The 60,341-nt window shown below is 44.1% G+C and overlaps 2 protein-coding genes and 4 non-coding genes across 7 annotated transcripts; 1 reads left to right on the forward strand and 5 right to left on the reverse strand.

Annotated features, from left to right (window-relative positions):
- Window positions 1-11,571: 11,571 nt before the first annotated feature.
- hmgb1 (high mobility group box 1) lies at window positions 11,572-15,914 on the reverse strand. The gene is given in 5 exon segments (NM_001292579.1): window positions 11,572-12,149; window positions 12,834-13,008; window positions 13,217-13,365; window positions 13,697-13,855; window positions 15,855-15,914. Coding segments are annotated over 5 exon segments (681 nt in total). The 5' UTR covers window positions 15,891-15,914; the 3' UTR covers window positions 11,572-11,987.
- Window positions 15,915-25,304: 9,390 nt separating this feature from the next.
- uspl1 (ubiquitin specific peptidase like 1) lies at window positions 25,305-41,317 on the forward strand. Of its 2 annotated transcripts, none has more exons than XM_007900586.1 (9): window positions 25,305-25,367; window positions 31,171-31,335; window positions 31,826-31,954; window positions 32,579-33,167; window positions 34,927-35,040; window positions 36,209-36,338; window positions 37,028-37,153; window positions 37,244-37,404; window positions 38,743-41,317. In XM_007900586.1, exons 2-9 carry the CDS (start codon window positions 31,195-31,197, stop codon window positions 40,503-40,505), a joined length of 3,153 nt encoding a protein of 1,050 aa, XP_007898777.1. In that variant the 5' UTR covers window positions 25,305-25,367; window positions 31,171-31,194; the 3' UTR covers window positions 40,506-41,317. The 2 variants fall into 2 exon arrangements, with proteins under 2 accessions (XP_007898777.1, XP_007898778.1); XM_007900587.2 differs by lacking the exon at window positions 25,305-25,367 and adding an exon at window positions 26,136-30,008.
- Window positions 41,318-46,299: 4,982 nt separating this feature from the next.
- Window positions 46,300-46,372, reverse strand: trnav-aac. Its single transcript has one exon. It is a non-coding gene; the product is annotated as a tRNA-Val (tRNA).
- Window positions 46,373-47,853: 1,481 nt separating this feature from the next.
- On the reverse strand, window positions 47,854-47,927 carry trnan-guu. Its single transcript has one exon. It is a non-coding gene; the product is annotated as a tRNA-Asn (tRNA).
- A 2,130-nt stretch (window positions 47,928-50,057) lies between these two features.
- trnae-uuc lies at window positions 50,058-50,129 on the reverse strand. The gene has a single exon. It is a non-coding gene; the product is annotated as a tRNA-Glu (tRNA).
- A 1,246-nt stretch (window positions 50,130-51,375) lies between these two features.
- On the reverse strand, window positions 51,376-51,447 carry trnae-uuc. The gene has a single exon. It is a non-coding gene; the product is annotated as a tRNA-Glu (tRNA).
- Between the last annotated feature and the right edge of the window lie 8,894 nt (window positions 51,448-60,341).

Below are 60,341 nucleotides of genomic sequence, written 5' to 3' on the forward strand. Positions count from 1 at the left end.
TCCACTTACCCATTAGATATCAAGGCCTGAATGATTTATATTCTCCTGCTACTCAATACTTACAGGATGGAAACCATCCTCCCTGACTCATGTCAATGTCTCCTCACTTCTGGCTATGAGCTCCTCAGCCTCCACGACCTCTGCCTCAAACATGCTGAACCAGGGCATAACCTTTACGATCAGTTTAATCCTCAGGTTTCCTTTTTACACTCCCATCCAGTTCGTGACCAATACTGTTTTTCTTCACCTCTTCCACATCGCCTACCTCTGCCCCTATCTCACACCAAGCGCTACTGAAACCATACCTTCAGTACCTCCTTCCTAGACTTTTGAAATGCACTCCTCACTGATCACCCTTAAACTCCAATTTATTCAAAACTCTGCCACCTGTATCCGCACGGCCATCACTCCCAGTCCTCACCAGGCATTACTGTGGAATTGATGCTGTTGGAAGCAATTTGGAAAAGCTTCCAGCAATAAAGCAATAACAAGTGGGAAACACTGTTTATCCTTTCCGCTCCCAAATCACTTTCTCTGGAAGATGAGGCAAAGCCTGTACATGTGCAACTAACAGCAGTTAGTCTTTAAATGTTATTATGCAGCCAATTTTGCAACTGTCTCTTTAATAACAATAAACAACTTAAGCTTGCTTCCTTACAAACTTTTCTAAGGAGCCATTTCATTGGAAGTCTCGAGTAGAGATTGAAATGATTATCAGTGTCTGCCTTTATACTGCAGTAATGTGAATCGCTTTCTCAGTTTGGTTGCAGCAGCCTATCAGCATTGCTTACCACTTTCCAATTGTGCTCTTGCAAACTGCATTTGTTATCAGCTCTGATTCTCTACCTTATGTGAACGCAAACTAAAAGCACATTACAAAAAGGGCACAAATATCAGAATTAAATGAAAATGTAAAAAAAAACAGTAAAACATATGTTCATTTCAGGACATCGATCGAATGAGATAATAACCCATTTAATGCCAAAAACGCCTCAATAACCTCACATAGGACAGCCCTGCCCCCAGTTCCAGTAAAGATAAGTACTGTAGCTTTGCGGCAATTTTTGTTTCAGAATACTTTTAATTTGGACTGAGCTAAATAAATGTTGGAAAAAGGTATTGGGCATGTGGCTTTAATTACCATCTTTGAAAATAATCTTTTCCTTAACATACTTGAAATATGGATGCTCCCAACTGAATTGAAAGAGATACTTAGTTCTGCTATTCAATCAGCTTACAAAGTGCTATGAAATGTGGCTGGTTTTCATTACATCGGAGCCAAAAAATCTATTGAAGATTAAAAGTAAGTTGATGTTTTGAGATGCCAGATGTTGGTTCAAAACTCTGGTCTTTTGTATTCCTTGATATTAACCAGTTACACAGGTCGGAAGTAATAAAAACAACATGAATTTAAAATAACCTTCAACTGTTCACATGCTCATTCCTGGGGAGAAATTCCACCTGGGTGTAGATTTACTCGATTTATGTAACATTTAGAGCATCTAGAAATTGGCAAATTGTTGTATTCTGTCTCAGCTTTGAAGTCGGCTTCCTTAAAAGATCTTACAGAGAACCAGCTTTAAAATTTGATTAAGAATTTTCAAAATTCTGGACGCTCTACATCGATACATAAACAGAGTAATTCCAGACCCAGGTGGAGTTTTCTCTTTCTAGCTTTCCTGACAGCCCAATTTTGGTTCATTATCTTTACTATTGTAACAAAAATCCAACGTATGATAATAATAATCCTTGCATTTGATATAGCGCTTTTCATGTCAGGAGGACATCCCAAAGCGCTTCACAGGACACACTGTAAAGTGAATTGACTGTATATTTGTGGGCGAACGCGGCAGCCAATTGCGCACAGCAATGTCCCACAAACAGTCGTAGATTGAAAATGACCAATTTATTATTGTTTTTGGTTTTGGAGGGATTATTATTAGGCTCTGTGTGGAGTAAGGAAACTTGCCCAAGGTTTCGCCCTCTGCCTGGAATTGAACTCAGGTCTCTCACTTGCAAAGCGAGTGCTCTAACCACTGAGCTACAGGACTCCTGATGGATAATAATTCAAATATTGTACTTCAATAGCTACACTACTTTCTGAATTTTTTCATTTTCACCTAGAATTTTGTTTTAAGAACCTGCTAAAACTATATCACAGAGTCATAAAGACGAGGAAATGCTGGGAAGATCCATGCTGAGTTTTGTCTGCAAAATCTACAGTCAATTCACTTTAGAGTATATTCTGTAAAACACTTTGAACCATCTTGAAGACTTGATAAGGTGCAATATTAAATGCAAGGATTATTATAGTTGACAGTGGGAATACTGCAATTGTCCCCGAACAAAGGAGGAGAAAAATAGGACTGGTTTAGTGTTGCTGATTGCTATCCAGTGACCAGTGATGGAAGGTGTACATGTGTGGATGTTATGTGACAGCACAATGAGTTGAACTTTTTATAATTCGGTACATTCATATTTCGAAACAGCCAATTGCTCTAAAACACACCATCTTTGGCATTGTTGAAAGGTTGAAATATTTGTGTTTTATGGCTTTGTTAAATTAAGCAGACTTATTTGCTCAAGAACAAATGTATTGAATCTATTTGAAATACTTACCACAAAACAATTATGCACCAGTAAATAGAAAATAGGAGAAGAAATTGCAGATGAATTCATCATAATTTTCTGAAGTTCCCTAGATTTGGAAATCGTGCACTTAGATTGGAAAATTGTGAATGTCACTCCTTTATTTAAGAAGGGAGGGAGGGAGAAACCAGGAAACTACAGATCTGTCAGCTCAATGTCAGTTGTAGGGAAAATACTGAATTCCATCATCAGGGACAGAGTGACTGAACACTTGGACAGGTATGAGCTAGTCAAAGAGAATCAGCATGGGTTTGTGAAGGGTAGGTCGTGTCTGACTAATCTAGTTGAATTTTTTGAGGAGGTCACTAAAATAGTGGATAAGAAAGTGTTTATGGATGGCGTTTACATGGACTTTTAGAAGGCATTTGATAAGGTTCCATACAAAAGATTATTAGCAAAAATGGAAGCAAATGGAATCGGAGATAACCTTGTGATGTGGCTTGGTAATTGGTTGGGAGGCAGGAAACAGAGAGTTGGGATAAAGGGAACATTCTCTGATTGGCGGGACATGACTGGGAGCATGTACTGGGAGCCCAGCCATTTGTCATATATATAAATGACTTGGATGAAGGAATAGAAAGTTTTATATCCAAGTTTGCAGATGACGCTAAGCTAGGAGGCTCAGTAAGTTGTGGAGATGGGAGTGGGAAGTTACAAAGGGACTTAGACAGATTAAGTGAGTGGGCAAAACTGTGGCAGATGGAGTTCAATGTAAGGAAGTGTGAGGTCATCCACTATGGACCGAAAAAAGATAAAGCAGAATATTTTTTTAATGGGGAGAAATTAAGAACTGTGGAGGAGCAAAGAGACTTGGGTGTCCATATCCACAAATCATTAAAAACTAGTTCCCAGGTGCAAAAAATAATCGAAAAGGTGATTGGAATGTTGGCCTTTATCTCAAAGGGGCCGGAAATACAAAGGGAAGAAATAATGCTTCAGCTTTACACAGGGGTTAGTCAGACCCCGTCCGGAGTACTGCGTTCAGTTTTGGGCACCACACCTCAGGAAAGGTATATTGGCCCTGGAGGGGGTGCAGGCAGCTTCACCAGAATGTTACCGGGCCTAAAGGGGTTAAGTTACGAGGAAAGGCTGTGTAAACTTGGATTGTATTCCCTTGAGTTTAGAAGATCGAGGGATGATTTGATTGAGGTGTTTAAGATGATAAAGGGATTAGATAGGGTAGATACAGAGAAGCTATTTCCTCTGGTGGGGGAATCCAAAACAAGGGGCATAGTCTTAAAATTAGAACCAGGACATTTAAGAGTGAAATCACAAAGCATTTTTTCTCTCAAAGGGTGGCAGAAATCTGGAATTCTCTCCCCCAAAAGGCTGTGGATGCTGGATCCATTCACACCTTCAAGAGTGAGGTTGATAAATTTTTGGAAGGTCAGGCTATTAAGGGATATGGGGAGAAAGCGGGAAATTGGAATTGAAAGGATTAGTTGAGGTACAAATCAGACATGATCTAATTAAATGGCGGAACAGGCTCGAAGGGCTGAATGGCCTCCTCCTGTCCCTATGTTCTTAAACCCTTTGTGACTGCACAAATCGCAAAGGTTATACATTTGGGGAGGAAGAATATGGTGAGCATATGTTGAACAGTAGCATTTTGAAAAGAATAGAATAGCAGAGTGTTCCAGGGCTTAATATATATAATTCTTTAGAGGACAAAGTGTCCATTTGCCTTCATGTAATTCTAGTTTTTCTAAATAAGGGTATGGAATATAAAACCATACAGGTGATGCTTAACTTGTATAAATTGTTAGTTAAACTATAGATAAAGTACACTGTGTTTGATTTGGTCACCACACTTTAGGAAGAATTTCAGGGCTATAGAGAGAGTTCAAAGGATTTACGTGGATAAAACAGGGATGAATAGTTTTACCTATGAAGAGATACTAGAGGAACGGGGCTTATTCTTACTGGAACACAGAAGGTTGAGGGAAACCTCGTAGAGGTGTTTAAATTTTAAAGGATTTTGATAGTCAATAGGGAGAAATTATTTCCTCCGGTTGGTGAGTCAGTGCCTAGAAGGCATCAATTTAAAATAATTAGCAAAGAGTAAAGAGGGAGACTAACTGAATAATTTTACACAGAATCATTAGAAAGCAGAACGTCCTTCCAGATGTAGTGGTCGAAGCAGGATCCATATTATCTTTCAAGTGAGCACTAGATAGATATCTAAAAATAAGTGATTTGTAGGGGCATGCGGAAAAAGCAGGTAAATGGGACTGAATGCATTGCTGCTTTAAAGAGCCAACGCACAATAATTGGCTGAATGGCCTCTTCTATGTTTTAAATTTTTATGGTTCCATTTATTCTAATTAAGTTCATAGAACACCAAAGGACATTCACAGAGCACAGAAATTGGATGTTAGTTTTTTACTATTATTAAAAAGCCGGTATCTCAATCGACTCTTTATTAACATTCAAAACAGTCCTCTGAACGTTTCTGGACCATCCATTTTCTATTTCTCAGACACACGGACGAATGGAACAGAATTTAATTTTTGCTGTTGTTTTTATTGTGCATTAGATATGAATCGTGTCATCAAAACTCAGTAGGTAGCACTCTCGTCTCTGAGTCAAAGGTTGTGCGTTCAAGCCCCAAGTCTCATGCCAGGAATTTAAGCTCATAGTCTAGGCAGTCAGTGATGTGCTATCAGGGGTCGTTCTTCAGATGAGACATTAAATTGATGCTCCATCTGTCTCTTCAAGGAGACAGTAAAGATCTCATAGCCCTATTTGAAAAAAGAAAGAGTTTCTCCTTGTGTCCTGGCCAACAATCCACCAGATGAAATTGGTCATTCACTTCATGGCTGTTTGTGGGACATTGCTATGCATAAATTGGCTGCGTCATTTGTCTGTAAACACACAGTCACGACAATTTGACCCGTTCCAATTGCATAATAAGGAGCTACATCAAATGCAAGGATAATTATTATAATTGTAACTATATCCTGATCTAAAAATCCACCTGATCTAAACATTGGGACTCCACAGCCATTTATGCTGACTCAATTCCAGATTATAATGCACATTTCATAGGAAACCACTGCCATTGAATTTAATGTAGGTTTCCAGTTTTTCTCTGTGATCCTGGTCATGATCCTGTGATCCTGATCCTTGCTTCATGACTTTAACCTTTTGGTTCCCGATTCTATTTCTAATAAACTAGACATTTTCACAGTCATCATTCAATATACATTTCTGATGTGCACTGATCTCTACACAGCAAACAAATGAAGTAGAATCCCATAACAACGTGTTTCATTATGATATGGATTCTTAGAGCAGGAATGGATTGTGGACCCCTATATTTACTTACTAAAAAATCGACAAGGTGTGCAGAAAGCCTGCCAGCAAACTTCAGAACACCAGCTAGGTTCTCACGCACTAAAAAATGATTAACTTGGTCATGAAATTGCCGTTAATGTTACTTTACTGCACATGTACAGGAAGTGATGTTGGTGGCAACATGACGACCCAGATGTCAGCCATTTTTAGCATGTGAAAATCTGACCGGGATTATGAAGGAGCTAGTTATCTACGTGCAGAAGCACTGACCAACAACTGAATTCTGTTATGACACTGGTTGGGCTTTAATGCACCCCATCTTCTCCCCCAACTACAGTGCTATCACAACAATAGCTTGCACTTCTATAGCGCCCTCCACGCAAATTAGTGTCTCATAGAGCTTATTGTAATCATAGGCTCTATTGTAATATATCTGGTATGCTTTTGATGTGGGGTGATGAAAGCACAACAATATCACAACAATAAGAACTATAGATAATATTTTGTAAGCCTAGATTTCCAATGTTTAATAAACAGGTGTCAGCCTGGCTGAAATGGTATCATTCTCACATCTGGATCAGAAGGTTGTGGGTTCAAGTCCTATATCAAGACTTTCAGCTCAAAGTCCAGGCTGTCATTCCAATGCAGTATTGGAAGAGCACTGCATTGTCATAGTTGTGGTCCATGAGACTTTACGAAACGCATTGATATGCTCTCCACATCAAATTGAGGTCCCATCTGCTTGTTCATGTGGAAGTTAAAGATCCTGTGGCATTATTCAAAACAGGATGAGTTTTCCCTAGTGTCCCAGGTAAAATTGGTCATTCATCTCATGGTGGTTTTGCAGTGTTCACCAAGAAATACAATGTCACTACACCTTACAGTAAATCCTGTGAAGAACTTTGAGGTGTTTTGGCAATGTGATAAGGCACTGTATCAAATTCAAGGTTACTTCTTATTATTATTATTGCCTTTGTAGAGCTACCTACCCAAGAGTTAAAAGTTATACAAAAGTGTTTACATATTTTATGCAATGGTACAGCGAACCTTTCAACATGTCAGATACTACAACACATTCAGTGGTTTACAGACTGAAATAACTATCAGCTAAATTGCTATAAGCACCATAAATATTGACAGATATCACAAGGACAATATATACACCATATAAAACAATAAGAACCATCATCATCATCATCCTTACATTTGGTATAGCGCCTTTCACATCTTAATAATAATACTAATGATCCTTGCATTTGATATAGCGCTTTTCACGTCGGGAGGACATCCCAAAGCGCTTCACAGAACACACTGTAAAGTGAATTGACTGTATATTTGTGGGCGAACGCGGCAGCCAATTGCGCACAGCAATGTCCCACAAACAGTCGTAGATTGAAAATGACCAATTTATTATTGTTTTTGGTTTTGGAGGGATTATTATTAGGCTCTGTGTGGAGTAAGGAAACTTGCCCAAGGTTTCGCTTTCTGCCTGGAATTGAACTCAGGTCTCTCACTTGCAAAGTGAGTGCTCTAACCACTGAGCTACAGGACTCCGCAATAATTAAATAATCGTCTTCTCCAATTTGCAAACCATATGTGAATCTAACTACTGTATATATTATGCAAAATAAAGATTCTAATCCTCTCTTTGACACTGTATAACTGAACAGAAATTTACATTGTTATAAAGTATCCAGAATATCTATTCAATATAATATATTTTTAAATTTGTTTTACAGGTCCTAAAGGGGAAACAGGACAACTAGGAACTGTTTATTTGTGTTTGTGTAGTGTTGGCTTTATACAGTAACCGATTTGGCAAATTGGAGCACAGTTTATGGAGCTACATTAATGGCATTTATCAATACTACACTAATTTTTTACAGCCAACCAGTAAACACAGGGTCACAACCAAACCACTGTGTACACACAAAACTACAATTAAGACCATAGCAGTTGACACAGTCTGCCTTACAGGATCAACTGGTACCTATAGTGTCTAAATTCTAAGTTTGTTCCAACAACAATTTATATAGTGACCTACATATAATATAATAATATTGTTCCTTCACCAGACAGACAACCAAATTAAATGTGGTAGTCTTTGATATGCCAGTGGATCTGATCGATATCCCTAAGATGTGACAATGATTTTTGTTATTGACTTTGTTGCTCAGGGTGAAACCTTGGGCAAGTTTCCTTACTCCACACGCCTAATAATAATCCCTCCAAAAAAACAAAGCAATAATAAATTGGTCATTTTCAATCCACGACTGTTTGTGGGACACTGCTGTGAGCAATTGGCTGCTGCGTTTCGCCCACAAATATACAGTCAATTCACTTTACAGTCTATTCTGTGAAGCGCTTTGAGACGTCGAGAAGACGTGAAAAGTGCTATATCAAATGCAAAAATTATTATTATATTATTATTGTTCAGGCTCTTAGTCATTTAATGTGTCTTGCCTATTTTAAAGAAAACAACTGCTTTGGTTAAGATTATGCTCTAAGGGAATGTTTAAATAGTGCTGATTTTCTAGTACTTTAGGATGTCAGAGTGGCTCAGTTGGAATTGCTCCTCCCTCACTTCTGGGTTAGAAAGTTGTGAGCTCAAAGCCCAATATTGAGTCTTGAGATTAATAGTCTAGACTGACAATCCAGTGAAATGTCTAGTGAGTGCTGAATTATCAGAGGTGAGTCCATCGACTTTTGGGATAGAGAAAAGATCTTTTTGTGCCTATTTTAGAATTCCTTAGAATATTTATGGAGTCCTGTAACTCAGTGGTTAGAGCACTCGACTCTCAAGCGAGAGACCTGGGTTTGATTCCCAGCAGGGTGAAACCTTGGCCAATTTTTGCTTACTCCACACGCCTAATAATAATCCTTCAAGAAAAAACAATAATAAATTGGTCACTTCAATCCACGACTGTTTGTGAGACATGCTGTGTGCAATTGGCTGCCGAATTTTGCCCACAAATATTACAGTCAATTCACTTTACAATATATTCTGTGAAGCGCTTTGAGACGTCGAGAAGACGTGAAAAGTGCTATATCAAATGCAAGGATTATTATTATATTATTATGAGAGGTAGCGTTCCAGAGCGCTTGACAGTGGCGGAATCTGACTCTACGCCAAGGGGAGAGGGAATCGGGCAGAGACCGTAAATATGATCAAAAAATAAGTTCTTTAGGCAGGATTTGTAGTTGGGAGGGAGAGGGCAAGTTGGAGGGATTGAGGGAGAGATTTCCAGAGTTTTGGGGAGTAGTGGCTGAAGGTCACTGATGGTGGAGCGGACAAGGGACAAACAGGAGGTCGGAGCCAGCTGGTGGTGGAATATGGGGTAAGAATATTGGATAGGTAGAAAGATGCCAGGGCATGAAGGGGGTTGAAAACGAGTGAGAGGATCTTAAAATCAATCCATTAGGTGATTGGGAGCCAGTGGAGCCTGGCAAGGACTGGTGTGATGGAGGTATGGAGTTTTGCACAGGTGAGTATCCAGGCAGCGGAATTTGGGATTAATTTTGTATATGGGGGAGTTGGGGTGACCAGCGAGGAGGGCATTAGAGTAGTCCAGCTGGGAAGTGCCGAAGGCGTGTACAAGGGTTTCGGCTGCGTCAGTTGTGAAGTACGGATGGAGGCGGACAATGTGACGGAGATGGAAAAAAGAGATCCTGGTCAAGTCATTTACTCACCAAAATGTATATATTGTTGTTGATGAGACTGGAGAACATCAACAATGAAATTACATTTGTATAGCGCCTTTCACCTCGGGAGGACATCCAAAGTGCTAGACAATGAGTGTTTCGGACCCGAGCTGGGGGTCAGGATCTGGGAGGGTGAAGGGCGGGGGGGGGAAGGAGGGTGACCAAAGGCACGGTCGAAGAGTAGGGTCTTGACACAGGTCTTGAAGGAGGCAAGGGAGGGGGTGAGGCGGAGGGACTGCGTGAGTTCCAGAGGGTGGAGGCATAGTGGCTGAAGCAGGCCAGAGCCCACAGAGCGGGGGGTGCGAGCAGGTTAGTAGGGGATTTGGACAGTTGGCAGTCTAGGATATTGTTCGTTACAAACAAGATAAAACATACCAACATGGAGTCTTTAGTCTGTAATAACTCAGATATGTTACAGTGAGTAAAGACCGAGACAAAATTTTAAAACTGCGCATTTTCAAGCTTGGGCATTGTTTCTGTTGGGCTGGCTGGCATAACCGCCTGCAAAAATCAAACTAGGTATTTACCTATGGTTTCATAACTTCAGAAAGATCACAATCTGTTTTTGCTTTTGATATAGTGCCTTATCCAAGGATTCACACTCCACCTCCGAGCCAGTCCTGAACCTTGGCGTTTTGTTTGACCCTCAACTGTCCCTTCTACCCCACATTCGTGCCATGACCCGCTCCGCTTATCCCACCTCCGCCACATCACCTAGCTCAACCACTGCCTCCCCTCAGGCTGCCGAAACTTTTTTCTGCACAGAAAATGGCTTTTTGGAACGTCATGTCTTGCTGCTACCTATGTTTTCAAATTAATCCCACCCTCTTTCTGAAAGCATGCCGTTTTCAACATCTATCTAGACAGGAGGTGAGCTTCTAGTCTTGAATTCCTATATTGCTCCAATCATGCAAATTCAATCCAATAGTAAGGGTCACAGCACACAACCCTTTGCCACCAGCAGTACAACCGTTATAAAATAGGGATGAGATCACAACCTTGCACTCCCACTACATGCAACTTAAATAATAAAGTAATCATCCTTGCATTTGATGTAGCGCTTTTCATATCTTCTAGACATCTCAAAGCGCTTGACAGAATATACTGTAAAGTTCATCATCAAAACCAACACAATATCTAAATAGAAAACCTACAAGAGATAATAATCCTTGTATTTGATATACACCCTTTTACATCAGGACATCGCAAAACTCTTCACAAAGTTTAGTGCAAAGTGTAGAAATGTTATTTTGTAGGTGAACAAGGGACACAACTTACACTTATCAAAAGGCTGGCACCCTACCTCTGTAACCTGATAATTCCTTGTGGACCTGTCCACTCTGCAGGTTCTGGTGTGCTCCATGTCCTCCCTCCTCTTTGGTCATCCTCCTATCCCTAACCGCCCTGCACTTCACCCTTCCGGATTCCAAACCCAGCTCAGGTCCAAATCCTTAACTGTCTAGCACCTCCCAAAATGAAAGGTCTATACAAATGTAATTTGTTGTTGTCTGTAAGTACCTTTACCTGAAGCTAAATGCAAAGGGTGGTGTGGTGGAGGTAAAGAGGAAAGGTTAATGTAAGGCAGAGGTGGAGAAGATGCTCCAGAGACCAAGTGCAAGAAAATGAAAGCTCAGCTGCCAATGGTGAAGGGGCAAAAGATGTACAGCATGCCAAAATTTGCAGCGCGGGAGGGAAGGAGACTGCTAGGACAACAACTAGCAATGATGTGAGAGCAAGGATCGTGAATTCAATCTGAGGAAGCAGGCGTGATGGGCTGTAAACAAATGTTTTAAAATGTAAGAATCTATGAAAGCCATTTAATGCTCCATTTGTGTCAAATTAGTGAGTTTCTGGCATAATGGCAATAGTCTAAGGAGATATTTGAACAGCACAAATTATCAGTAGAAAGTCATTAATTTTTTAAAAAAAGTTTATTTCAGAAGCATTTCAAAAAGGTCAACAAAACAAAAAGCTGCAACTTTTAAGCAATTACTGAGTGGCAAATAGTAAACTATGACGTCTTCCTTCCACCGCCCCCCCTTCCACATAAAACTAGTTTGTGCTGTGCACCAACATAAACTTGCTCTTACCATGCCAATTCATAACCCCACACTCAAGGCAAGTGGCAAACAAACACCACTAAGAACAAAGACAATGGGACACCCAAAGACATTTTCGTAGTGTGTTAACTATACAAAACAAAAAAACTGTACAGTTTAAAATCAAATTCTCATATACATAGCCTTATATATTTAATTTTTTTTTAAAGGAGCAAAGTGTGTACAGGGGTGGGGGTAAATGCTTTAACTGAGAAGTTTTGCTTTAAGCAAAATAAATGTTTAATCATCGTCATCTTCATCATCCTCATCATCTTCTTCCTCCTCATCATCCTCATCTTCATCTTCCTCTTCTTCCTTAGCTTTCTTCTTAGATTTTTCAGCTTTGGCAGTGAAATTCTTAACACTGTCAGGCTTTGTTTTAGCACGATATGCTGCAACATCCTGAAAATCAAGGGGTTCATCATAGCATTATGTACTAAGTGCCGACTGAATTAATATTCAGAACCGCCATGAGTCTTTTAGCAAAATTTCCATCTTTAGTAGTGTAGCTTTTCCCCCACCACAAATAATTCAAGCCCATAAAAGAGAGAATTAGATAATTACTCAAAGATATATTAATGATTATGAGAGAACAAAGAGTGGGATCAGATTAATTGGCTCAAGTGGATAAAAATACCAATAGACACAAGTGCCTGAATTTCCCATTTCTGTGTTGTAACATTCCATGTATTCAGCTGACAATACAATGAATTCTAGATAATGACTATCATCTAAATCAGAAATGATACAATCAAGTAATAAATTAGATGTGACAGCACCTCAGGACTTCTTCCTGACATGAAAAGCGCCATATTAACTTGTTGAGCTGTAAATTAAATAATCGATATGTATTTTTTCCAAGTTCAGACTCATTGTAGGAGAAAAATATCAATGGGACATTACAACCGGTCCCAGTCATGCCCAAGTTGAAATGACTATTTTCAAGCACTTTGAGTCATCCTGCCGACGTGAGGTGTTATACAAGTATAAATTGTATGGATTATAGCTTCCTTCATTAGAATTGATGCCATTCATTGGACAATGCATGGATTTTGCAGTTCAACGTTTAATTTAATGGATATTTACCTTTTTGTATTTTTCTTTCAGCTTGTCTGCTTGCTGTTCATATGGCAACTTTTCCTCTGATCCCATTGCATTCCATTTCTCCCCCAGCTTTTTAGCTATATCCCCAATGGACAGTCCGGGACACTCTTCTCTAATCTTGGGTCGGAGATGCGCCGAGAATATAAAGAAACCAGATCTGGAATCAATTAATAAACAAATTTGTAAATAAAATTCTCTGAAAGTGGATTTACTTCTGTACAGCGAGATCAGAGCCGCTCCTATAATAGAATGAGATCTGAAATGCATCAAACTTATTTTCCCCCCACCCCTGGAGAGAGATATTGTATTGTACAAATACATTAACTGTATAGTGGGTTACTGCTTTAAAGTTGGAAACCACTTACGGAGGTCTCTTTGGTGCATTGGGGTCCTTCTTTTTCTTCTGCTTCTTCGCACCTTTTGGTGGTACATAATCCTTCATTTCACTCTCGTAGCGCTTCTTGTCTTCTTTTGACAGTTCTTCGAACTTTGATTTCTCTTTGGCAGACATAGTCTTTAGGGAGACACGTTTTGTTAAGTGAAATCCGAAGAATAGTTACAACCCGAGTGTATAAAGTACAGGAGCCTTTGCCACCAGCGGTACAATCTTTATAACAGAGATGAGATCGCACTTGCACTCCCACTGGGTGCAAGTTCACCATCACAACCAACACAACACCCGAATAAAACACGGGGTGCCAGGGGCAGCTCACTCCCGGTTATTACCTCTATTAAGCGCGAAGTTACATCTTAAAAGCTGACGCATTGCGTTCATTTCACTTCAGAATGAGAACAAAAGAATTAGCCAAAAAAGAACCGTGTGCCGGAGACGGAGAGCCGCTTACCTTCCACCTCTCGGAGCACTTCTTTGAGAATTCAGTGAAGGACACCACTTTCTCGGGATGCTTCTTTTTGTGTTCTTCCCGGCATGTTTGGACAAACAATGCATACGAGGTCAATCTGCCTCGGGGTTTCTTTGGATCACGGGCCATTTTGCGCTTGATCTTTAATAATAAGGGCAATTGTTGACTTTTTTCCTCCCCCCTCCCCCCCCCCCCACTCCCCACACACATCCCCATCCCAACCCCATCCCGTTTCGTGCAGTTTTTCGAGACGCATCAATTCGTCGCGTTCAGTTAAAGTCAAGCTCTCGGGTATTTTTTTTTTGTAGCGGTGGGAGGACGATACAAACCCCGTGAAACCTTCAGGGTAAAACCGGTCCTGACTCGACGCGTAAAATAATAACTGGAGCTATCCGTCCCGGCAGGTCGCCTCCAGCTCGGTCCTCAAGCGAAGTAGTTTGGCTTTAAAAACCCGAACACCATTTACCATTGCCCTCCTCTCTCTCTCTCTCTCTCTCGCTCTCTCTCCACATCCACTGCACAAGACGCGGTTTAAAAACTTCACAACACGAACCCCCCGTGAATTTGCACCCGTCGCAGCGCTTTAAAATTCCGGGATAACAAGGCTTCCTTTCACAAAAAAAATACCCACAACAAAACGAAAAAAAAATATCCCACCACCAGTCGCGCTTTGTTTCAAAAATACCAGAGAGAGAGAGGGAGAGAAAAACACAACATAAAAACGGCTCAAAAAAGGGACGCGAAGTTCCCCCCCCCCTCCAAAATTCAACTCGGGGGGGGAAACACCCTCGAGATTATCGGTTGAAAGTGAACCTTTTTTTGAGGTAAAAAAAAAAATTTTTTTCCTCTTTTTTTAATTCTTCCCGCCATTTTGTCAGTTAAAGCCAGTTTCACGCACACCCACACAAAAAAAAACACACATTCGCGGGTTTCTTTCTTTTTTTAAAAAAAATAAAAAACCTTTCGCTGCGTGGTCTGTTTTGTTTAAAAAAAAACCCCAAAAAAAAACACACCCCTCAGCACTTCCGCGATCCTCCCTCCAGTCGCGGCAATGGAGAGAGAGAGAGAGAGAAAATAAAACACGCACAAAGTCAAGGCTTCTTCTCTGACTTTGCTCTGTCACCTTCCAGTTATATTTGGTTGTCGTCGTCCCCCCTCCACACACACACACACACACACCCTCTTCAGTTTCTCGCCCGAGTTCGCCGCTCAGAAACCCTCACACTTCAAACACATTTTTTTTAAAAAAAATGTCCTCCTCCTCCCCCCCCCCCCCTCCCCACCACACACAAAAAATAATATATTTTTTTACAAAAATAAACCTTAAAAAAAAAGGGTCATTGGCCACGAAGGAGAATTCTCCCCGTCGAAAAAAAAAAGCCCAAGTCTTGAGGTAAAAACTCTATAGCGTGTCCGTGTGTGTGTGTGTAGTGTGGAGAGCTATGGCGGAAAAAAAGAAACGGGAGGAAAGGAAATAAAAAAAACAACAATATTCCTTCTTCCACTGTCACAAACATCTCCTCATGAGAGAAAGTGCCCCTCGAATGGCGCCAGAAGACGACTCCCGGGCACCTCCCGTCGCCGGGAGGCGGTTTTGCCCGTTTTTTCCCGCTCTTGTGGCACGGTTTACCGAGAGCTAATGCTTTGTACCAAGTTTTTCAGTGTCAGCGCTGAGCGGGCTATGGCCGCTTGTCTGTAACACGCACAGAACATGGCTCCCATCTTGATTGAGACACAACAGAGAGTGGGGGGGGGGGGTGAAGCAACAGCAACCCCCTCCCCATTCGGATCCCGCTTTCAACCCTCAAAACCCCTCGGAGCGACTCGAGAGACACGGCGACGGACAGCGGAGAGTCCGGGCTACACGCAGCCGAGGTCAAACCCCGGCGGGGACGACTCTTTGGGCCGCTGAGCGCCGTTTGGAAAAGTTGTAAAAGCCAACTCGCCTCCTCTGCACGGCGCTGTGCTGCTTAAATGGCTCTCGCTTTGCAAGTCAGCCATGTTAACAAGCGAGAGAGCGCGCACTCGGCAGCCGAGACGCTCTCGTCTCGCCCCAGCCGCTAAAACCTCCACCCACAAAATAAAGCGTTAGAAAATAAGCGAGAGACATGGAGAGGGTTGTTTTTATCTGTACAAATACCGCTGGTTCTGTGGTCGTTGCCCTGCGGTCACTCATTCGCTGTCGCTGTCTTCGCTGCAATGGCTGGGCTCGCGAGCTACGCAGCCCCAGTACCCAACATTGCCGCGCTCCCATTGGCCGCCGCCGCCTCAGCGCGGCCCGCCATTCGTCCACCGCCCTCCATTGTTCTGGGCACAGGCGACCTGCCATTGGTCAGCAGCGGGTTCAACGTCAGCCCAGAGCGAAAATGCGCGCAAATACAAACGGCTGAAGAAGGAGACAGAGAGATACATACACTACATTACACACTCAGAGACGTGGTGAGTATACACACAGCGGTAAACAGGGACATCTATCACAAGGAGAGGGATACGCGCATTACACACACGGAAAGAGACATCCACCACAGATAGGCAGAGGTGCACACATTCTGCACAGAGAGGTAGACAGGGGCATCTGTGACAAATACACATTTCACCCACAGACTGATACAGAGAGGGAGAGACACCCGCATACACTGCACACAGAGACATGGGGAGTACACACACAGCAGTAGACAGAAGCATCTGGTCCCAGAGAGCGATATATTAACATTACACAATGATACAGAGAGAGACATCCACCACAAAGAGGGAGGGAGACACGCTTACTGCACACAGAGACATGGCGAGAAGCGAACACAGAGCGACACAGATATCCACCACCACACGGAGATACTGCACACATGTACCACATGTGTCAGCCTGGCTCGGTGGGAGCAGTCTCCCCTCCGAAGGTTGTGGGTTCAGGGAGGAATCCCAGGGTCCAAGATGACACTCCAAAGCAGTGTATGTTGTATGTTGTTGTTGTATGTTGAACTGTCGGAGGTACTGTCCTTCAGATGGGACGTTCAACCGGGGTCCCGTCCCGCTGCTCAGGTGGACGGTAAAGATCGCTTTGCACTGTGAGAAAAGCGGGATTTTCATTACGGTATATTAAATGCTTCGTGCAATATTTGCAAATATGAACTCGTATTCACCAAAGTCCTGTGATTACTAGAGAAAGAGAAAGAGAATGGGGAATCGGGCTCACCGACCTCTCGCCACTGTATTCTTGTTCATGTCCAGGTTTACTCTCAAGACAGTTCTGTCAGTGTGGGGAGTCCAGACAGCTCCAACTGTCTTGGAATAGAGGTGAAAGGGTCTCGACATTTCTGCAGTCGGTGGGCGTTAAAGACCCCACAGGAGTGGCAACAGTATGGGAGTTGCTCCTGTTGTCAGTGCCAATACTTTCACAGATTAATTGGCCATTCACTATGAAGCAGTTGGCGTATGATTCCTGCATTTGCTTTCAAAAAGACATTGAACCCCGATGGTGATTACTTTTTTCGATATTTTGGTTGTGTTGCAAAATACTTTGTTCGGTAGACTTTTCCAAATGTTTACCACTTGAAGTCAACGTTCTATGATGTTATAACGATACTCGGTTCTCTCGTCTCTCGTGCGTTTGAAGTAACAGTCTGGGTTTACCTTTTCTGTACCATTTCATGTTTTGTGTACTTTGATGAGGCACTTCCTGCCCACTCTGAAAAGTTTTTTTTCGATGTTTCATCACTCTTTCTTTACAGCTCTTCCTTTAAACTTGTTGCTATTTATTCATCCAGAATCCAGATCGTGATGAACCCCTCCATTTCAAACTCTATAATTATAATTATATAATTCCTAAACATTATAATTACTGTACTTGGATCTTACTCAAATACAATAACTTATTCTAAATACCCCAAGTTAGGTTTAATAACACAAGGGAGTCACTCCCAGTGTCCAGGCAATCTCCTGAGTAACAATATTTACTTAATGGCTATTTGTGAGACATTGCTGTACACAAATTGTCTACACAAAACACAATCCCTGGGCATTCCTCAGGGCTCTATCTTTGGTCCTCTGTTCTTCACTATCTATAGACTTCCACTCGTTAATATCATCCACGGACATGGGGTTCGTTCTACCTGACGTGATTAGAAGGCATCAGTTTAAGACAGCAAACAAGTAAATGGGTAAGTTAGAATTTGTTTTCACACACAGAGCAGTTAGAGTATGGAATGCCCTACCGGGAGCAGTGATGGAAGAGGAATCCATATTAGCTTTGAAAAGAGAACTAGATAAGTACCTAGAAAGGAGTCAACTACAGGGATATGGGGAAAGGCCAGATAAATGAGACTGAAAGGATTGCCTTTAAAAGAGCCTATGGTTCTATATATGCAGATGACACGCAACTCTATCTCTCTGCATCCACCCTCGAATTCGAGATCATTGCTTTTCTGACCAATTGCATGTCAGTCATCAAGTCCTGGATGAGCGCTAACTTTCTTCAGTTGAATGTTGAGAAGACACAAGCTCTGCTCCTTGGCTCCCTTCAGTACCTTCTCGCCTCAGACACTGATAGCATCAATCACACTCCACCTCACGAACCAGGTGCAGAATCTTGATGTCTTTTTGGATTCTCAAGTGTCCTTTAAACCCCACACTCCATGCTCATACCCACTAAGTTTCACATTCAAATCACTCTTATCTAACCTCCTCTTTAATTCTTTCTTTTTTTATCTTAAATTTGCGTTCTCGTGACTGACTCCCTGATCAGTGGAAAAATCTACCTAGTTAATAATTATATACCAATCATAGAATTATGCAGCACAGAAGGAGGCCATTCGGCTCATCGTGTCTGTGCCGGTTCTTTGAAAAGAGCTATCCAATTCAATCCAACTCCCCCGCTCTTTCTCCGTAGCAAACTTGTCCTCCCCAGCACCCTTGTGGGCAAGGAAAAAAATTCTCCTTACCTTCCCTCTGTTTCTTTTAACAACTATTTTAACTCGGTGTCCTCGGGTTACCGACCCACCCGCCAGTGGAAATGGAAATCATGATTCTTCATAATCTTGGAACACCTCAGATCTTTCTTTAAACTTCTCACCTCAAGTGAAATATACTCAAAATCTACAGGTCTCTCTTTCGATTCATTGTCTACATATGTTGCACTTTTTATTTCCTTTTTTTTCCTCACCCTCGTATTCAAGTCACTGCACTCCTCTGCACCCCCCTACCTCTCTGACCTCCTTTCTCCTCAGCACAGTACCCGTTGCCTTCGTTCCTCCGCCTCTGGCCTCCTCCTTGTCCTCCGAGGCCTCCGCTCCACCCTCAGCGGCCATGCCTTCAGCCACTATGCCCCGAGGCTCTGGATCTGCCTTCCTCACTTCCTTCGTCTCGCTCCCTCCCTTCCCATTTTCAGGTCTCTGTTGAAGACCTTTCTTTTCGACCGCGCCTTTGGTCACCTTCCCACCCCTCCCCCTGGCTCGGTCCCGGGATCCTAAACTGTAAAGCACTCTGAGATGCTGTCCGGCGTGGAGGGCGCTATTTAATCTAAGTTGTTGTTGTTGTTTTGGGGAGTATGTTTTGTTCACATCCTTTTGTTGCCCTCCAAACTGGTTTGTGTCAGAGCCCTATTCCTTGATGATATAATAATTTTAGCACATTATAAGATTATGGATGAGGCATCAAACTGGAATCTTGTCTGCCTTTTATGTGCTCATTAAAGGTCTCAAGGAACTCTTTCAAAATGCTTTTTCTTCTATAACCACCTCCTGCACCTCTGAAATCCTCAACTTTCCTGGGCTCTCCCTCAGACTCACCAAATCCGTGAGCAATTTAGGTGTCAGGTTTGATCCCCAGTTTTCCTTTCTACCCCAGATCTGTTCTCTGACCTGGACTGCTTTTTCCCACCTCCGCCACATTGCTCGACTCAATCCGTACCCCCAACCAACGCAGTCAAAATCATCGTCCACGCCTTTGGCACTTCCTGGCTGGACTATTCCAATGCCGTCCTCGCTGGTCTCCCCAACTCCACCATACACAAAATTCAATTAATCCAAAACTCTGCTGCCCGGATACTCACCCGCACAAATCTCCTTAGCTCCATCGCTCCATCACTTTTCAAATCCCTTCATACCCTCTCACCTCCCTACCTATCCAATCTGCTTACCCCCTAAACCACCACCATCCGCTGCGTTCGCTCAGCTGGTGCCGGCCTCCTGTTAGTCCCTTGTACCCTCTGTTCCACCATCGGCGACCGGGCTTTCAGCCACTATGCCCCGAAGCTCTGGAACTCTCTCCCTCAATCCTTCTGCCTTGCCCCCTCCCCCACCACTTTCAAATCCTGCCTAAAAACCTTCATTTTTGAACGTGCTTATGGTCACCTCCATCGTCTCTCTCCCCCTGACAGTTCTGCAGTTCTGACGAAGGGTTGTGGACCCAAAACGTTGACTCACTTTCCTTTCTCCATAGATGCTGCCTGACCTGCTGAATGTTCCCAGCGACTTCTGTTTGTGTTTTCAGATTTCCAGCATCTGCAGTATTTTGCGTCTTGCGTTTGATATGGTGCCTTTCACATTGAGTGGACATCTTAAAGTCCTTCATAGGATTTATTATAATCTTTAATGACTGGTTTTCATGTGCCAATTTGCACCCAGCAATATCCCACAAATAGCCTTAAAGTGAATGATATCAAATTCAGACATTTTTTTGGTCATATTCGTATTTTTAAATACAACTCTGAAACATTATCCTGGGTATTCATCATTCTGGGTCCAAGTTTTCAAGTCTGGAAATACTACATGTGAATGCAACAGAACTAACAAAATAAATTACCCATAAATAGGTAAAGTAGTAAACAGTGAGGAGGATAGTAGCAGACTGCAAGAGAATATAGACAGACTGGTAAATAATAATAATATAATAATAATAATCCTTGCATTTAATATAGCGCTTTTTACGTCTACTAGACGTCTCAAAAATATTAGTTCAGCAGTGACCATTCCATTTCATTCCATTCAGATGAATTTAGATGAATATCCTAATCCTTGAATGGATTGCAACAACAGAATATAACAAAAGTACTCAAAACACAAATGTACTGCAATTGTTCACTCCAAGGTGGAGTGCTGAGAATTTGTTCTCCTTGGAGAGATAATAATAATAATAATCCTTGTATTTGATAAAGCACTTTCCACATCTTCAAGCGCTTCACAGAATATACTGTGAATTGACTGTATATTTGTGGGCGAAACGCGGCAGCCAATTGTGCACAGCAGTGTCCCACAAACAGTCGTGGATTGAATGACCAATTTTTTTTTGAAGGATTATTATCCTATCCATTAGAGATTTAATTTGTAGGATTAACAGAATATGAGTGGGAAGAATCCCTGCCCCAGTGGTCTTTCCGAGTCCTGCTGACGAGCCAACAACAACAACAAAATTATATTTATATAGTGCCTTTTACGTCAGGAGGACGTCCCAAGGCGCTGGACAGAGTTACGGACCCGAGCTGAGGGTCGTAGAGGGCAGGGGGGGAAGCAGGGAGATCGAAAGCACGGTCGAAGAGGAGGGTCTTGAGGTGGGTCTTGAAGATGGTGAGAGAGGGGGCGAGACGGAGGGACTGCGGGATGGAGTTCCAGAGGGTGGGTGCAGAGTGGCGGAAGGCCCGCCCGCCGATAGTCGAGCGAGCAAGGCGGGGCATGTGAAGCAGGTCGGAGCCCGCTGAGCGGAGGGAGGAAAACAGGATGGTAGGAGTTAGGAGGTCACCGAGGAAGGGGGGAGCAAGACCATGGAGGGCTTTGGAAATGAGGACTAGGATCCTGAACGGTATCCTCTGTGTGATGGGAAGACAGTGGAGTTGGCCAAGGATGGGGGTGATCGGGCCGCGGAGCCTAGTGCAGGAGAGGACATGGGCTGCAGAGTTCTGGATGATCTGCAGCCTGTGGAGGGAGGAGTTGGAGAGGCCGACAAGCAGGGAGTTTGCATAGTCGAGCCTCGGTGTAATGAAGGCATGTATGAGGGTTTCGGCAGCCTACAGTGCAAGTCAGTGTCAGAGCCGGGCGACATTGTGGAGGTGGGGGAAGACAGAGCGGGTCATGTCATCAGCACTGCCCTGGAGTACTGCAAGCCTGGCTAGTTCAGGAGCTGAACTGCTCAGAGTATCACAAAGGATTGGTTTGATTCCAAGCATGTCAATTCGGCATCAAAGAGTCTCCACTTACTTCCTTCTCTTATCTTATTTAACTTTTGCCGCTTAATGTATCTTACTTTACTTGCTTAGCTTACTTATGAACTTCTCTTACAACAGAGCACCTTTTCCAACTTTTATTCTCAGGATACTCAACTCTCACCACTACAAGCCCATTACACTTTAGATTAACTGCCTCAACTGTCTCACCTACGGTAAATGTAAAATCGGCAGCCCTACATTCCAGATTACCTGCTGATTTTCCAGCTCCAGTCTATTGCTTGTTCCCCAGATGATTCACTCCCATTAACAGTAGCCAAGCCTTCATCTTCCATGTCTTTGTGTGAAACTCTTTCAAAACTATTTATCTTGCTACTCATCTCCTTGCCTTCAAAATACAGTGCAGTTCTCTTATTTCACTGCTGCGTTCACCACTGCATTTGTCAAGTGACCTCTACCATTCAGAATAACTAGAGCAGCAGCATCATGCTACGCCACCACCTCCAAATGATCCTCCAAATAACATAATGTTCTGACTTGGACATTTATCACCTTTCATTGTCGCTGAATGAAAATCCTTGAACATCCCACCAACACCGTGAGGACTGCAGCAGTTTAAAGAGAAATGGCAGGAACAACTAACGATGGGCAATAAATTATTGCGCAGACAGTATTGTACACAACCAAATGATGAGTTCTTTTTTGAGACATTCTTTTACGTGATATACTTACGTAATTGCAGTTTTTTTCTTCGTGGCGTCCCATAATTAAGCTGCTTTATTGCTCTTGACTCTCGTGATCTTATTTCAAGCTCTCAGACATTATCGGTTGAATTTTATCTTACAAAAATAACACTGCTGCAGAAGGCGGAGCTGGGAGGTAAGGACAGAGGTAGGGATGGCGTAAAGGAAGCAATGACAACAACTTACATTTATATGCCACCCTTCATACAGGATAGCATCTTGGAGTGCTTAACAATGGCGGAGTCAACGCTGAGCTGGGGGAGGCAGGAGATGACCACCATCAAATAGGAAGATCTTCAACAAGAACAACTTGCATTTATATAGCGTCCTTCACTTGGGGTGGTGTCCCGGAGTGCTTCACAGTGGTGGAGTCTGACAACAAGCCAAGGTGGGGGGGGAGATGACCATAAGCACGATCAAAAAGGAAGGTCTTCAGGTGGGATTTGAAGGTGGGGAGGGAGGGAGAGGGCAAGGTGGAGGGATCAATGGAGAGAGTTCCAGAGTTTTGGAGCATAGTGGCTGAAGGCACGGCCACCGATGGTGGAGCTGAGGGCACAGAGACAATTAGGAGGCCGGAGCCAGCCGAGCGGAGGCAGTGGGTGGTGGAATGGGGTGTAAACAGGTCAGGTAGGTAGGAAGGTGCGAGGGAATTAAGTGATTTGAAAATGAGAGGATCTTAAAGTCGATCTGTTCGGTGATTAGGAGCCAGTGGAGCATAACTGGTGCGATGGGTATACAGAGTTTCATGCAGGTGAATATCTGGGCAGGGGAGTTTTTAATTAATTGGATTTTGTGTGTGGTGGAGCTGGGGAGACCAGCGACATTGGACACTGGAAGAGTCCAGCCGGAATGGCATGGACGAAGGTTTCAGCTGCATCGGATGTGAGGTATGGACAGAGGTGGGCAATGCCAACAAGGTGGAAAAAAGTGGGCTTGGTCAGGGATCGAATGTGTGGTAGAAAGAAAAGCTGGGGATTGAACCTGACGCCTAAGTTGCGCACGGGTTTGGAAAGTCTGAGGGAAAGCCCGGGGAGGTTGAGGAGTTCAGACCCACAGGAGAGAAGACATTGACAAGAGCCAAAGAGTATGGCTTCTGTCTTGCCAACATTCAGTTGCATTCTTCAGCTGTGATCTGAAAATGGGCAAGGCAGAGGGATTGAGGGAGATAGTTTCGGAGAATTTGGGCTGAAAGCATGGGTGCCAATGGAGTAGAAAGGACAAGGGACAAGCAGGAGGCCGAAGCCAGCCGAGTGGAGCTGGCGGTGTGGGGAGTCAGCAGGTCGCAGAGGTAAGAAAGTACCAGGGTGTGAAGGTATTTGTAGACGAGTGTCAGAATCTTGGAGTGGATCCGTTCTGTGATAAGGAGACAGTGGAGCTTGGCGAGGACTGATGTGATGGGGGTATGGAGTTTAGAGCCAGTGAGTATACGGGCGGCGGAGTTGGAGAGACCAGCAAGCAGAACATTGGAATAGTCAAGGCAGGAGATGACAAAAGCATGGACGAGGGTTTCGTCTGCATTGGGTGTGAGGTACAGTTGGAGGCAGACAATATTTCAAAGGTGGAGGAAAGTGGAAGGAACTGATCCACTGATGCCTAGTTTGGTAATGAAAGCGTGGATCAGTGTCTCGGCAGCCTGCAGGGAGAGATAGCGGTGGAGGCGGGCAATCAATGTTGCTGAGGTGCATTAGGCAGAATGGGTCATGGCACGGATATGGGGATTAAAAGACAGTTGAGAGTTGAACAAGACACCAAGGTTCGTACTGGCTCGGTGAGATGGGAGAGTGTATCCATGAATAGTGATACTGTCAGTGCCTGAAGTGAGGAGGCGCTGACAGGAGCCAAGTTGGAGGCCCTCGACCTTGCCATTCGACTGGAGAAAGTTGGCTCTCATCCAACACTTGATGACATGCTCTCCATTAGGAAAGCAGCGGTGCTGGAGTCCAGGGTGGAGGGAGAGAGATAGCGTTGGGTATCATCCAAGTACATGTGGAAGTTAATCCCATGATACTGCCGAAGGTGTAACCGGGTGGTGCGGCCTCGGCGAGGGGGAAGGTGTCACTTGGGGTGGTCCAGGTTTCAGTGAGGGTGAGGACAGTCTCCCCGTTGACAATGAGGTTGTGGACAGTGACGGCTTTATTAGACAGCGTGCGGACATTTTGTCGGGCGACGCGGAGGGTTTCAGAGGAATTTACAAGAGGAGGAGGATTGACAGGAAGAGTGGGGATGTGAATAATAGGAGAGGTTTGCTGTCGGGGGGTGGGATGGGGGGGCAGTCAGAGTGGCTGCTGTTGGACAGGCAATGGCAGGTTCTCAGTGATAGTAACAGTAACCAGGAGGAGGGGGGAGGGGGGAACGGAAGCTCCGGGTTTGCTGCAGTCGGAGGAGAGTTGGGGTGAGACCGCCGGAAGTCAGGAGAAAAAAAAGCCGTTGAGCAGACGTTGGGAGGCTGAGCGCGTGAGAGAGGCGCGAGCGGAAGAGTGTCAGACGACGGGCGGGGGGAGCGCGGGCCACAGAGACCCCGACACAGTGAGGGAGAGAGACCCCGGGGCCCAGAGTGGAGACGCCCACAGACAGCCCGGGAGAGGGGGAGAGAGAGAGAGAGAGAGAGCGACACCGGGAGCCGGGAGAGAGTCACCCAGACCCAAGAGCGGCCGGAGATCCAGGAGAGAGCCCGAGCCCGGAGCGGGGGACACGGATCAGGACGTGGGGCCGAGAGGAGCTCAGCTTCGGGGCCCTGTTGGAGCCGAACAAAGTGCAGTCAGTGAGTGTCCTTACAGCCCGGTTTCCTCGTGTGGCCGCGGGGATGTTTATTATGCGACGCAGACACGGGGAGGGAGGGAGGTGTGGGGGTGGGGGGGCGTTGCGGGCGTTGCTGGGCTTTGGTTATTCGGGTTGTCTTCCGAAGTGTTGTTATATTATTATCTTTGCCCCTGGGGGAGGGGGAGGGGAGCGCTGTCTCTTGGAGCTGAACTGACAGCATGTGACACGCCTGGCAACAGAATATCGGAATCGAGCCAATCCTCTGGTGGTCTCTCTCGATGGTCTGGTTCCTGAGCCTGGCGGGTCCTCAGCATCCCAGGGCCCGGCTGAGCCCAGCCCGGCCCGGCCCGGCCCGGCTCCTCAGCAGACCAGTCATCCCACTCAGCTCCTGTTAACCCTGCAGGCCAAAGCCCTAACTCGACGGGTCGGGGTGGTCCGAGCTGGACGCGCAGTGGGAAGGTTTGCCGGACAGCGACATCAATGGCAAGCTGTGCGGTGTGAGCTGGTTAGATTCCGGCAGGACCCCCCACCTCCCCGGCACACACTCTGAGGTCCCCAAGACTTGGCTCTTGCCAACCTGCGCCTAATACTTTCTGGAATTAGGCAATCAGGATGCATCCCTCCCGGGAGAGAGTGCGCATTCAGTTCCACAATCTGTAGAAATCTCAGCTTGGTTTGGATACTCTTAAACATGGTGATGGGTTTCTGCACGTGTCAGGCACCCGGCTGACCCCAAAAAAACGTTGGGAGCCAAAGCTTTGTGATATTGGGGTTTTTTATGGTGATGAAGCCGCACCTGGACACTGATGATGCTCGATAAAACATCAGACCATGTGGCTTCTGCATATTTTATATACTTCCCCTTTATACCACTTCTCTTGTGGGCAATGCTTCATGCTAAGGCACAATTACTGGAAGCACTTCATCACTGAATCTGCATAATCAAGTTAATCGACCACTGGCAGTGCGGGCAAGGAGAAATGTGGCGTCACCACTGCTGGTGTGGCTGAGATTTGAGTCTGGAACTTTCTTAGTGTTGTACATATTCCAGAGAATCATAAATGCATATGTTCTTGTGTTTTTCTTTTAGTTTTTATTACATGCTCAAATTGTAAGCAGTATAAGTCAAACCTCCTCATAATTTTTATCTAAGTTGCATAAATGGCTTTCTGCATTGTTTCTTGACCTGGATACAAATAATCCAACTGTTATAGTAGAATTAGGAACTTAAAAGGACCGTTATAAGAAATCTGGGATAGTTAAAGGTTTTACCATGTCAAAAATTACTCCTACCTATGTTTAAAACGTATGGTTTAAAAATATATCTGATATCTACAGAAATGTTTTTGCAGGGTACTATTTCTATTCTAAAATATTCATCAACAATATTGCTGCTCTTGCGTGTTCTAAAATATTAATCAGCAGAAAAGTTGACTTTTATGTTCTAGAAGAGTGCATATTTACCATTTGAGTTTGGTTGAAAGTGGTCTGCTGGATTGTGCTAATTTAACCTTTTTTTATTGGTGAGCGAGGTCAGGCCCTGCTCACCCCCATTAACCAAATTAGACCCAAATGCATTCCACTCGGGAACAAGGGTTGTCCCCGCAGACAATCCCTTATCACCCCTGCCCCCCCCCCCAAGAAAACTCTGGGCCCCAAATTGTCGAAGGACAATGTGGACCTGACGCCTGTCTTCATGCGCGCCCCCCTGAGCAAGTCAGGTGACCGGATCACCTCTCTGGCAGGGCAAGCCCAGCTTGAACCTAGTGACCAATTGGTCAAGCAAACTCTGCATTCCAGTATCTCACCTTTCTCTTTGTGAGGGCAGATCAAACTCCTCAGATCATAAATACCACAAAACCAATCCCAGCCAACTGATGGCCGAAAGTACAGCTGTTGCCAGGACCTAATCCTTCCAATAAGAACCCCTATATTATGGATAAGATTTGGTCACCACAACCAACACAAGCAAATCTCAACAGGTGAACTTTTCTGGCAGATGCTAGCCCAAGGAGTAATTGCTAAGAACAGCTACTACACTTGATCTTAGCCAAAAGAAGAAGCGAATAGTAATTGGATCCTGGAATTTTAAACTTCAATTTTTTTATGACAAAAAGCAAAATAATGGTTTAATTGTTAACCTGAATAGCCCAAAACAGTATGGGCTTCTGATGGCATTAACTGTGTGAGCGTGTACTTTTATATTTTATATTGTAGGGTTTATGAGTATTTTTCACACCAGTGTGTAGGAAGAGAACTAGGTAGGATAGGCTGTGCTATTGTCAGAGGAGATTTTTTGGTAGCTACTATCTCAAGTATTACAAATGTCTGATTGCTTAGAAAGCTAAAATAGAAAAGCAAGAAAAACCTAGTGTGGCTATTCTTAAAATGCAGATTTTGAACAGAGTCTCACAGACAATTGCATTTTTAAAGATAAAAAATGTAATTATTAGAAAAGTTAGTCATCTTACGAAAACAAGGAAGTAATTGCCATTATTTACAAGTTTCTGAAGTTAAATCAATTGGCGTCAGAAGTAGCAGTTGACTGATTGTCTTTGCTTTACTGTATGTTAACCTTTCAGCTAGTCATGTGGCAATTGTATGCTATAACCTCTCATGCTCCCAATTTGCCACCTCTTAGATTAAAGTAGATGTAACACTTTTACTTAAAAATAGATTACCAGCTTTTCTACATTTTTGTCATCTAATAGATGAGACAGACAAGTAAAGATAGTAAAAGACAAGACATTTAGCTGCTAGACAACTATCTCTCCTCTCCCCTAAACTCACTCGTTCACCCCACTGAAATCCAGAACCATTTCCCACTCTTTCTGGTACAGCAGCCACATCCGCTTCCTTAAATCCAAGACCTATGTGGGTGGTTGAACCTAGTTGGCATGAAACTGGCCTTCACAGTTTACTGCCAGATCTAGCTTGAAGACCAATGTGCTTTCCTTCAACGCTGGAGGCCAAAAATGATCCCAAGCTCCTGTTTTGCGCACACACAACCTCCACTATGCCCTCCTCAAGCACCCTCCATCCTCATCTCAGTCACCAAATGGAAAGAGGTCCTGGGCTTTCTCGCATCAAAAATCCAAATGGCTGTTTCTGCCACAGTGTCCCCTCAACCCCTTTGCCCTTGTCTTCCTGAACTCCTATTTCCTTCTCCACTGCTCCCTCCCTACACTCATTGACTCATTTCTACCTCATCCCTCAAACCCCCCCTCATCAATCCGATGAAATCTACCATTTACTCCCTCAATCCCATCTCCACCCATCTGTTGACCTTCCAACCGCCGCTCCTCTCCCCCTCAGAACTGCGGTTAGCACTCCTCTCAAAAAAAAACTGTTGATGATACCCAAATCTATTTTTCCTCCTCTAGTCACGACCCCAGTCCTGCTGATGTTCTGACTGCCTGCTTGTTTGGCCTCAAGGCCTGGATGAACACCAACCTTCTGCAGCTAAATTTGGACAAGATAGACGCCATCCTCTTTGGCTCCCATCAACCCATCTTCTCAGTTACAGTTTCTGAACTCCTTAATCTTCCCTGCCTTTTCTTCAGACTTGCTGAACCTATACACAACCTTGGCGTCACAATCGATCCGCAGTTATCCTTTGTGCCCCACATCCAGTCCCTAACCGGGACTGCCTTCCTCCGGCACATTATCTGATCGTCTGCCTTCGTCCCTATCTTATTTTAAATGCTGCTGAAATTCTCATTCGCGCTTTCATCACTTTCCACCTCAATTTTTCTAGTGCATTCCTCCCAGTCTCCCCAGATCCACTATTAAAAAGGTTCAAGTGATTCAAAACTCTACCGCCCATGTCCTCACCTTTACCAGGCTCCGTGCTCCCATCACCCTAGTTCTTGCCAGGCTCCACTAGCTCCCTGTTGCAGAATGGATTGATTTCAAGATCTTCACTCACCTTCAAATTTTTCACACCTTGGCACCTCTCTACCTATCCGATCTGCTCACATACACCCCTCTATCCACCACCTTCGCTCAGCTGGCATGGGTCAGCTTCACGTCTCTCATCACATCCACTCCACAATTGACGACGTACTTTCAGTCACTATGCACTGGATCTTCTTGCCTCAGTCCCTCCATATTGCCCCCTCTCTGCCCATCTTCAAATTACACCAGAAGACTTTCCTCCTTTGGTTACTCGCCCCCCCTCCCCTCCCCCCTTCTCTTTTCTGGCCCAACATGAAGCCATGTTAATTTTGTTAAGCGATCTGCGTGAGGGGTGCAATATAAATATAAATGTTGTTGAGATATAACAAACATTTTAAAGTTTCTACGTAGTATAGGCAGTTGGATAGTTATCTTGTGCACAGAATTGGAGAACAGCAGAGAGATTTTGCTTGTAGTACATGTGAATTGAATAGTAAAGATGAGGCAATAGAATAGATGATTTTTTAGGCCGCTTGGTTGGTTATCTTTAGGTAGCATGGAGTATTAGGCTGTTTTTATATTCTGGGATCCGGAGTCCTGAAATGCACAGGCTGTTCCTGCATTTTAGAGCTTTGAATGGTTTTATATGCAAAATCCCTGTCGATTTGCTTGTTTTCGTGCCTCTGGTGTGGGCAGAGATTGCTGCTCTGAGGAGTGCAGATGTGGCCATTGCTCCTGACCTGTGGTAAGTTGTTTTTGTTTTAATTTTGTTTCTATTTCAATTTTGTGCTTTATCGTCTTTTCTTCTTTTCTCCCCCCCATCACCACCATTATTAATTGGATAATTCTGGTATCCTGTAATCTTAGGAACCTGGTTATGTATCATGCAGTGTACCATTTTCTGTACATTTGTTATTTATTGAGCCTTTTTAATGTGCCCTTTTTGCTTTTCAAATTTTTTCTCACCCCTTATAAATATCTTGGATGGTGTATTAAAGTAAAAATGTGGAAGTACTTATAGTAAACTAAACATATAATACTTTTGATTCCTTACTTTTGTTTGGGGGATGGGGGTTTGTCTTAAAAGGACCAAAACACAATTATTTGATGTAATGTCAGAAGATGTTCAATTAAATTAAAAATTCAATACATTCCCAATAAAAAAAAGTCAGAAAAAAAGTTCAACTCGTGTATGAAGTACCTTGACAATTTCAGTTTAAAGTATCATTTCCAATCATCAAGTAGCCTTGATCATTGAAAATAGATACTTAAACTGAAATGAACAAGATAATTTATCATGCATTTCCCCTTTGATAGAAACCAGTGTCCTCCCCCAATGTTTGTTTCACTTAATGCACTTTTATTTTAATATACCCATCTAAGATATGAATGATAATCAGTTAAAAAGTGATAAGCAAAAAGGTGCATTATTAAAAATATTGCAGTAGATGCATATTAAAAAATGCACTAGATGTGTAACACATCCACTAGTACTGAGGGTCCTGAAAACCAGGGGTCCAGAACTGGGGCCAGACAAAAGCCAAGAAAATACTAGAGGCCTGTATGTCAAACGAGTACCTGGGCAATCAACTGCTGGCTTTGGAGCAGAGGTATTATATCAAGTTTTGCTTTCAACCACTTATCAACATAAAAGATGTAAATAATGCTGTTTGTCTCAAATCTGTTATTTCAAGTTAATTTCAGCTATGGTTGGTGTGGATTTCTTCTGAAACTAAATTGTTTCACCTGGTACAGCACCAGGTACAGCACCTGGTACTGCTGCCTCGTGTATATCTTTGTCTGGTCAGTTGCTTACACTTGCAAGTTATAATCAGTTTATATGTGACAGTTTTGTTTGACTTACCATATTCGTCCTCTAATCAAATCTTCCATTTTTTTTTAAACAGCATATCTGAGAACTCCTTGATGGTATGCTTCAAACTACTGGTGAGATGGTTAGCCCATGGCTCAGCGTGGCGGATAAACAGAAGACCTGGACTGGTTTGCCACTGATTGGTCAAGGCACTGATATAAATGTGTCTTCCATCCATATGGTGGGATATTTGGGAAAAGTCAGTGAAACTGTTTATTGCTGTAAATTGAGCAAAGTTCTCAATTCTTTTACGTTTGAAATGATTCCCTTTTCACAACTCTCTAAACTCGGAATGACACGGAAATCTTATATTTACTAAGGCGAAAGATTTATCTGAAGTGAAAACAGTTCCCATGATAATCCTCTGAGTACTGAATAGTTGACAAATGTTTTTACTTGCACTAAATTGGATTTTACTTTCAAATGAAAATCACACTGTGAAAATTGAGCATTTACAATACACTCCCAGATTTGTCAATTTAACTGCTTTAAGTGCACAACGGGTTTAGTACACTGAGGATGAAAATGGTGTGGTAATTAAATACATGGGTTCAGGTGTACACCTGGCTGTTAAGCAGATGAATATCAAGGAACAGGTTCCCATTTTTTAAATAGGTTTTGCTAATGTTTTTAAAATAACTTTTTCTCCGTGTTATTTCTCTCTATCCCCCTCCTTTTTTTCCAAACAGGCTGCTGAAAACTTGTCGCCCAGTGTAGGTGAATCCTGTCCGGTTTGTGCAGCAAAAGGAAGAAAGCAACATTTGCGAACGTTTTGTATTAGCTGGAAGGAATCTATTCTTCTTTGTGAAAATCCACAGGTACTGTTTGTTTCCTCAATGTGATTACCAGAAAATAGTGCTAATTTTTTTTACTTATGATAAAGTACTTTTTGGAAGATATGAAGCTTGTTTGTAAATTTAGTTATAGACCAGTATTCATATTACACCGAGTTCACAGGTCTATTATACAACAACAACAAGATTCCATTTATTGAGCGCCTTTCACGTCGGGAGGACGTCCCAAGGCGCTGTACAGTTGGCTCAGGACACGAGCAGGGGGGAAATGGTCAGGGTGAGGGGAGGGAAGGGAGGGAGCGAGGAGGGGGTAGAGAGTCGAGAGGGGAGCTGAAGGCACGGTCAAAGAGAAAGGTCTTGAGACCGGCCTTGAAGGAGGAAAGGGAGGAGGCGGCGAAGGCACTGGGGGATAGAGTTCCAGAGCCTAGGGGCTTGTCTCTTGTTCTTTAACTTCCACATGTGTTTTTTTCAGTTTTGTCTTCATTAGATACTGATAAAAATTGTATAAATATTTACCAGAATAAAAACAACTGGTAAAAATTTACATGTTAGCCACATAAAAACATTTTCTTTTGGTGTGTTGTTGAAAGCCATTGATAAAGTTGTTTAACCAAGTGCTTAATTTTCTATTTTGTTTTCTGTCTTTAGTGTATCTTTCCTTTGGGAAGTAAACCACTGAATGAAATCCTCATTTCTTCCGTGCGGAGTCCTCAGCCATCGGCCTGTCGCCTAAAACGGCAAAAAATCTCCAACTCTGTAGATAACAGAGACACTTGGAGTGGTTTTAATGTTACAACCAAGAAATCTGCATCTGAGCCTTTAGAGAGAAACTCTAGCTCAACTGATACTCTGGTCTCTTGTACAGAAAAGGATCCTCAATTTAGTGTCCTTAGCTCTCAAAGTAGCCATGGCGTATTTGTCCCAGAGAAACCAACTCCTGTGGTTCCTGGACAGTTTTCGTGCAAGAGGAAGGAACTACCAACAGAAACTGAAATTTGTGCTGAAACAAAATCAGAAGTCCCTGCAAAGGGATCAAGTCCTGAATCTTTTCATCTTCAATGGAAGAACAAATCTGCTCTCTGCTGGCTAGACTGCATATTAACAACTTTGGTCCACTTGAAATCAATAAGAAAAGCCATTAGAAACCTAGGCACGGAAGTGGAGTCCCCAGTTAATAGGTTATGCGTGGAATACGATCGAGCATGTGGACTGTTATCTTACTCCAAGGGTGGTAAAGGTAAGCATTTTTGTGTTCCAGGTTAGCATACATGAGAAATTATGATTTCCTTACATATACAACATAATATTGCTTATTGAGAAAATTTGCTTTATATTATTTGCCTGTCAGTTTTCTTTAAAATGTCAATTTTATGTCCAACAAATGAGCAGTCGCTATCTTGTGAATGTTTGACCAAGAGAGTAGACACCACCGGTTAGTCATTAGACATCTGACGAGAGAATGTTTGAGCTCTTGCTAGATGGCGTGCAGCTATCAGAACCTTGCAAGCCACACATATTGAGCAATGCAGCTCAGTATAAAATGTACGAGAGCAATCCCACCACTCCTGCCACAGCGAGACTACACCCTACCCATTTAGCACATCCATTTGGAGGTGAGGCGTCAGCAACATCTTTATATACAAATAAAGGTAGATATCAATCCTTGAGTATGAGTTCTCAAACTCCAGTTAGTGCCTTATAAAAATTGTTTCAAAATGAAGTTTTTCTATTTACTGAGAGCACACATTCAGAACTCATGTTGCGACGGTTCTCATTCCTTGTTGTACTTGCAAATTTTAGTAACGTTTACATACTAAGTTGCCTCTGCTCTTTCCTAACTGTCAGTGTGAGTCCCTGCTCAAAGGTGTCTCAACCAAGTCAGAATTAGTCACTCGGACAGGTATTCCCAGATAACTCCAATGCCCGGTAACTTGGATGTTGAATCGGAGTCTGTTTGCACTGCCAGAACTCCGATGTCGACAGCTACTCTCTAAGTGCTTTATTCCTTTTCTTGTTTTAGAATATTACAGAGACTCGAGGATACGGTTGGTTAAAAACAGCAGGTTTTTATTAAGACCTAGCAACCCTAGGCTACCTTGCATATAAGAAATACAACAATTTAAGACATATAACAATGGGATGAACTATAACTAACACACAACTGTAACAACTAGCAGCACAATACTACATTAGTATAAAGTAATTAAACCAACCTGACTTGTACAGTAATCCTGTACACATCAGTACGTACTGGATGACGACCATTAGACAGCAACCACAAGACACACTGAGCATTGCTCTTTATGGGCGCATGGTTCCACCCACCGTATGATGCGAGGGCTTTTTCCTGCGCGAGCGTCCACGTGACTTTCCCGGTTAGATTCCAGGTCAATCAATCAACCTGGAACCCAGATATTGTTGCAACTTGGGCACCTCATGTATGCTGTTTGCTAATTCTTTGCAAGCAACTTCTACAATTAAATCTTTTGCAAGCTTTTTCTTGACCAGAATCTAATTAATGGGACAGGCTGCCCCATTTCCCTTAAATAATATTATTATACATATTATTTACATATTACTAATGATGGCAAAAACAGGGTAACCGCGACAATGTGTAGATCAATTACCCAATAGCCTTTTGTTTGTTATCTGATTTGCCATTGGCAAAAAATAAACATTTGAGGCTTAATATATAGGAAAGTAAGTTTTAGTGGGAGATTTCAATCATTTTGTTTCCTAACAGTTAAATGTATTGTAATTTTTGGATAAATGGTGGCATTTCTATGTATTGGATTCAGCAATACCACTTCAAAACATCTGGCAGAGCATTTTGTTCATGTGTAAAATATTCTTTAATTCATGTTTATTGAGAGCAACACCTCTTTCCCTCCCACCAATTATTTCAAGTGTATTATAATGGTCAGGAAACTTTCTTTGGCTTATTTTTCATATCTTGCAAATACTTAGAAATTGATTCTACTTTTTTATCATTTCAGGTAATGGAGTGAGAGGAGTATCTGGTAAAATGATGTGTCAGGTAGAATACATCCTCAATGAGATCCGAGAGTCTATTTTCCTACTGCTTCAACCAAGACTCAAATGTGAATTAGGTAAACTGTCAATTTATTTAATTGTAAAATATCTTATTTGTACTTGTCAATGTATATGAGGCTTTTTACATATTTAGTTTGTGTAAATTGATTTATGTAAAATATTAATATGAGACTTCTGTGAGTAGATAAAAAGACATAACTAAGTCCTGGACTAATCACAGCCAAGGCCTTTCCTTACAATGCCTACCTTTTTAAAATTACTACTAATATTTTCACCTACGCTCACCGTTAATGGTCATGCTTTCATCCATTAAGTAAGGTCCCTGTCCCTCGAAATCCCTGCCTCATTCCTTGCCTCCTCTTTGCCCATCTTCAGATCACCTGAAGACTTTCCTCTTCGTCTGTGTCACCTCCCCTTTATACCGCATTAAATGATCCCAGACAAATCCCATGAGGGGCATATATAAATGCTGATATAAAAGTTGCTGATATTCTATATGTATTGCTGCAAAAAACTGCTTTTATTCACTCGGCCATTGCAGTAGCTGTAATGATTTTTGTTTGGAGGTTTTAAGCATTTAAACTGACAATGCTTATGTTGTCCCCTGTCAGACTCTCAGATCATGTTTCTGATGTCATTTAGTCCCATTCCCCCATAAACATAGAGCTTTATTATACCAGAAGCCGCTGGACACCAAAGTAAATGCACTGTCAGGCTGCTAAGAAAGAAAAAAGTTAACTTGCATTCTCAAATCATTGTATTACTAATTTAATGGCTGTTTTTATTGGCAAATCTGGCAGCTATTTGTAGCAGCAAGGTCTTACAAACAGCCATGAGGCAAATGATGAATTGATCTGGAGGATTATTGCCCAGGACAAACCTTGGTGTTCTAATTGGAGCATATTGTGGAATGATATTTATTACAAGTTAGCTTAATTCAGTGTTAACCCTGCAAGACAAAGCCCAACAGATAGGTGGTTGTAGCCGGACACGCAATGGAAGAGTTGGCCAGACAGTGCTTTCAACGTCAAGCTATGAGTTTTTAGCTAGTTAGACTCCAGCAATACCTCTGGTGCACACTCTGGGGTCTCCAATTCTTGACTCTTGCCAACCTGCACATAACAGTCTTAATAATCTTAAGCATTGTGATGGATTTCCGCATGTGTCAGACACTTGGCTGCCCCCAAAAAAGTTTTAATAGTTTTTGTGATTTGTCTTTTTTAGGAAAGCATGATAGTCCGGTCTTTGCTCTTCCACTTCTGTTAAAGGCAGATCCGTATATTGAAGAGCTGTTCGTGACGACATATACCTATAGTTTTGAATGTGACAAATGTGGATACAAAAATGTAGAGAGGTATGTAAATATATTTTTTGTTTAATGAAAAAAAAGTTTTCTACATTGTTGACATTAGTCAGCTGCATATTAGATATCAAGTATTTAAAAATATTGATGCAGTAGGACATAAGCAAAAGTTTTATTTGCAATTCTGAGATTTTGAACATATAATGAAAATGTAGTACACCTTTGCATTATTCTTTGCCCCAAAAAAAGTCATTTTTGTTGAAATAAAATGCACATGAGAAATGTACTCATTTTAACCACATATGTCTCATCTTATTTGTAATTTTAATGGAATAACAATTTTAAATCAGTTTTATCCCTCAAGTTGCACATTGATGGCAAGCAATAAAGGAAAAGCACTGATGTTGAAATAAGTTTTTTTGTGAGTACATTCTGAATGTATGTATCGGTGAGAAAAAAAGCTCATATTCAACAAGATGTTTTGGGAATGATATAAGATCTGTTGCCATGGAAAGTTTATGCTGTATCGGTTGCTTAATCGATCTAACCTGTTGAACAGAAATATAAAGAAAATGTTTTACATTGATATTGAAATTGCACATATGGTCAATCTTATCAATGGCTTTGGGTGTTTGTGTGCAATTCTCCTTTGTATGTCTTACCGATGTTTCATGGTCTGTTTCTATCTTATTTATTGAAAATGGTGTGGTGTTTATAATTAACTTTTGTTGTTTTAATAGGCATGCCAAGACATTACCTACAGTTACAAATTTACTTCCAGATTGGCATCCATTGAATGGTATTTTGGTTTCACCTTGCAATAAATGTCAAGATATATCTCAGAGACGGAAGATGATTCTCAACCAGTATGTGATTTAAAATTTGTGGTCTTGCATTGAATCAGATTTTACATTTAATTTTGTTGTACGATGTTATAACCTTGTTTTTTCTTTTAGATTACCATCTATATTTATGCTGCATTTCGTGAATGGTCTACCACATGCTGACTTGGATAGCTACGGGTTTTGCTTTGAGGGTATTTCATACAAAATCTGCACAATTATTCAATACATACAGACTAAGCAGCATTTTGTCTCATGGATTCAGAATTCTGATGGTATGTATCTACTTTTTTGATGCTACATGTTGGGACTTTGAAAACAAGGTGCAAGTAAGTTGATACTGCATTGCAGTGCTGGAGGTACCATCCTTTGGATGGGATGTTAAAACAAAGACCCATCTGCCTATTCAGGTGGATGTTAAAGATTCTATACCACCATAGGAAAAATGAAGGAGTTTCTCCTGGTTTCCTGGCCAACAACCTTCCAAATAAAAATTGATCAACAACAATAACAACTTGCATTTATATAGCGCCCTTCACATAGGGTAGTGGCCCAGAGCGCTTGAAAGTGATCATGCACTTCATGAAGGTTTGTAGGATATCCAGTGCACAAATTGGCTGTCATGTTTGCCTATAAATACACAGTCTGTACACTTCACAGTGCTGTGAGACATCTCAAAGACGTGATACAGCGCAATATCAAATGTAAGGAATTTTACATTTCCTGTTATTACACTGGTTTGTGACAAGAACGTTTGAGTTTTTCAGTAATTTAGGGAACATGAAATGCTGTTTTTTTAAAAAAGTTCATTATTACGTAAATCACACTTCGTTTTTTGGTAGTTGCTTCTAACTACGATTCAGTAGTTAGTTGACACTAAGTAGACTGATGGATGGTGCTACAAAGAGCTTAAATGCTGGTATATATTTTTTGTAAATGGCTCTTGTACAACAAAAAACTTTCTAAAGCACAGATGTGTTTTGGTGAAGCGCAAATGAGATGAATGGCCTCTCCTGTTCCTTTGAGCTTTCCTGGCAGTTCCAAAGTATGCTTGTTATAGATTATATAAAAGTTCCTGTAAAGGGTAGTTACTTTAAAGTGTTTTGTCACTTTAGTTCTATAATAATGTATGTATTCTATCAGCCTCCTACATTTAGTTGGGCAACAATTTTTAACGTTTCTAAATATCTATTTACAGGTATTTCTACAGTGCTGCCTTTTTATAACACAGGAGTTGAGGTGTATAAAATCCCAACCTGTGCTATAATTATCTGTGCTAAATAATTATTTGGGGAGGGCAAGTTTGCAGGGCTATGGGTAGATAGTGGGAGACTGGGATTGAATTGGATAGCCCTTTTCAAAGAGCCGGAGCAGACACGATGGGCCAAATGGCCTCCTTCTGTGCTGTATCATTCTATGATAACTGGGCGTGATTGGTAATATTACTGGGAGCATGTTAGATTGTGTATTGATGCAACATACTGGCAGTGCAGAAAACTGTCTGTCCCCGGTTCACCTTAAACTACTCAGTGCCGTTATCATAGGACTTCATTAAATTTGTGTATTTATTTGTAGTCTGATGTATTACTAACTAAAATCTTTATTTTCTTCAGAGTCATGGCTTGAATGTGATGACTTGAAAGGATCGAATTGCTCCAGGCACGCAACCTTAAATGTTCCTGCACATGAAATTCACATTGCCATGTGGGAAAAGGACAAATATGGCAATACAACTGGGAATCAAGAACAAGCATTGGCTACTGAGACTACAAAACCAAATGCAAACTGTGTAACGGAAAGTACTGATCCAGATACAAAAAGCAATTTGCTTTCTGGTTTGGAACACCTGGAAAACAACACAATTGTAACCCTGAATCTTATTAAGGTTGAAGCAGACAGTGAGGAGAAACCAGTAACAGTGACACCTAATGATGAGCAATGTCATTTGCTTACACAAAACAATGCATCATCACAAAATTCTTCTGATGATCATAATGAATCTGTCCAGCTTTGCTTTAAGGTGGCGAATCCTAATGAAAAATGTTTGCAAGGGAATCACACGACTACTGCCAAACCTGATGTTCAACCAAGCTATATTCTGAACTCTGAAGCTGCTTCCTGCTCACTGAGTACACCTCAACTACAACTACAACTCACTGATACTGATGCTTGTAGATATCCTGTATCAAAGGGAAGGTGTTCCAAACTGAAAGTAATTAAGGTTAAGCCAGCTACAGCTAATGTAAGACAAGAAAAGTTAATGCAAATAAGTTCAGAAATGCCTGTTCTGTGTCCTGGTAAACAAACAAAAGCCGGTTGTGTCACATCACCGCCATCAAATCAAACCTTGAAAAAAACTGCTTCACCTGATCCGTCTCTACCTGTAACAACTAAGAGATATTTTGGTACAAGCTGGTCAAAGAACCTGATGGATCGACAGATTTCATCAATAGCCAGTGGTATGTCTAAAACAATACTCAAAAATCATGTTACTAGTAGTCGCAGTGTACCTGTTTCACTTAAAGTGACTGATTCAAATCGTCCTATAAAAGAACATTTTGATGGGTTTAAAATCAAAGGTCTTGCAAAGTGTGCAGGAAAGGCAACCAAAATGGTACCAAAAGACTTTTCAAATGTACAGAATACCTGCAATCTGCTTGAACACTTTGGTGGTATAAAGGAAAACAACAAAGAATTGTTACCTATGAAAATCTCTTCAGTTGTACATACGTCAAACAAGATGCATCAACCTAGTGTGCCACCTTCAAACCATGTTCAACCCACAGTGTATCAGACAGAGCATTCTAGCGTAGAGCTTTGGGGTTCAACGTCTGGTAAAAAAGAGTTCCTTAACACTGATACAAAACCTCAGAAGCTTCGTCTCAAACTGCTCAAAAAACTACAAGTAAAAAAGGATCGGTTAGCTGCACTTGATCAACAAATGAAGACTAAGCATTGCGCTAAAAATGTCAATTCCACCACGAGAATGTTGTCAAATATCCCAAATAATACTGGAAGCAGGATGTTCCATGATGTATTGAATGAGCTTTGCCATCAGCTTGGTGTTGAAGACCATGACTCTATCTGTACATCTAGTTCCAGTGCTTCAGTAAGTAGCAGCTCAAGCAATGATGATATATTTGCAGAATTGTTTTCACCCACATCCACTGCTTCTACTTATGAGGATGACATTGGGTATAATGACTTGTCAACAGGTATTCAAGAAGTAAAGTGTGCTGAAGTAATTAACAGCTCTCTTCCAGCTAAGGAAAACATATTGGGAGATTTATTGTCCACAACAACACTCAATTCTTTTACAGGAGGTCCTGAAGAGGAATTGCTTCACTTTGATGAAAAGCTTTTTGAGAACTGCTGATTAGTTTTTTGTTGGTAAAAGAGGGAAACCACAGAAGGCTTTTGGCGTAAATAACTTCAATTTTGCCTGTTTAAAATTAAGTCTTGTGCTTAGGTTTTTGCTGTTTTCATTTTAAAATATTCATTAAATGCAATGTTTAAATAATTTGGAATATACTTGAATAGGAACCTGGGTAGAAGATGTTCATGCAGTTTCTGCAGCCAGTCTTTAGTGATGTTTACCAGACAAAACACTACTGTTTTTTGAGAATTTTTATAAAATGGTTAGCTGATCTCTAAATTCTACAAAAGTAATCAATGTTTCTTGGTGAATTTCATTGTTTTAATAAAATGCTGTTTGGTTGTTGTCGATCAACAGAGTGCACTCGCCATTGGATCATGAACAAAATAGTTTTCTCATCTCTGGTTTCAGGTGACCATTGTAAATGCTCTTGTTTTATTACAAGATCACTGTCTTGTAATCACTCTGAAGTATTCATTCATACATATAGGTTTCAGAACAATTTGGCGCTTTCACAGCATGCTGCTCAGTTGTGTAATCGATTCCCTCCTGTAAATAATGGATTCTTTAAAATTGAGATTTAAAGAGGCAGCAGCATTGGAATTGAAATGTAGATTTGGCATGTGATGTAAAATATAATGTTCTTTTTTATTGAAGTAGTTTCCTTATTTAAAAAAATTTAAATTGTAAAGTTGCACAAAATGTTTGATAGTTTATTTTTGTTTGACCGTTGTTTGGAACTATCAAAGTTGTATTCTAATCTGTTTCAGCTGAGTTTTTTATTGCCCAATAAAATTGTCACCCATTTTAAATGTTTGACTATTAATCTTTCTATTTGTTTACGTAAGGAATTACTCAAATGCAAGTCTGATGCATTCCACGTATTTAATTCAGTCCACTATTATTTCACACTGAAAAAATAACTTAATGGACTGTAACTTGTATTTTAAAATATTAGTGGTATACTTTCATCAAACAATAAATGCAATTCTTGTTCAGTTGTCATGTTCTCATCAGCACGAAAGGGCTATAATAGGAAAGGCATGCATTTTTTGTAAAATTGAATCAGTTTGAATTTCTGAATTTAACTATAATAGTTCTAGTATTTGATACAGAGCCTTATCATGTCACTGAGATATCTTAAAGCGCTTCACAGGATATGTTATTTGTGGACAAGCAATCAAACTAACTTGAATAGAGCAGTACAGATTTTACCTTCTTCAGGCCCCATTCTGCCCGTCTTGTTAACTGAGGCAGTTGTTCTTATCAGAATGTGTTTCTTAAGCAATATGCATTATTCCTGAATCAACTATGGACACACTTTTGCGTTCCCATCTTCCACAATTGTCCATCAGTCCTGTCGGTTTCAAGAAACCATGCAAGAATCTTGTGTTATGTTGCTTTTCTGGCTTTTAAAATAAAATCTGTATAGTACAATTATTGGAGTAAGGAGAAAGTCTATTGCACTTAAAAATCTAATTGTGCTGTTCAAATTTGAGCTGTTAATATACACCTGGGTTGATCCTCCTGAATTCTTTTCACAACAACTTGGATTTATATAACACCTTTCAAATAGGCTCTTCACAGTGAGCCAGCGCGAGAGGGGAAATGACCGTAGGCACGGTCGAAGAGGAAGGTCTTCAGGTATGATCTGAAGATGGCAAGGAGGGGTTGAGGCAGAGAGTTTCAGGGCATAGTAACTGAAACACGATTACCAATGTGGAACAGAGGGGACGAGAGAAATATAATCACTTCAAGCGCTTGCAGGGATGGCACATTTAATGGAGTCTTGCTTTGGCTACAAGGTGACTTGTTCGGCAATCGAATGTCAGGTTCGAGCCAACCCTCTGAAGGTTTGGGTAGTCCAGTTCCTGAGCCAGGCAGGTCTGCGGTATTCCAGAGCACTGATAATAATAATAATAATAATAATAATAATAATCTTTGCATTTGATATAGCGCTTTTCACGTCGGGAGGACGTCCCAAAGCGCTTCACAGAACACACTGTAAAGTGAATTGACTGTATATTTGTGGGCGAACGCGGCAGCCAATTGCGCACAGCAATGTCCCACAAACAGTCGTGGATTGAAAATGACCAATTTATTATTGTTTTGGGTTTTGGAGGGATTATTATTAGGCTCTGTGTGGAGTAAGGAAACTTGCCCAAGTTGATGATGATAGCCCAGCTAGTAGGGCTTAAGAGGAGAGTAGACCAGTCACTGGAGGTAGGGATTCTTCTCACACAATTCCTGTTAACCCTGCAAGCTAATCCTAATAGGTAGGGTAGTCCGAGTTGGACAAGCAAAGGGAAAGTGCTTTCAATGAAACTCTGCAGTTTTAGCTGGTTAAACTCCTGCGGTTTACCAATGTACACTCTGGGGTCACCAAACCTTGGGCTCTTGCTAACCTGCACCCAATGCTCTTGAGGGAGACTGTGCACATTCCAATTCACTGGAATTTCCATGTGGTGATGGGTTTCTGCGTGTATGTCACCTGGCTGACCTCCACAAAAGGCCCATCTTAAGTCTTTACTCTTTGCCCGCACCTTTGGTCATCTTTCCACCAGCACTCCCCTTGCCCTCCATCACTCTTCACTCCAGCCCGCAGCTAGGGTGCAAACCTTTTGTGTCCAGCGCCTTGGGACGTACTCCCGACATGAAAGGAACTCTATAAATGCTATTTGTCAACAATATATTTTCATGTACTGAAACCACCATTATACATATCAAATAGTATGTGAAACGCTTTGTATGATGAATTCAAAGTTGCAAAAATCTTTGTACTGGGTTATTCTGTTCGATATTCGTCATGCAGTGGCTTATTTTAAACCTCTCTGCAATAATAATAATCTTTACATTTGGAATACAGTAGTTTTTTTCACGTCGGGAAGACGTCACAATGCGTTTCACAGGATGCACCGTAAAGTGCAGTGACTATGTTTTATGGGCAAATGCAGAAGCCAGTTTTGCGCACCATAATGTCCCACAGACAGCCATGAAGTGAACGGCCAATTTTATTTCACAACAGATCTTGGAAAGCTTCCCCACATTAAACATTATAGACGAGTTATGCAGGATACAAGTACCCCTGTATAACGTTTCACAATTTATGTTCCATCCATTTTGTTATTTATTCTGTGTAAATAATGCTCTTTCTGACCTAAAGGTGTCACCAAATCCCAATGCTCTGCAAGTAAGAACCTATAAGAAGTGAATGATCCAATTAGTATCAACCCCAAAATAAGATTCCCTTTGAAGTCGTAATAGTAGTTATTTAGCATCATGCAGCTTGCTAAGCTTAACGTTTTCAATTGTTTTATTAAGTCATTTTAACACAATCTGCAGCAATCACTCAATCTGTAAAACTGTTGTATCTCCTTTCTGCTGGATGCTTTGCAAAATGAACACAATTACAGTATTTAGGATCAAATAAAAATATAAATTTCACTCTTTCCAAACTCTTTCAAGTCTGCAAACGTTGTCAAATAGTGCAGTGAATATGCGGGAAAGAGACTATATGAATATCACATATATTGAATATATGGTGAAAAATTAGATGTAAATTTATTGGACTGTTCAGCAAGGAGCACAGTTAAAATGTGGTTTCCTTTTCCTCTTCAGATAAGGACAAATTTATTCTGTGGTAGTCATTGCATTTTTGTTTGTCCTGTACAGACTTGGCTGTTGTGCTAGTGCGATTAACCTCAAGCACAAGGCGTTAATATTGTTCATTCTGTTTCCTGTTTATAAAGTTTTAACATTTTTTTTACATCATACTATTCAGTTTTCTTTTTGACAATTTTGAGGTTTGTTTTTATTTGTTTCAGTTGTTCTTTCAGCCTCCCCTGTCATTGAGGGCAGAGAGTACACATGGTCTCAGGCCTTAATACAACAATTTACATGATGTTGTTAGGGATGTCTTAAAGCGAGTGGGAGGTGGCGGAACGTGTGGTCAAAAAAATTGACTGTTAAATTGCATTTTGAAGGAGTATCGAGGTGAAGGGACTGTGGGATTCAATTCCACAGATGGGAGCTAGCGTGACTAAAAACTCATCAACTGATAGTAGTTTCCCCAACCTGCCTTTGAAGAAAGGGTTCGCAGATAAATCTGAGACAATTCAGCCGGCAACTTACTGTGTGGGAAGTCTTAGCCTGAACCTGCTTGATTTAGTACATTGCTATTGTAATCCACTCTGCAGATTGTGCAATTCCATTTACTATGTATGTTCAAATCTAAGATGCGTTTTTTTTATTGAAAAAGGGTGCACCTTAGAATTTGGTGTCTTTGCGGAATTATCTTTATTTCTTGTCTGCATTGGAGGAGTCAACACAAAGGAAACTCAGAGTTTGCAGAGTTTACGTATTGAGGAAAAACGAATTGCACACAAATGCACAAGTTTAGTGAATTGTAAATGTTTATAACCTAGAAGAAGGTTGAAAGTAAAATCTTTCTAAATCTAAAATGTAGAGCTTTAAGATGCTTCAACAATGTAATAAGTGCTACATCAAATGCAAGAATTATTATTATTATTTGACCCATCGTGTCAGTATTGGCATTTTGATAAACAACAACAAAATTATATTTGTATAGCGCCTTTCAAGTCGGGAGGACGTCCCCAAAGCAATTTAATTAATTTTCCTCTCTTTTCCACATTCCCTTGTAAAATACTCCTTTTTAGATATAAGGAGCAACGTGTTTAATATTTGCAGGTACAGTGGAGAGTTAGAAACCAAGACTGAGACAAACAGTGGAAGGAAAGGAAAGTCAGAGTGTGAACGAGAAATAGACAGATAGGCACAGACAATCAGAGAGAGACAGCGTTACAGAAAGAGATAGAGAAAGAAAATCACCGAGAAAATCAAATTTTTAAGAATGTTTTACAACAACAACAAATTACATTTGTTTAGTGCCTTTCACGTCGGGAGGTCCCAAGGCGTTGGAGGGCTTCAAAGGCACGTGGGAGAGTAGGGGATGACCTAAGGTGCGGTTGAAGAGGAGGGTCTTGAGACAGGGCTTGAAGGAGGCAAAGGAGGGAGTGAGGCTAAGTCCCGAAGGTTGGGGGCAGAAAGACTGAAGGGTCATGGAGTCGGGACATGGAGTCGGGGGGATAGGGTCGTGGAGTCGGGGGGATAGGGTCGTGGAGTCGGGGGGATAGGGTCCTGGAGTCGGGGGGATAGGGTCCTGGAGTCGGGGGGATAGGGTCGTGGAGTCGGGGGATAGGGTCCTGGAGTCGGGGGATAGGGTCGTGGAGTGGGGGGATAGGGTCGTGGAGTCGGGGGATAGGGTCGTGGAGTGGGGGGATAGGGTCGTGGAGTCGGGGGGATAGGGTCGTGGAGTGGAGGGATAGGGTCGTGGAGTCGGGGGATAGGGTCGTGGAGTGGGGGATAGGGTCCTGGAGTCGGGGGGATAGGGTCGTGGAGTCGGGGGATAGGGTCGTGGAGTCGGGGGATAGGGTCCTGGAGTCGGGGGGATAGGGTCGTGGAGTCGGGGGGAAAGGGTCATTGGAGTCCTGGTGCGGGAAAGGGCACAGCTGCCGAGTTCTGAATAATCTGCAATGAACTCCAATCCGATCGGCAATAACAGAGTCCGTTGTTCCGCAGCGGCTTCAGGTCGAGAGGGGATGAAGAAGAACACTTTGAGACGAAACCGAACACTCAGCGTGCGGGGATTTGCCACTGCACGTCCCGGAGAGGAGAAAAGAAGACTAATTTATTAGTCAAGTAATGAAATAATAATAATCCTTATATTTATATTAAAATTAAAGAGGGGGGGGGGGTTGAGAAAGAAAAAAAAACATGTTTCCGCCCGGTTTCGAACCGGGGACCTTTCGCGTGTTAGGCGAACGTGATAACCACTACACTACGGAAACTCAGACGCACGTAGACAACGACTCTACTCCCCTCATACCCGAGAGTCACACCATCAGCTCCATTTACTTTTTCCTGTCTCCACCCCCCCCCCCCCCCACCACCGCTCTGTGGTTGATCAGCTGACACCCACCGGGGTCCGGGGTCCATGTGGCCAGAGTTGGGCGGGTTTCACGCCCAATCGCGCGTGTTTTTTGTTGGCCTGTTGGGCGTGAACCAGCGGCTTCGGGCGGGTACCTGAGTACTCTTAAAAGAAGATTGAATTTAAACTTGCAAATCGTTACCTCCCCCCCCCCCCTCCCCCCCCCCCCCAGCCACCACCTTTGAAGACTTTTTCTTACACAGTTTCAAAAGCACTGACCTAAATTTGCCCACTCTGCCACCCCGGAACAGGCAACACGTAATATTGGGCTACTTTTGGGCTGGTGTGGGGTTGTCTTGAAGCTACAAACTTGGTTTCATCCGCAAAAACCTCCATTCAATGAGAGCGGGAGGTCAGAGAAGAGAGGTTTACACAGCGCCGCTCGTACAGGACAGGGTTCACGGGCTCCGCTGTCTTCCCATCACACAGGGGATACAGTTCAAGATCCTGGTCCTCACCTTCAAAGCCCTCCATGGTCCTGCTCTGCACTCCCTCTCCGACCTCCTGACCCCCTACCACCCTGTCCGCTCCCTCCGCTCAGCGCCTGCTTCACCCCCCCCCCGCCTCGCCCGGCCCACCATTGGCGGGCGGGCCTTCCGCCACTCTGCCCCACCTCTGGAACGCCATCCCGCAGTCCCTCCCTCTCGCCCCCTCCCTCGCCTCCTCCAATACCCGGGTCAAGACCCTCTCTTCGACCGTGCCTTCGGTCACCCTCTCCGCCCGCCCGCCCTCCCTGACCCCGATCCCCGGCTCGCCGGGTGGGGTCCGAAACATTGATCATCCGGCACTTTGGGATGTCCTCCCGACGTGAAAAGCGCTTTACGCGTTTCTGTTGCTGTTGGTAACGCAATGGTATATTTTGCTCATCGTTGTCCAGGAGCCGCGGGGCAATCACTGACAGTCCCGCCTCTCTGTGCGTGAATTTTATTATTATTTCATTGTGACTGTCCATTGGCGCCAACCGGTTCCGAGGCCTGAGGCAGCTGCGAGTTACCAAGACTGTTTGCGCTCATTCCCGTGGAGAAGGGTTATATTCATAAATAGTTTTATAGGTCGTTAGCCGATGGGCGGATGGCTTTTTCCGGGGATAATAACCCTTAAGAAAAAAGGCACGTCTGGAAGAGGTGAAAAGCGCTCTAACCAAACGCAAGGGTCGTTATTGTGACGTTCGCCACGTCGTCACAGGACAATTTTCTCCATTCTTTGAATTGAAAAAAAACCCCTGAAAATCCAGGGATTTTTTTTAAAAAATATAGATTTCACAATCCCCCCATCACCCCCACAAATCAGCATTTTTAGAGAACCAGAAGGGGGGGGGAAAAGGGGAAAAAAAAAGCTGTGCGTCCCTGGGTGGGCTCGAACCACCAACCTTTCGGTTAACAGCCGAACGCGCTAACCGATTGCGCCACAGAGACAGCTGCCAGGCACCGCGCCACACTGTGTGTACTGCCTGCGCCGCCTGTTCCCGCGTCACTTCGCTGACTTTCCCTCCAATGGTCACCTCCGGCTTCACGTCCCCAATCCCAACGGCTGGACGCGCAGTGCGAAGGTTTGCCGGACAGCGATATCAATGGCGATCCGTGCGGTGTGAGCTGGTTACAGTCCAGCAGGACCCCCCCCCCCCCCACACACTCTGAGCCCCCCCGCCCCCCACACACTCTGAGCCCCCCCCGCCCCCGCACACACTCTGAGCCCCCCCCCCCCCCCGGCACACACTCTGAGGCCCCCCCCCCCCCCCCGCACACACTCTGAGGCCCCCCCCCCCGCACGCACTCTGAGGCCCCCCCACCACCCCCCGCACACACTCTGAGCCCCCCACCCCCCCTGCACACACTCTGAGCCCCCCCCCCCCCCCCCCGCACACACTCTGAGGCCCCCCCCACCCCGCACACACTCTGAGGCCCCCCCTCCCCCCCCGCACACACTCTGAGGCCCCCCCCCCCCCGCACACACTCTGAGGCCCCCCCACCCCCCCCGCACGCACTCTGAGGCCCCCCCCCACCCCCCGCACACACTCTGAGGCCCCCCCCCCCCCGCACACACTCTGAGGCCCCCCCCCCCCGCACACACTCTGAGGCCCCCCCCCCCCCGCACACACTCTGAGGCCCCCCCCCCCACCCCCCGCACACACTCTGAGCCCCCCCCGCCCCCCCCCCCCGCACACACTCTGAGGCCCCCCCCCCCCGCACACACTCTGAGGCCCCCCCCCCCCCCCCCGCACACACTCTGAGCCCCCCACCCCCCCTGCACACACTCTGAGCCCCCCCGCCCCCCCCCGGCACACACTCTGAGCCCCCCCCCCCCCCCACACACTCTGAGCCCTCCCCCCCCCCCCCGCGCACACACTCTGAGGCCTCCCCCCCCCGCACACACTCTGAGCCCCCCCCCCCACACACTCTGAGCCCTCCCCCCCCCCCCCCCGCGCACACACTCTGAGGCCTCCCCCCCCCCCGCACACACTCTGAGCCCCCCCCCCCCCCCGCGCACACACTCTGAGGCCTCCCCCCCCCCCCGCACACACTCTGAGGCCCCACCCCCCCCCCGCACACACTCTGAGCCCCCCCCCGCCCCCCCGGCACACACTCTGAGGCCCCCCCCCCCCGCACACACTCTGAGCCCCCCCCGCCCCCCCGGCACACACTCTGAGGCCCCCCCCCCCCCGCACACACTCTGAGGCCCCCCCCCCACACACTCTGAGGCCCCCCCCCCCCCCCACACACTCTGAGGCCCCCCCCCCCCCCGCACACACTCTGAGGCCCCCCCCCCCCCCCCGCACACACTCTGAGGCCCCCCCCCCCCGCACACACTCTGAGGCCCCCCCCCCCCCCGCACACACTCTGAGGCCTCCCCCCCCCGCACACACTCTGAGCCCCCCCCCGCCCCCCCGCACACACTCTGAGCCCCCCCCCCCCCCCCCCCCCCCGAGCCTTGGCTGTTGCCAACCCGCGCCTCGTACTTTCTGGAATGAGGCAGTCAGCGCCAGACTGACCGGACAAACGCCTCCCGTCCACTTTGCCACTCTCCGCGCGCGTCATGTTCACTCGCCCCTTCGCGTCCGTGTTTGCTGACCCCGCGTCCCGCCTGTCCGCTCCGGCCCACTCCGGCCCGCTCCGCGTCCCCCCCCACCATCGGCGGTCGGCCTTCAGCCTCTCTGCCCCCACCCCCTGGAACGCCGTCCCACATTCCCTTGGCCTCACGCCCCCCCCCCCCCCCCCTCCTTGGCCTCTCCCAAGGCACGTCTCAAGACCCTCCTCTTCGGCCGAGCCCTCCGGCCGCCCTCCTACCCTCCCCGTATCCTGACCCCCAGCTCGGGGCCCAGATCCCTGACCGTCCAGCGCCTCGGGAACGTCCTCCCGACGTGCCATTTTGCGTTGGGTTGTGTTTGCTCCGGACGCTGTCCGGGAATGCTGTCCTTGTCAGCACCAGCACAGAGAAAAAAAATAACTTTCAAAGGCGAAAGGGTTCTCCTCGGGTTAATCTACTCGGTTATAGCCTCTACTCGGGTTAGTCCCCCCCTCGAGCCGTCGATTCTAAAAGGACGGCAATTCCCATACCGGGAGTCGAACCCGGGCCGCCTGGGTGAAAACCAGGAATCCTAACCGCTAGACCATATGGGAAGCTGTCCTTTAAGCCATGGGTTTACTCCCAGACCGTTGGGCTGTTATTTTTTTTCTTCTTCTTCTTTGTTCAATTTTCCCTTTCTTCCTGTTTCTCAGGAGCCTCCGCGCGGAGCAATGGGAGGTCCCCGGGACGGGCGAGTTCACCGCAGGACGTGGTCTGACGGTTAAGGGGCTGCGCTCTGAGGGGGAGTGAAATCAGCGCTGTGAACGTGTCGCGATCCGAGCCACCGCGGGACTCATTCATTGCTGCGGTGGCGCTGGAGCAATCCGGTTTCCCGAATGCCCGACGCCTGCGGAAACCCATCTCCGTGCTCAACAAACTGAGAATCCCAGGCGTCCCATCTGCACGTATTCCGTGAAGCGCTTCGGGACGTCCAGAAGACGTGAAAAGCGCTGTATCAAATGCAAGGGTTATTATTTATTTGTCACAATTCCCACGTATTGGAACGGCGTCTACTCTCTCTCTCTCTCTCTCGCAACCCCACCCCGCCGCACCCGCAGGGATGAATCCTTGTGTTTTTTGACCTAATCCCAGAGAGTATATTAGATTCGAGGGACTACTTCAAGAGAGTGCGTCATCACCCGGCACTGCCAGCCACGGTGCAGAGGGGGGCCGGTGATCGCGGCCGAGGCAGTGCGCCGGGGCGGGGGGGGGGGGGAGTGCGCGCCCAATCACAACACAGGAACATGCGCCGATCCATCGTACTCCGCTGTACGGTGAGACCTGCAAAAATAATGAGAATAATCCCAAGAGTAATCCTCGCATTTGATATAGTTTGCGCGTGAAGCGGATGCCGTGGGACCGCGTTAAAGCGCGGGACGTGCAGCGGTTGCAGGGGAGGGGCTGCAGCCAGAGCCCCCCAAGGCTGTGACTGTCAAGTGCATGTTGTGGTACAGTAATTGGGCCGTCTGTGTGCGTTTATGGTGATGTGGAAGCAATGCAGTGATGGCCCGGTGTCGGCCTGTCTTGTCTGCCAGTCTCCCCTGGTCTAGCGACCCCTTCAGGTCGGACTGGGGCACTGCACCTGCCCTCAGCCGCAGCTTCTCACGTCCGAGGCGCCGAGTCAAAGGAATCCCCAAAACAAACGCGCAAACGGGTCGCGGGTTTTGCCGGAAAGAATCGCGAAACACTGCGCTCACGGACTTTTTTTTTTTTTTAAAAAATATATATCAGATTATACGTTATATAGCAAACAAAGAAAAGAAAATCATTTAAATGCAAAAAAAAAAAAAAAACATGTGATTCCCATACCGGGAGTCGAACCCGGGCCGCCTGGGTGAAAACCAGGAATCCTAACCGCTAGACCATATGGGAGGTTAACGCTCAGTGCCGCGTGAGGCCACATCAGCTCAAACATGTGCGGGTGATCCTCCTGTGTCTGCAAACCATTGTCGACACAGTCATTGGATTATTATCAATTATTGGTCTGTTACTGTCTGTTTATGATATGCTGATCTGCTGTCTCGGGTCCGGCCGGACCAGGAGAGGCCGAGGGCACGGCCTGCGCCGGACGGCGGGCGACGTCCCAGCGAGCGGTCCGCGGAGACGCCGACCGACCGACCGATGCCGTGGCCGAGCCGTAAAGCCACGGCACACAGCACAAGGCGTCGACTCGGGTCTCCGGATGGAATCCGAGCGATTTCCGTTGGCAAACGGTGTCCCGGGGAACGGTCTGGGGCACGACCCGCGCGCGCGGCCGCCTGGAGGGCGGGGTGGGCAAGCGGATGGGCCTCGGCCCTCTTTGGCAGCTCGCGCGCTTGACCATCCTCACGGGATTCTCTGAAGAGTAACAGGAAGAGTAGACGGAGGGGGGAGTGCAGCAGGTGGAGTACGTTTGGGTTTCCGGAAGGCGGTCGACGACAACGGCAACGACTTGGATTCACGTAGCGCCCTCCGCGCCGGGCGGCGCCTCAGAGCGCTTCACGGTCAACGGATCCCGGGGCCGAGCCGGGGGAGGGGGGGGGGAGGGAGGAAGGTGACCAAAGGCGCGGTCGAAAAGAAAGGTCTTCAGCCGATACCTGAAACTACGAAGAGAGGGGGCGAGGCGGAGGGGCGTGAGGAAGGGAGTTCAATAAGGTACCACATAATAGATTACTTTGGTAGAAGGAATAAGGAGGCCACATACATCCTGGAAAATGAAAACCGTTTGACCCACCCTCTTGTTGTGCGGTCGAAACATCTCAAAACGCTCGGTAGGATGTTACTGTGGTTGCGTGCGGTGTGTGGAGGTCATTACGGCCTCCAATTTGCGCGCGGCAAAATCACACCTTTTGTTAACACTGTCATTGCGCCTTTCCACTCACAATGTCACAATTCTTAGGCATTATAATAATAATAATAATAATAATAATAATAATAATAAACATCACTAGGTTTGGGGATGAAGCAACGGTTAATAGCTCCAAGATGGTATCCTGTGTGAAGGCCATTATATACAGTAAAACTCCTGATAATTAGTCGCTCCAAGGGAGAAGGCCTCAGTGATGAGTTATCCAGTTTGGCGAGTCGGGAGAATGTATCGATAAATACATAAATAAATGCTTTTTTGTGTTTGTTTTTTGAAAATATATATTTATTTCTAAATGTAATATGTAGTACAACAGAAACAACCCGAAAGAAAAACATCACGTCTTCTGTTGCAATTGTTTCCTTTTTCTCCCAATACAAAAAACACATTCTGTTGTTTGCGTAGGTTGTGCACATGTGTGTGTTTTGGGACACTCCTTTTAAAACAGTCGGGAGTTGCCCCCATGTGCACCACATCCACGTGCCCGCCCTCACGCACCCTGATAAGGCGCACTTGCCGCTTTCGGGAGGCGCCGATGTGCACTGTACGTGCATCCTTCCTCTGGCTCCGGTCTGCTCCACGTCCCCCGCCCCAACCGCCCGACCATCGGTGGCCGGGCCTTCAGCCTCTCAGCCCCTCGGCTCTGGAACTCCATCCCCCAGTGCCTTCGCCGCCTCCTCCCTCTCCTCCTTCAAGGCCGGTCTCAAGACCTTTCTCTTTGACCGAGCCTTCAGCTCCCCTCTCGACTCTCTACCCCCTCCTCGCTCCCTCCCTTCCCTCACCCTGACCATTTCCCCCCTGCTCGGGTCCTGACCGAACTATCCAGCACCTTGGGACGTCCTCCCGACGTGAAAGGCGCTCTATAAATGGAATCTTGTTGTTGTTGTTGTTGATGTGTTTACCGTACATACATTTTCAGGAATGTAAATCCATAAATAAATGCAGCCGGGATATGGTTTTAGTTACAGAGCAGAGTGCGAGCATTGCTGCTGCACCAGCTGCATGTTCTGCTGCGGTGCACACAATACAACGGTTGTGAATGAAACAGAACAGAACTGTTCCTGACTTCACCTTCTGCCGCACTCATCAATGTCATGGCAGCTTTGAGCTCAAAGTCCAGGCAGACGCTCTAATGCAGTGCCGGGGAACTGAGGGCCCATTTGCCCGTCGAATGGTGTTAGGGATTTTTAATGCCAGCTGACAAGCAGATGGAACCTTGTTTCAAAGTCTCATCGAAAGATGTCACCTCCACTAATACAGTGCTTCCCCAGTAATTGGGTGTCAGCCAAGGCTGTGAGCTTCAACCCCAACTTGGGGCTTTTGAGTTCACACCCTGAAAAGCTTTTTGGTCTGTTGCTTGTTTGTAGTTGCTTTTTGATTATCCTGGAATTTGATTCACAAAATAACATTTGTTAAACAAGCCATGAATAACGCTTAGTTGGATGTTATTCTGAGAGCAATTTGTTCAAATCTAAATTGAGGTTGGTCAAACTTGGATGTGGAATTGTACACTTCATCCAAAAGTCAGACAATTTCCATTGAAGAATATCGCTGTCAAACACATCAAATGTTCGTTCAACATAATGACTCAGAAACAAACACTTACCGCAGAGATTATTGAAAAAGAGATTTAACACACAAGCATTTACAACTGAGGGAAGTTGCACGCTGATAACATCTGCTACTGTCATCATCAAGAATAAGCAAATTTGTTGCAAATAGATAATCAGTTCAGATAAAAGTGTTTTGAGGAACTGCAACACACATTTGAAAGATTCCAGATTAGAAATACTTCAATGTTAAAAACAAAATGTAACTCATTTTGCAGTCTACAAATGAATAACAGAGATGAGTGATGAAGGACAATATAGAACTAGCTTTAGAACTGCTATTATGGTTACAAAATTACACAATTAACAATCTTACTCACATTTGTGGCAGTTGAGCTTTATTTCCTTTAGTTAGTTTATATACTTTGCATAAATGTTGCAGCAAGAACGTTCAGCTTCCAAACATCATTGCTCTGCCTTGGAACAAGCATTTTCATTCTTTTCTGCCATACCCATTTCGAATGTCACACATACACATAGATAACTCTCTCAATTCGTTTATTTGTACATTTAACAATGTTGTTTGCAGAATTTTGACTATGTGAAAGCCACTATATGCAGTCAATGTAAATTGTATTTCATTCTATCTTTGGTCAAATGGTGTAAAAAATATTAAATGTCGCTCCCCCCATATGTTTCAGTGTTATATATGTTATAACCTTATGTTATAGAGCCTTTAAATCTTTAATCTATGCTGAGTGCATTGATCTCAGCCATGAGATCATTCTTGGTCTAATATAAGTATAATTTGTCATTCTTGTCAGACTGCAGACTGAATCCATTCTGTTTCGCCCACAAAATGGGCGAAACAATTCACTTTACAGTATATTCTGGGAAGTGCTTTGAGACGTCTCAACGGTGTGATAAGGCACTATATCAAATACAAGGATTATGATTATTATTATTATTCCCAGGCAGCTCTTTCTGCTGAGTCACGTCGCATAACATAAGAAATTAACAATCCCAGAATAATCTTAGGCTTTCTTTAATTAAGCCAGGAAAAATAAAACCCAAACAAACCCAAAACACATCTAAGAAGGAGTAAACAACAACAAAATTACATATATATAGCGCCTTTCACATCGGGAGGATGTCCCAAAGCATTGGACAATCAGAGTTTCGGACCCGAGCTGGTAGTCAGGATCAGGGAGGGTGGAGGGCAGGGGGGGGAAGGAGAGTGACTGAAGGCATGATCGAAGAGGTGGGTCTTGAGATGGGTCTTGAAGGTGGCAAGGAAGGGGGTGAGGTGGAGGGATTGTAGGATGGAGTTCCAGAGGATTGGGGCAGAGTGGCTGAAGGCCCGCCAGGCAATGGTGGGGCGGGTGAGGCGGGGGACGTGAAGCTGGAACCCGCTAAATGGAGGGAGGGGCAGGTTGGTAGGGACTTAGGAAGTCACAGAGGTAGAGGGGAGCAAACCGGAGGGCTTTGAAAATGAAGACCAGGACCTTGAACTGTATCCTCTGTGTGAGGGGAAGCCAGCAGAGTCGGGCGAGGATGGGGGTGATAGGATCGCAGAGCTTGGTGTGGGAGAGGACATGGGCTGCAGAGTTCTGGATGATCTGCATCTTATGGAGGGAGCTGTTAGGGAGACCGACAAGCAGGGACTTTGCATAGTCAAGCCTGGATGTTATGAATGCATGTATGAGGATTTTGGTGGCTTGCGGTGTGAGACGATGTTGGGGAGGTGGGGGAAGGCAGAGCGGGTCATGGCACGGATGTGGGGTAGAAAGGAGAGTTGAGAGTCAAACAAGACGCTAAGGTTCTGGACTGGCTTAGTAAGGTGGAGTGTGCATCCATGGATGGTGATGCTGTCATTGCCTGAAGTGTTGGAGGTGCTGATAGGAGCCAATTAGGAGAGACTCGATCTTGTTGATATTCAACTGTAGACTTGGTGTCTGACAGAGGGTATGGGAAAAAGACAGGTAAATAGGACTGAACGGAGACAGGACAGACACAATAGTAATAATAAGACTCCTTGCATTTGATATAGCACTTTTCACGTCTTCTAGACGTCTCAAAGTGCTTGATGTGAAATTACCAACTAGTGACTATTATCCTGGGGCAGGAGGAGGGATTAGGAGGGTCTCATGGAGGAGGGGGGGCAAAGCTGGCTCCAAAGTGACACGTTTGCACCAGAATGTTAGAATCGAATCAACCCTCTGTGATGGTCTCGATAGTCCAGTTCCTGAGTCAGGCAGGTCTGCAGTACTCCAGGGCATTGCTGATGGCAGCACAGCCAGCCTGTCTGGTTAGCAGGACTTAGTCTGATCCCTAACACAGGGATTTTCCTGTTTGTTAATCCTGCCAAAGTTTTAACAGGTGGATGATCAGTGGGAAGCTTGCCAGGAAGTGCTCTCAATGGCAAGCTGTACGGTTTTAGCTGGTTAGACTCCAGCAGTACCCCAACATCACAATGGCATCCCCAACACTTGGCTCTTGCCAACCTGCATCAAATACTCTCCAGAATTAGGTAAACTGGGAGAGTGTGCTTTCCATTATAGACAAAGGGGAATGTTCATGCTTTCACCTTCTGAAAGAGTTAAGTTAAATCTAGATTGTGACTAGATTCTCCAGGGGATCTAAACAAATTGTTCTTAACACAAACGTTCACTTGACAAAATGATCACTTCCAAAAAGTACACATATGACTGTGTTCTTGGTCAATATCACAATTGAGCAAACTAACTGCTAGATTGTTGAGCAAACAGGAAGCACTTTTTTTATGACTGGAAAGACCCATGACTTTCCTATTTGACCCTCAACCTGAGAAATACTCAAATGTAAGTAAGTTTGGGATCAAGATGTTAGTGCTAAGCAATACAGCTACAACACAATTTACATTTACACAGAGCCTTCCACGTTGGGAGGACCTCTCAAAGTTCCTGACCTTGCTGTCTGGTGGGAGACCGGGGTGAGGGGTGGGAGGGCAAAGATGACCAAAAGCACCAAATAGGTATATTTTGAGATGCATCTTAAATGAGAGGAAAGATGTTAGTGTAGGTTTCTTTTGTAATTATTATAAACGTATATGTCTATAAATGAAACGTGCGTATAGGTCTATGTATTAAAAGTGATTTAAATCATGATTTAAATGTGACCACAGGACTACAGAGAGTGGCTCAGTCAGCAAAAGGAAGGCAGTCACATTGGAACCAGCTGCTGTAAACACACCAGATTGTAAAACAACGAACAGAAGGGATGATCAAGTTGATGCATTGGCTGAGACATTTCTCAAGGCCTAACCTGTCGCGGGTTAAAAAGGGAACTGGATCTAAGAGATTAGGATAGAATGGAGGAGCTGCTTATGTTAGATACATTAATAAGAACAGAATACTTGAGAACCATTCTGCAGTCAAGATAAGGAGGGGAATGATTGAAAACTGGACAAAGGTCAGGAAAAACAGAAGGCAAGGAGATGACTTTGGGAGAGGGTATTGTTTAGGTCACTAGGTTAGCCAGAGTAAAAAGATCACATGCTTAAAGATTTATGCTAGATAACAGGGTCAAGAAGGGAAATATCTAGTCAATGGGGTATACAGGTAGGGGCAAAAGTGTGGTTTGACACGTCAGTTGGGAAGTACCTCGAGCAGAGAAGTAGAGACCTGTTGCTGCCATTGTTGTCCAGATACCGAGAACGGGTGGTATGTTTTCAGTTCTGTTCATTAGGCAGGAAATTGTTAACCACAGGAGTAGTTGGTCCATTTAAACGCAGTAGTCAGTTTGGACAGCTTAAGTAGGGTGCTGGGCGGGAACGCTGATTATTTCTGTTTGGTTTAAGAGCATTTCTCTGTGATTTTGTGATTAAGTGTTGTTTGTTTAGAGCACTGGTTGTGTCCGAGGGTTTACTGGATGCCAATCCCTGGTTAGTAATAAGATTGCGAGAGTCAGTTGTTTCTGAGGGGTAATTCCAGAGGCTGATCTCTCGGAAGTTCGTCAAGGTGTAATCTTGTGCGCCGTTCGTCTGGAGTACGAAGTTGAGGCCCAGATGCATGCTGTCGGTCTGGAGTACTGGGCAGCCTGTGTGTTATGAGGTGTTGTCAGTCTGGAGCACTGAACAACCCAGGAGTGCATGCTGTGTAACAAATGTTTAATGCTACAGATCATTGCTGAATTGTTATTGCTTGTTAGGTATAATATAAACTTAGTTACAAAACTGTTAAACCTTCGGTTCTATTCTGTTCAAATACAATAAATACTATACTCTCACCACCACCAGTCGAAATTATTAATGAGGAGGACTACACTTTTCGCCCACAGATATACAGTCAATTCACTTTACAGTATATTCTGTGAAGCGCTTTGAGACGTCGAGAGGACCTGAAAAGCGCTATATCAAATGCAAGGATTATTATTATTATTATTACTACATAAACAATATTATACAGTATGTCATGGGTTCCTCATGCAGAGAAGGGTATTATAGGATTTGGGAAAAGAGTACGGAATTCAGATTGAGATGGATAATAAATCTTTATATTTGTTATAGGGCCTTTCATGTTGAAAGGATGTCTCAAACCGCTTCTTAGGATACACTGCAAAGCAGTGGTGACCAACCTATGGCCCAGGGGCCAGAAGTGGCCCGTGCTTTCAGTTTTTTCTTGATTGTTGGATCAATTCAAATTTTCAAGACTGAGGTTGATAATTTTTTTGTTAGGTAAAAGTATCAAGCAAGGGATATGGAGCAAAGACGGGCAAATGGAGTTGAGGTACCGATTAGCCATGATCTAATAGAATGCCACATTTGCCAAAAACTCGCAGTCACTTCAGTTCACTGTAAAAATCCTGTGAAGCGTATTAAACAGAAGGATTATTATTGTCAACATTTTTAAGAGTGAGTTGTAAATCTTTCTTTTGATGTTCACATTTACATATCATGAATACAATATGTAGTACGTTACATTCCTCGACATTCAATTTCACTTACAACGTCTCTGGCCAATTACGCTTGTATAGATCTCTTCAGATTTTATCCCTTTGCTCTCAGAAAGCTAACAGGACCTCTTCCTCACATAACTCACAAAAGACGAACAACAATATGAAACTCTGGGTAAAACATCCACAGACTAAAGTTTCCAGACGTGGGCCCCCGGATATCGCCACATTTTGACACTGGCTGTCAGAGGTCATATGATTTCCACACAGAAGACCTGTTAGAAATGTGACACAACAGAGATTGCTTTATGTGAGGAGGAATAGAAACTAACCATGGAAGTTATTTCCTTCTTCACAGCAAATCATAGACATTGCTCAATGCAACTACATGTGACGAGAAATTGGAATAATAAATCCTTGCAATTTCTACTTGGGTCTAGATTTACCCTATTTTCTTAGCATTTCAGGGAGTCCAGAATTTGGCAAATTGCTGAATTCAATCTTAACTTTGAAGCCTGTTTTCTGTAGTTCTTAAAAGAACTTACAGAAAAACAGTTTCAAAATGAAGGCTGAATTTAAGAATTTCCCACTTTCTGAATCCACTGAAATGCTGAGAAAACAGGACAAATCTACCCGGTGGAATGTTTTACCCAGGTGCATGCATGGCTGCTACAGAGTAGATAGCTTAACTTCCTAGAGACTTTTTTTTAGCTCCATCTCGCATTTACTTTTTATACCAATTTCTACCAATTTGGCTTATGTTAGCAAAATCAGGTAACAGCTAGGTTACCATAATAATAATAATAATAATCCTTGCATTTGATATAGCGCTTTTCACGTCTTCTAGATATCTCAAAGCGCTTCACAGAATATACTGTAAAGTGAATTGACTGTATATTTGTGGGCAAAAACCATGGTTTAATACCTGAAGACAATTTATCTGCTTTTATATCACATTGACTCTGGAGATGATGTAACATCAAAGCAACAGATTTCCATGCTGTGGTGCAGTCTGGAGCCAGCTCTATGTCGGACACCTTTTAGCTGCTGAGCCAATTCCTGAGTACAGAAAGATGGATATCGAAACAAACCACTGATCAAGTGGCCTACATGATTGATTGACAGTTTCCTGGAATTTCCACAACTGGGGTCTGGGTTTCCAAACCCAGGTATAAGAGCAAGATTACTAGGTACCAGACACATGCGGAAACCTATCACCGTGCTTAAGAGTATCCAAACCAAACTAAGAGTTCCATGATTCCCACCTGCACATGGAAATTCCCATCTATTGGAAAGGAATGTGCACTCTCTCCCTGGAGGGACTCATCCTGCTTATCTAATTCCAGAAAGTACTAAAGTAATGATGTGGGGCTTGAACCACAACCTTCTGAATCAGAGAGGTGAGAGTGCTACCAACGGATCCAGGCTGACATACAGAT

The sequence above is a fragment of the Callorhinchus milii genome, unplaced genomic scaffold, assembly GCF_018977255.1.
Source record: "Callorhinchus milii isolate IMCB2004 unplaced genomic scaffold, IMCB_Cmil_1.0 Scaffold4, whole genome shotgun sequence".
Classification (NCBI taxonomy): Eukaryota; Metazoa; Chordata; class Chondrichthyes; order Chimaeriformes; family Callorhinchidae; genus Callorhinchus; species Callorhinchus milii.

Bases quoted from the DNA above. Each gene is read 5' to 3' on its own strand.
- uspl1 (XM_007900586.1), top strand. From the start codon at position 31,195: ATGCTTCAAACTACTGGTGAGATGGTTAGCCCATGGCTCAGCGTGGCG. The intron at 31,336-31,825 runs GTCAGTGAAACT...TTTTCCAAACAG, and splicing joins TGGTGGGATATTTGGGAAAA to GCTGCTGAAAACTTGTCGCC. The intron at 37,154-37,243 runs GTATGTGATTTA...TTTTTCTTTTAG, and splicing joins CGGAAGATGATTCTCAACCA to ATTACCATCTATATTTATGC.